Here is a 64,626-nt window from a genome sequence, read left to right on the forward strand (position 1 = left end):
CGATAGCAGCTGCATCCGTGCAATTTTTGAGAGGTGAGCGCGCGAGAGCCCCAGACCCGAGAGTTACATCCGAGAGATTTTTCTTTCGCTTCTACGCGCGGCTGTGACGTCACAGCCCTTGCGCGAATGAATACACTGGACGAAGTTTGTTGTTGCGTTTTCATCTTTTTATTTCTCGATTTCTTGTGAATCCAATAACACTGAACACTAAGTTAACATCGATGATCCATCAAGAACAGCATACACACTGTACAATAAACTATTTCGTATGAAATACACACACTTCACTGCAGAGCTTACCTGCTAGTTGAGGAAGTTTTTTTCTCAGCTTCTATCGGTCAGGTGCGTTGCTCCGGAACTTATCATTTTGCGTAAAAAGATGTCTCCAACTAGCAAGGATCGTAGGTTGAATAGTTGATAGTTCATTGAATACTATATATACTGCCCTGCAATAGATGAAATGTAAAAATTATATGTAATTATCGCCGAAAAACTTTAGCGAACTTACCGTGTTGGTTTGTTTACGTCGATCTGGCAAAATCGCTCTACGCATGTGATGAAAGCAGCGAAGGAGAAAAAAATATTCACGTCTCCATCGTTCTCATGGAGAAATGCAAGCTCATGCTTGAAGCGACGGAGCACGCAGCGACAGATGCACGCAGCGACGGATGCACGCAGCGACGGAGACAAACGCACAACGCGATGTGCCTCAATGGAAAAATGTGGAGCTCGGTGCGCTCCTCGTGTACGAGAGCGAGCGCAATGCAGGGTGCGCGCGTTCGATCACCCAAATAAGATCTCTCCATCGGAAAATTCGAGAGTGGGATCGAAAAATTTGGCTTAGTCCGTGAGCGACGGGTCTTCGCCACTATCGCGGCATCTGCGGACGGCAATAATCGAGAGTGGCATCGCAAAAATCGGCTAAGTCCGAGAGAGCTGGTTTTTTTTTGTATGGAGTTTTCTCTGGCATGCTCAATTTTCAAAAAGAACCCATCCCAGGCTGGTTGGGATCCGTGCAATTTTTGAGAGGTGAGCGCGCGAGAGCCCCAGACCCGAGAGTTACTTCCGAGAGATTTTTTCTCCGTCCGAGAGAGCTGGTGTTTTTTGTATGGAGTTTTCTCTGGCATGCTCAATTTTCAAATGGAACCCAATTCCAGGCTGGTTGGGTAGGGTCATCATCAATTCCTGCGAACGAAAGAACTCACCACAAATCTATACACCTTTCGGATATTTTGATTAAATACTATGATGAATGTTGTTTATTGGAGGTAGTACATAAATGTGAGTGTATTGCCCAACAAGTTTCTTGTCCTTACATTCACATTGCTTTTGTACAATTTTGCCTATGAGTAGATTTTGTTTAACACGGTTGTATTATTTGACATTTAAATAGCCTCACGGCCACGAGAGGTGAAAAACTTTTTCGACACTCACTTTTTCGCGACTGTGAGTGCCGAAAAAGTTTTTCAAAACCCCGCGGTACAAAATGAGTGCTTGCACACAATTTCCACCCGTTTCACTGACTGTTTTACCCACCCTACCCAACAAACTGCTGCTTGCACACAACTGCTAGCTACTCTTCACCCACCGTCTTCCTGCTTCACCCCCTATGGCAGGGATGTCAAACATGCCACCCGCGGGCCACATGCGGCCCGCAAGAACATTGGGTGCGGCCCGCGACCCCTTTGAAACATTACATCGAAAGTTTGGATCCTTGAGTATTGGCTTATAGCAAATAGCAAAATATTTAATGTAATTTTTTTCACGAACTGCGAATTGCAAGAGAACTGAACGAATGTCACAGAATTTTCTAGACAAGTGGATAAATAGTGTTTATAGAAAACAAACGTGATGAACTACAAGACCATTCCAAACAAAATAACAGATGCGGAGCAATAAGTTAGCTATTATAATTATATACCTTTACTTTTCTAAAATCTTTACCAAAATACACAATAGTGTTGAAGTGCAACATATATTTCAATAAACTTGATTTGAATTCGTTAAAATTTGGAAAACGATTGAGCAACAAACCCTCTCTTTTACTCAAAATTTGTAAATTTTTAAGAAGTAATATAATATGAAAAAATGTGAAAATGTAAAACATGATTGACTGTTAAGATAAAACCACATTGATAAGAACATATTTTCATCACTCCAATCAATTATATGGTTTGGCCCGCGAGCCTATTTTGGGAGCAAATGCGGCCCGCGAACCTATTTTGGGACTGCCACACTGCCCTATGGCATCCATGGTTCAAATATCTCTCACTCCCCTCGAATCCTAACTACATTTGCCACAGTAGGAAGGTTTGATTAACATCTGTTCAAAGTTTTATTCCGGATATTTTTTGACAATGTTTCTGCCGATTTTTAGTGCGATTGATTAATATATACAACCGGACGCACTTACAAATAAATAGTATCCAATCAAAAATATTTTTTAAGGTTTATTTCTTCGCAAACACGTTTTTTGCTCACCAATTAGATTTATTTTTGACCATCGTATTTTTCCATAGTAGCCGTCAGCATTCCTGCTGTCTAAAGCTGGCTGTAGACGTCACATATTAATCTGTGCAGATCTTTGACGTCTACAGATTTCCTTTGTTCTCTCGTACCCATCGTCTGTCAAACATCCCTCCAGATATCCCGAATATCTCGAGGGATGTTGGAAATAGCTAAGGAAAGGCTGTAGACGTCAAACATCTGTGCAGATTAATATGTAACGTCTACGGTTTGCTTAAAGCAACCCGTAGACGTTGCGAACTTGTACGTGCGAACAATTTGACAACCTGGCATTGCCTATGTTAAGGAAAGGAAAGGAAGATTTCCTCTTATATCTTCCTTTCCTTTCCTTTACATAGGCAATGCCTGGTTGTCAAATTGTTCGCGCGTACAAGTTCGCAACGTCTACGGGTTGCTTAAAGACAAATCAGTGTAGTGATGGGATAGCTCCAGAAGAGAATAACATCTTCGCATCCGATCCAGCACAGGAGCGAGTCCTTTCGTAGATAAAAAAATATGGTATTATAACACCATAATCTTTATTCATTTATTCATTATTTTATGTTGCTGATTAAATCACGGACAAAACTAACATTAGAATTACATTCGCTGCTCGATCAAATACTACTTCTTATAGTTGACTCGTGCGTCGGAAAGATAAATTGATCGCTCAGGCAAGTACGCAGTAAGGCTTGAAATTGGCAATTGATGGAAGAACCAATCGATTCAACCCTTTTACAACTACCGTAGATCTAAAAGAAACTTTACTAAAAGTGTTTGTTAAGTGCTCTAACTATTAGGAACTATTTACACTGGAATGGGTTGCATGCCAGAACCCCGGGAAAGAAATCATTAATATCGGAGAAAAATTGAAACCCACGATTCTGTTGCTAGAACTGATGTTGATAAATATAATGATTTTTGGAACAAATTATATCATTCTACGTCGAAAAGATAGTTAAAGTTAAGCAACCATGATATTTTGTGCAAGTCCTGTTTACAGTTGACACAAAAATTCGCAATTTTTTCTCAGATAGATGGCGATACATATGATGGTGCGTTCGAGGGAAAGGGTTTAACCAAAACTGTCCGAGTTGTTGAAGGTTCCTTAATAATATTTGAGTGCATGTAGGCTTAAGGAGTTGGAAAATTACATAATATTAGGGGTAATAGATGAGAATTAGTAGACGGGCAATAATAAATGGGTTACATCAAATAGTTTTTCGAATCATTCTATCTTCCCTCTCCTGAATTGTTTGCTGCAAAGAGCAGTTCTTTGGTGATTTTACGATACTTTTTGAAGTTTTATACTTTCTAATTATGTCTGAATCTGTTAGTTTGCTAATGTAAGTCTAATTTCATATGTTTTGAAATCTTTTTCCATCATTATGATGGGTAAATGATGACGTTTCGATCCAACAAAGTAGTGTGACGCATATTTCAATAAAAACTTCAATAATATAATAAATCGAATCATCCGAGTGCTTTTAACGATGCCCAAGAGTCGTCTGCATCGATAATAACAAATATCAAGTGTCGAAACTAACTTACACACCACTTTAGCTAACAAAAATACGATGAAATATAACTGTCCGACTTTGCGATTGGCCGTCAAAATTCTGACTTTTTCCACTCTATTGTTTATTGCGCCGCTTGGGTACGATTTTTTTCACCGTTCTTTTTGCACGTACTTCGTAGGAAGGTCCACCAAGAAGATGAAATGAACAAAAATCATTGTTCTCAATTCTAAGTACTCTAAAATCGATCACAAAGTCGGACGCATGCTCATTTTTTGAGCGTCCGGATTAACTTTGGGCCCAGTGTATATTAATCAAAGAATTATCAATTTCATCTACAATCTTCAGATAGAAGACAGTGTTGTGCGTGCCCTACCATAAAGAGCCCGGCCACGGTAAGCGTCTTGAAAACGGTGTAGAAGCGAAAAAAAACCGGTTTTTTTCGGGTGAAAATTATTTTTCAGCTGTCGTGGCCGTGAGGCTAATGAATTTACCAGGTTTTATGATTTTAAAACTAACAAATCGATCAAATTGAAAACATTTGAATTTGCGGGCGCATATATTTATCTTAACCGAATTTGTTAAGATAATTCACATCGTTCGGGCATGTTAATTCTGCGTCGATTCATCCTTTCCAAATTCGATTTAATTTCGTCATAAATTTCATGTTTTGCGTCCAAAATAGAATATTGCTTCCAATCTGTTAAAAATCTATCAATATCCGTACGTGTTAGTTTTGATTCTCTCAAGCGTTTAGAAAATAATGCAGCCCATTCTTTAACCGAAACAAAGTTAGTTCCAGGCAACTCCTTTCGTATGATATAGTCGGCAACAGGAACATTTTTCAACAACGCATAATGAAACACATTACGATTTTCGGAATCCAGTTGACCGAAGCAATCGAAACGGTCTTTCTCCATCAAATAAGAGAATATTTCCAGTTTGTTTGAAGCATTTCCACTGTAGCACACGCAGTAGAAGAAAGCGTTCCAGTTGTCGTCTTTTTCATTGATTTCCTTTGCATCAAAACCATAATGTTCAATAAGACATTGCGAGAAAGTTAACCAACCTAAACAGCAGGCGATATGCAGAAGATTCTGACCCTTTTCTTCGTCTCTGTAGTTCAGTTCTCCAGTTGTTTTCAAGCAATCGCAAATGATCTTTACCGAGTTTTCATCAACCAAATGATTTTGCTCAAATTTAAGAATCTTGCCGTAGCTATTGAGGTCAGAATCTTTCAACTTGTCCATCAACAAAGGGATTCGATCTTCGATAGGAAGATGTTCCTGCAATTTACACTCTCGCTTGAAAATATCCATAACAATTTCTTCATTATTACACGTCGCATACCAAAAGACACTCTTTCCCTTCGAATCCAGTTGACCGAAGCAATCGAAAGGATCTTTCTCCATCAAATAAGTGAATATTTCTAGTTTGTTTGAAGCATTTTCACTGTCATCAACGCAGTAGAAGAAAACGTTCCAGTTATTTTCTTTTTCATTGATTTCCTTCACATCAAAACCATAATGTTCAACGAGACATTTCGTTAAAGTTAACCAACCCTCCATGCAAGCAATATGCAGAATATTCCTACCCTTTTCTTCGGCTCTGTAGTTCAGTTCTCCAGTTGTTTTCAAGTAATCGCAAATGATCTTTACCGACTTTTCATCAACCAAACTATTTTGCTCAAATTTACGAATCTTGCCGTAGCTATTGAGACGAGAATTTTTTAACTTGTCCATCAACACAGGGATTCGCTCTTCGATAGGAAGATGTTGCTGCAAATCACACTCTCGTTTGAAAATGTCTTCGCCAATTTCTTTATTAATATTTGTCGTATACCAAAAGACACTCTTTCCCTTCGAATCCAGTTGACCGAAGCAGTCGAAAGGGTCTTTCTGCATCAAATAAGTGAATATTTTCAGTTTGTGTGAAGCATTATTACTATAGCACACGCAGTAGAAAAATGCATTCCAATTCTTTTCTTTCTCATTGATTTCCTTTGCATCAAAACCGTAATGTTCAATGAGACATTTCACCATAGTCAACCAACCCTTCATGCAAGCGATATGCAGAAGATTCTGACCCGTTTTGAAGTCCCTGTAGTTCAGTTCTCCGGTTGTATTCAAGTAATCGCAAATGATCTTTACCGACTTTTCATCAACCAAATGATTTAGCTCAAAGTGAAGAATCTTACCGTAGGTATTGAGGTAACCATTTTTTAACTTGTCCATCAACACAGGAATTCGCTCTTCGATAAGAAGATGTTCCAGCAATTTACACTCTCGTTTGAAAATATACAAACCAATTTCTTTATTATTATCCGTCGCATACCAAAAGACGCTCTTTTCCTTCGAATCCAGTTGACCGAAGCAGTCGAAAGGGTCTTTCTCCATCAAATAAGTGAATATTTCCAGTTTGTTTGCAGCATTTTCACTGTCATCAACGCAGTAAAAGAAAGCGTTCCAGTTATTTTCTTTTTCATTGATTTCCTTTGCATCAAAACCATAATGTTCAAAGAGGCATTTCGTCAAAGGTAAACAACCCTTCATGCAAGCGATATGTAGAAGATTCGAGCCCCTTTGTTCGTCTCTGTAGTCCAGTTCTCCAGTTGTTTTCAAGTAATCGCAAATGATCTTTACCGACTTTTCATCAACCAAATGATTTAGCTCAAAGTGAAGAATCTTGCCGTAGCTATTGAGACGAGAATCTTTTAACTTGTCCATCAACAAACGGATTCGTTTTTCATCAGGAAGATGTTCGTGCAATTTACACTCTCGTTTGAAAATATCCTTGACAATTTCATCATTATTATCCGTCGCATACCAAAAGACACTCTTTCCCTTCGAATCCAGTTGACCGAAGCAATCGAAAGAGTCTTTCTGCATCAAATAAGTGAATATTTCTAGTTTGTTTGAAGCATTTTCACTATCGTCAACGCAGTAAAAGAAAGCGTTCCAGTTACTTTCTTTTTCATTGATTTCCTTCACATCAAAACCATAATGTTCAATGAGACATTTCACCAAAGTCAACCAACCCTTAATGCAAGCGATATGCAGAAGATTGCAACCCGTTTGTTTTTCTCTGTAGTCCAGTTCTCCAGTTGTATTCAAGTAATCGCAAATGATCTTTACCGACTTTTCATCAATTAAATGATTTAGCTCAAAGTGAAGAATCTTGCCAATGCTATTTAGGTCAGAATTTCTTAACTTGTCCATCAACAAAGGGATTCGCTCTTCGATAGGAAGATGTTCCTGCAATTTACACTCTCGTTTGAAAATATCAATAACAATTCCTTCATTATTATCCGTCGCATACCAAAAGACGCTCTTTCCCTTCGAATCCAGTTGACCGAAGCAGTCGAAAGGGTCTTTCTCCATCAAATAAGTGAATATTTTTAGTTTGTTTGAAGCATTTTCACTGTCGTCAACGCAGTAAAAGAAAGCGTTCCAGTTATTTCCTTTTTCATTGATTTCCTTTGCATGAAAACCATAATGTTCAAAGAGGCATTTCGTCAAAGGTAACCAACCCTTCATGCAAGCGATATGCAGAAGATTCGAGCCCCTTTGTTCGTCTCTGTAGTCCAGTTCTCCAGTTGTTTTCAAGTAATCGCAAATGATCTTTACTGACGTTTCATCAACCAAATGATTTTGCTCAAATTGAAGAATCTTGCCGTAGCTATTGAGGCCAGAATTTCTTAACTTGTTCATCAACAAAGGGATTCGCTCTTCGATATGAAGATGTTCCTGCAATTTACACTCTCGTTTGAAAATATTCACTAAAATTTCTTCATTCTTAACCCTCGCATACCAAAAAACGCTCTTTCCCTTCGAATCCAGTTGACCGAAGCAGTCGAAAGGATCTTTCTCCACCAAATAAGTAAATATTTCCAGTTTGTTTGAAGCGTGTTTACTATTGCTCACGCAGTAGAAGAAAGCGTTCCAGTTATTTTTTTTTTCATTGATTTCCTTTGCATCAAAACCGTAATGTTCAATGAGACATTTCACCATAGTCAACCAACCCTTCATGCAAGCGATATGCAGAAGATTTCTGTTCGTTTTGACGGCTCTGTAGTACAGTTTTCCAGTAGTTTTCAAGTAATCGCAAATGATCTTTACCGACTTTTCATCAACGAAATGATTTTGCCTAAAATATAAAATCTTGCCGTAGCTATTGAGGCGAGAATTTCTTAGCTTGTCCATCAACAAAGGGATTCGCTCTTCGATAGGAAGATGTTCGTGCAATTTACACTCTCGTTTGAAAATATCCTTACCAATTTCTTCATTATTTTCCGTCGCATACCAAAAGACGCTCTTTCCCTTCGAATCCAGTTGACCGAAGCAGTCGAAAGGGTCTTTCTCCATCAAATAAGTGAATATTTCCAGTTTGTTTGTAGAATTTTTTCTGTTGCACACGCAGTAGAAGAAAGTGTTCCAGTTATTGTTCTTTTCATTGATTTCCTTCACATCAAAACCATAATGTTCAATGAGACATTTCATCAAAGTAAACCAACCTTCCATGCAAGCGATATGCAGAAGATTCGAGCACCTGTAGTCGTCTCTGTAGTCCAGTTCTTCAGTTGTTTGCAAGTAATCGCAAATGATCTTTACCGACTTTTCATCAACCAAATGATTTGGCTCAAATTTACAAATCTTGTAGCATCTATTTAGGTCAGAATTTCTTAACTTGTCCATCAACAAACGGATTCGCTCTTCGATAGGAAGATATTCGTGCAATTTCCATTCGCGTTTGGAAATATCCACACCAATTTCTTTATTATTATACGACGAATACCAAAAGACGCTCTTTCCCTTCGAATCCAGTTGACCAAAGCAGTCGAAAGGATCTTTCTCCATCAAATAAGTGAATATTTTTAGTTTGTTTGAAGCATTTTCACTGTCATCAACGCAGTAAAAGAAAGCGTTCCAGTTATTTTCTTTTTCATTGATTTCCTTTGCATGAAAACCATAATGTTCAATGAGGCATTTCGTCAAAGTTAACCAACCCTCCATGCAAGCGATATGCAGAAGATTTCTGTCCGTTTTGAAGTCTCTGGCGTCCAGTTCTCCAGTTGTTTTCAAGTAATCACAAATGATTTTTACCGACTTTTCATCAACCAAATGATTTTGCTCAAAGTGAAGAATCTTGCTGTAGCTATTGAGGTCAAAATTTCTCAACTTGTCCATCAACACAGGGATTCGCTCTTCGGTAGGAAGATGTTCCTGCAATTTCCACTCTCGTTTGAAAATATCCTCACCAATTTCATCATTATAAACCGTCGCATACCAAAAGACACTCTTTCCCTTCGAATCCAGTTGACCGAAGCAGTCGAAAGCGTATTTCTCCATCAAATATGAGAATATTTCCAGTTTGTTTGAAGCATGTTTACTATTGCTCACGCAGTAAAAGAAAGCGTTCCAGTTATCGTCTTTTTCATTGATTTCCTTCGCATCGAAATCATGATGTTCAATGAGACATTTCGCCAAAGTTAACCAACCCTCCATGCAAGCGATATGCAGAAGATTCCTGTTCCATTGATTGCTTTTCCAGTTTAGTTCTCCAGTTTTTTGCAAGTAATTGCAAATGATGTTTAACGACTTTTCATCAATCAAATTAATTTGTTCAAAGTGAAGAATTTTGCTGATGCTATTGAGGTCAGAATTTTTTAACTTGTCCATCAACAAACGGATTCGCTCTTCGATAGGAAGATGTTCGTGCAATTTCCACTCTTGTTTGAAAATATTCACACCAATTTCTATATTATTATACGACGAATACCAAAAGACGCTCTTTCCCTTCGAATCCAGTTGACCGAAGCAGTCGAAATAATCTTTCTCCATCAAATAAGTGAATATTTCCAGTTTGTTTGCAGCATTTTCACTGTCATCAACGCAGTAGAAGAAAGCGTTCCAGTTGTTTTCTTCTTCATTGATTTCCTTCACATCAAAACCGTAATGTTCAATGAGACATTTCGTCAAAGTGAATAAACCTTCCATGCAAGCGATATGCAGAAGATTGCAACCCGTTTTGAAGTATCTGTAGTCCAGTTCTCCGGTTCTTTTCAAGTAATCGCAAATAATCTTTACCGACTTTTCATCAACCAAACGATTTAGCTCAAAGTGAAGAATCTTGCCGTAGCTATTAAGGTCAGAATTTCTTAACTTGTCCATCAACAAAGGGATTCGCTCTTCGATAGGAAGATGTTCGTGCAATTTACACTCTCGTTTGAAAATATTCACTAAAATTTCTTCATTATTATACGCCGCATACCAAACGACGCTCTTTCCCTTCGAATCCAGTTGACCAAAGCAGTCGAAAGGATCTTTCTCCATCAAATAAGTGAATATTTCCAGTTTGTTTGCAGCATTTTCACTGTCATCAACGCAGTAGAAGAAAGCGTTCCAGTTGTTTTCTTCTTCATTGATTTCCTTCACATCAAAACCATAATGTTCAGTGAGACATTTCACCAAAGTCAACCAACCCTTCATGCAAGCGATATGCAGAAGATTCGAACCCCTTTGTTCGTCTCTGAAGTCCAGTTCTCCAGTTGTTTTCAAGTAATCGCAAATGATCTTTACCGACTTTTCATCAACCAAATGATTTAGCTCAAAGTGAAGAATCTTGCCGATGCTATAGAGGTCAAAATTTCTTAACTTGTCCACCAACAAAGGGATTCGCTCTTCGATAGGAAGATGTTCCTGCAATTTACACTCTCGCTTGAAAATATCCTTGACAATTTCATCATTATTATCCGTCGCATACCAAAAGACGCTCTTTCCCTTCGAATCCAGTTGACCGAAGCAGTCGAAAGGATCTTTCTCCATCAAATAAGAGAATATTTCCAGTTTGTTTGAAGCGTGTTTACTATTGCTTACGCAGTAGAAGAAAGCGTTCCAGTTGTTTTCTTCTTCATTGATTTCCTTCGCATTAAAACTATAATGTTCAATGAGACATTTCGTCAAAGTCAACCAACCCTCCATGCAAGCGATATGCAGAAGTTTTCTGTTCCATTGATTGCTTTTCCAGTTTAGTTCTCCAGTTGTATGTAAGTAATCGCAAATGATCTTTACCGACTTTTCATCAATTAAATGAATTTGTTCAAAATGAAGAATCTTGCCGTAGCTATTGAGGTCAGAATTTCTTAACTTGTCCATCAACAAAGGGATTCGCTTTTCGATAGGAAGATGTTCCTGCAATTTCCACTCTCGTTTGAAAATATCCTTACCAATTTCTTCATTATTTTCCGTCGCATACCAAAAGACGCTCTTTCCCTTCGAATCCAGTTGACCGAAGCAGTCGAAAGGATCTTTCTCCATCAAATAAGTAAATAGTTTCCGTTTGTTTGCTGCATTTTTTTTGTTGCACACGCAGTAGAAGAAAGCGTTCCAGTTATTGATTTTTTGATTGTTTTCCTTCGCATCGAAATCATGATGTTCAATGAGACATTTCGCCAAAGTTAACCAACCCTCCCTGCAAGCGAAATGCAGAAGATTCTGACCCGTTTCTTTTTCTCTGTAGTACAGTTTTCCAGTTGTTTTCAAGTAATCGCAAATGATCTTTACCGACTTTTCATTAACCAAATGATTTAGCTCAAAGTGAAGAATCTTTGTGTAACTATTGAGGCGAGAATTTTTTAACTTGTCCATCAACAAAGGGATTCGCTCTTCGACAGGAAGATATTCCTGCAATTTACACTCCCGTTTGAAAATATTCTTAACAATTTCTTTATCATAACCACTCGCATACCAAAAGAGGCTCTTACCCTTCGAATCCAGTTGACCGAAGCAATCGAAAAGGTCTCTCTCCATCAAATAAGTGAATATTTCTAATTTGTTTAAAGCATTTTCATTGTTGCACACGCAGTAGAAGAAAGCGTTCCAATTGTTTTCTTTTTCATTGATTTCCTTTGCATTAAAACCATAGTTCTCAATAAGACATTTTCCCAAAACAAACCAACCTTTCGTAATGGCGATATGTAAAAGATTCCTACCATTTTCATCGTGGTATTGAAGTTCATCGATTGATTTCAGAGTTTCACAAATGAATGTACATCCCGTCTCATCGTCTAAATGTGTGTCTGAAAGAAGTTCTAAAATGTCCTGTGAATTGAAGCCTGATGCTTTGAGTAATTTTATCAAATCCACAAACTGATCTGAGTTCAAATCCTTCAACTGCTTCTCAAATCTTCTTTGAATGATATGATTAGAAATCCTCCTGTTGTTCTTAGCAGCATAATAAAAAACACTCTTTCCTTTCGCGTCCAGTTGACTAAAACAATCCACAGGATCTTTCTCTAGCATATGAACGAAGATATTTTTGTTGTTATCATCATCATCATCATCATCATCATCATCATCATCATCATCATCATCCTGTACGTTGTGATCACCCCTTTCGCTACTTGTTGCGCTGTAGAAGAAAGCGTTCCAATTGTTTTCCCTTGTATTTATTTCCTTCGGTTGGAAACCGTAATCTTTCATGAGACATTTTACCAAATTTGAATCACCATAACCTGCCGCAAATTGTAACAAGTTTCTACCTTTTTCATCAGTGCTAGTACGGTCTATGCAGTTATCGAGAAGAAAATGATAGGAGCTTTGGCAACACCACTTAATTTTACAGTTTACACAAATTTGCCTAATAAAACGATTGTCTAGATTTGGTTTTGATTTGTGCAATAAATATTCAGCTGCGGATGCATTATCAAGGTGCAATGCTCGTGCAATCAAAAACTCTGTACCACTATCAATACCGGTATCGTTTCTTATTTCAAACTTTGTAGGAAAAATTTTCATGAGATTGTGATGTGATGAAAATCCTCTCTTCCATTCCTTAGATTGACGTAGAGCGTCGTCGCAGCAAGGGATGTTATGCCTAGTGCAATATTTGCGGTAAAGAGATTTGAACTTCTGCTCATCATTTTGCAAGTATGCAAGCAATTCCCACAACTCCCGTTTAAAATTGTTTATTATCAATTTTAAATACTGTCGATGATTTGTGATCAAATACTGAAGAACATTTATCGAACGATATTTTAATGCTAACTTGAAATGGTATTCATTAAGTCGTTTGAGTTTCAAATCACTTGAATTTTCAATGATAATTTTGAACATTACAGAATCAATCATGATGCACAACTCTAAAATTGGTACATCACTGGCGAAGTCTTCCTTCATTTTTGTTATAAGTTTTTTTAAATTTTTAAAGAACTTCGAACCTCTTCCCATGTAGTAAACGTTACTACTTATTGTATCCATCGACAACTTTAAATTAAGCACTTCGTCTGATCCTAAATTCTTTACTAATTTCGTGAAAAACGTTTCAAAGTTTGGTGTGTAGCTTCTTTCTGTGCAGAATTCTACGATCAACACTTCTTCAACCACTTTTAAATGGTCTTCTGTAGAATATCTAGATAATATTTCAGGAGTATCTATGGAAGCTCCTTGGTTTAATAATGTAAATATAAATTGCCAATCTGGAACTTTTAAGGCAGTGCAATATACATAATCCAATGGAAACCATTCGAAAAATGTGTCTTGTACATTCACGCTATTTTCATCAATCCAATGCAATAGATATTCAACAATTTTACTTTTATGATCTTGACTTGTAGAGCCTTCACCTTCAGGAAGTAAAAATGACAACTGCAACGGAGTTCTTCCCCAATCGTCCGTTGCAGTGATGGAGTTTGAGTTTTCAGTTACTATCCTCCCGATTTTACTTTTTGAACCATCAAGAACTGCCATGTGAAGTGAACTTTTCCTACAAATCATTCTGTCTAAAAATTGTCTTATTTCTATTCTGTTCCCGCTCTCATAAATTTTACGTTTCAGGAAGGCTTTAACACAGGGAACATTTTGATTCGAATATAACCATAGAGCAGAAAAAAATTCTGCAAACAACCTGTGGTTGAAGATTGGTGTATTTTTTACAACTCCTTCGATAAGACCCAATTTTTCTGAACCGTTCTTAACATTTTCCATGTTCTGGAGTGCAGTGTTTTGCGTTTCAACCGTCAAAAATTTATTTATATCAGGTTTGTACATAATTGCGTACAAAGCCAAGAGTGAGTGGGTTTCTTTGACCTTTTCCAGTTTTTGTTGTGCATTATTCATTGCCTCGACCGTTTTAGAACTAGCAATAGTTGAACCGGTTTTCTCAATGTTCACGATGTTCAGCTTCTTTTGAACAAAACTTTCCACCATGCTGAGAGGTTCAAAACAATTCTCACAGTCTTCTATGATTTGTTTGGAAATTGTTTCTTCTTCTACACTTATATACTTTTTTACCATAGGCATCATCAGGTCTATTCCCATCGATAAAAACAGAGGTATTTCCATAAGGTTTCCCAGCATGTTTTTTAAAATAAAAAGAACAACAGTACTTGTCATTGCTTGTTTTGCATCATCTGATGATTTGTATTCGTCAAAGTGCTTTAAAAGATATCGACAAACAAAGGAATATTGATCTCCTTTGTCGAATTCCACTAAACGGTAGCATGTGCAATTCTTCAATGCGATTTCTACTTCGTTTCTCAAACCATACGGACGACTAGAAAGGTACACCTTGCATATTCCATCAAAGGTTTTAAGCGTGGATAATAATTTAAGCCCCACCGTCATGTAATGTGGCGCAATTTCGTCAAACCCATCCATCAGAATAACGATTTGTTTGCTGTTGAATTTATGTACAAATATTCGAAGCTGTATTAATTCCTCAGAAGAAACGGTTTTCAGTTGGCTTTCATCCAGCTCCAAACAACCGTTCGAAAAATCAAGTGCTTCCGCAATTGTCTGAGCATTTTTGGATTTCTCATTTGAATCTATAAGAAACATGTTATCGACAAACCAAGCTAAGTAGACAAGCTGAAAAAGAAATCTAATCGTTATCAGTTCATCCATAGTTTCACATTCATTCCTTTTTTGCAATTGATCGAATACCATGCAATATTCGTTTAGATTGAACTTAATAATCCACCAAGAAGGATGCTCATCCTGCAAATACATTGCTAACCAAGTCAGGTAGAATGATTTCCCCGATCCGGCTTCGTTGAAAATTACATGCACTTTCTGATCGGTTTTATTGGACTGTACTTGGTCCTGAGTGTTTCCGACAACGCCGGGTGGAAGTGTGTTATTACTGTTTCTATGCCATAGAAAGCGTTTAATATTTTTGAAGTCCAAATGGTTATGATCCAAAAATGCTTCGTAACTGATGCTATTCTCAACTTCACTGACAGGAAATAGTTTGGTATAAGTCGTACCTACTTTTCTAGCAGACCAAAAGCTCCAACTGTCAGTTTCCCGTAATTTGTTTCTATCACATCGCTCCCATTTTCTGTGAATGAATATTTTTTTAATTTTCTCATAACTTTCCTTCAACTTATTACATTTTCTTCCTGTCCTACTGGGAAGTTGTAGGACATCTAAAACAAAATTAAGTTTATCTTCATTGTGGAAAAGCACACTGGTTGATGTTTCGGTTCCAAAGAAACGCTTGGTTTGATTGATTACTTGTTTTTTGCTTTCGTCCGTCAGATCTCGGACAAGAAGATCCCTTTCCATCTCTGTAGCATTATCAGTTTTGCCGATAAGTATAATCTTTTTGATTGTTTTTGATGACATGTCCTCAACCCGCCCTTCTATATACTCTTTAATAGAGGACAATCTTTTGCGTTCAATCACCAAAATAAGTGAACTTTTCAATGCACGAAAGCAATCTATTATCTGCCTTTTCCGTGATTCAAACTGTATGTCTTCTAAAAATAAAAAATCCAGTTTGGTATCGATAGACTTTATAATTTGAGGTACAACCCACGAGGGGTAATTGTACTCATCAATATCCACGTTGAATACCTCATTGGTATTAGTTTCTACTTTTGCAAGCATCGAATGCAGATTTTCGTACAATTTAAAATCTTTCCAGACTTCCTGTTTGCATTGAAGTCCCAAATTAAACAATTGGGTACAATAAGAGTTTGATAAGGTTTTTAACTGTGAAAAAATCAACAATGACTCAATTTTCTTAAACAGTTCCTCTATATCCGGTCTTTTAATAGGTGTCCTACTTTTGTCTTTCATCCTATCCAAAATCCACATTCCAACTTCGTTGAAAGTAGACGCGGTAGAGGATTGTTCTCTTATATTTTTGGGCAACAGTTCGCCTTCGAGAATGCTGGCAGCGACTTGATCTTTCTCGTGTTTTGTATTGCAAACTATCATAAATGATTCGAAAAATTTCTCGATTTGATGATCTTCTATTTGTTTTGGTAATTCTATTTGACCGTCTTCTACTCTTTTTGATGATTCTTTTTTGCCACTTTTGTTTCTGTTATTTTCTTTCTTGAGACGTATGCCTTTCTTTTGAACATCTTCCCAAATTTCTAGAGTATTAAGCAGTTTTTGATACTCCATGTCAAACAACATTTTGAAATCCTTAAAATCTATTTTATTAAAATTGTTTCCATCGACTACGTAACCTCCTTTGGGATTTTTATTGTCGGTGGCAATAAACTTTTCTATGAGATGGCGGTATTTTTGGAATACAGGAATCTGAAAATCAACACATTTCTCGTGGTAAATATGTTGGGCTAACTGTGTTGCAAGAACAGCTGAATCCGAATTGCATATTCTTTTTGGATTGTTCTTGTCCTCAAATGCTGTTGGTTTTGTCTTTTCAAGTTTAATGCCTTTCTTTTTTATATCATCCCGAATGAGTTGTAGCCTATATTCGAGTTCAAAACGTCTTTTAAATTCCATATTTCTATTGAAAAACTCTGCATTTACTTCGTAACATTCGGAGCCTTTACTTTTCTTTGTGGCAATCTTGTTTTCTATGATAGATCGGTATTTTGTCTGAACAGAATCGTTGCGAAAATCTACATTTTTTTTTGAGAAAATATGCTGTGCAATCAACTTTGCGAGGGTACCTAGTTCGGAATTTTGTTTTAAATAGTCCAATAATTTGTTTTTTGTTTCGTCTTTCAAGATGTTCAAATCAATGTTATAGACATCGTTAGTGATGGACTTAAGAATGGAATCAACGATACTTGTGCCAGAAGGGTATTTTTTAAAGAAAGTTTTGATATCTTCGTGTAGTCCAATGTTAGTACAAAGCGCAAGTACGGGCGGCTTTTGCCTCTTATACCAATCCTTCTGTAGAAAAGAGTTCAAGTACTTACTTAACGCAAACTGTTGACTTGCATCCGATGTAAGGTCGTCCCATGTGATGGTGTAGCTCTGATCTTGCTTGACCTTAGCTTGGATGAAAAGGTCTCCATGGTTGGATTGAAATACGATGTCGTCAAACAATCCACCTTCTTCATCGTCGTTGGTTATTTTGAAGTTTAACTGCTTATCTTCTCGAATCAGCGTAGCAACTCGACATACGATCGGTATAGACAGCTTTTGCTGATAGGTTGCACCAACAAGGGAGTCTATCATTCCTAGATTTCTTTGTTTTGCAGAAGCATCACCATTGGAGTCTTTTGATGCTTTATCCTTTCCTTCATTCTCCTTTCCACCATCGTTCGTTGGTGAAGCGGGGACTACGGGGTTTTGCTGGGATGGATCCATTACTTTATCCGATTTGATCCCTTCTTGCTGATTTGCTAGATTTAAACTGCCGAGATCCGATGCTGTTGTCGAATCAGCATCAAGTATCCTTGTGTAAGGATTATTTTTGTTGAATCTTTCTTCTCCTCGTTACGTAAAATAACTTCAGCTCCTTGTGTTTTTGTAGACTGTAAAGAGACGTTTAAGAAACTTAGTTTATTGTTTGCAGCACTCAATGTAATAACTCCTATTGTATGGTGTGTAGAATAAATGTAACTTTTATGTTGATTAATGTATTTTTTTCAATAACACAATCGGATAAGCAACTATCTCCGATTCGAATTGATATTCAAGCAAATAAAGATTCGAAAAAGTTAACAAAACGAATAAAAAAATTAATTAAAAATTAAGTAAAATGTGTTAATTTTACTTAAGCAACAAATGATACATTACACGGCTCAACTCTCCTCCCTAACTCCTACTCAATACGTCCACGACGTACAGAACGGTAACTTGTCACCTACATATCCAAGCCTGAGAGGGCGAAGGGACTACTACTTACTAGTAGTTCATCCCCGAGCGTCTGTTCTCCATGTTAGGAGCGGCTAGAACCAGCGTCTGTTCTCTATGTTAGGGGCGGCTGTACACCCTGTCCTGGCAACCTACGGGACCAGACCCACGCAACGGAAAAAGGACTACAATTGGAAACTCGGTACATGGAACTGCAGGCCTCTTACATCACCCGGGAGTACCAGAATACTCGCAGAGGAAGTAAGAGCCCGCGGCTTCGAGATAGTAGCACTTCAAGAGGTCCGCTGGAAGGGAGTCTCGCAGCGTTCCTACCGTAGCGATTGCATGATCTACCAGAGTGGTGGAGACAAGCACGAGCTCGGTACGGCGTTCGTTGTTATGGGTGCTATGAGGAAGCGTGTGATCGGATGGTGGCCGATCAACGACAGTGCAGGTTGAGGATACGTGGACGCTTTTTCAACCTGAGCATTACAGCCGCTACCGGCCAGCTCTGTCGTACGCTCCTCGAACTTTGTCTTGTAAGCCCGATCGTTGGCTTCTGTGCCAATACGTTCAGCTTTCGCTCCGATTCGCTCGTCTTGTTCGTTGCTGAACAAGGTGACTAAACCAAGCTAAACAACTCGCGAAGGTTTATAGAGCATCAAAGTCAAGGTGTATAGTTTTGGTGTCAAAAAAATAAAAAAATAATGGCCGTCGTAATGGCAGTAGAATTGATCGAAGTAATAATTTTCATATGCATCATTAATCACTTGAAAAAATCTTTAACAAATACACAATTTGGTCAATTCTACTGCCATTACGACGGTCTTTGATTTGTTATTTGTTTGATACCAAAACTATACACCTTGACTTCGATGCTCTATAAACCTTCGCCAGCTGTTTAGCTTGGTTTAGTCACCTTGTTCAGCAACGAACAAGACGAGCGAATCGGAGCGAAAGCTGAACGTATTGGCACAGAAGCCAACGATCGGGCTTACAAGACAAAGTTCGAGGAGCGTACGACAGAGCTGGCCGGTAGCGGCTGTATTAATGTGCACAGCCCGCACCTTGGGAGCAGCGATGACGACAAAGACGCCTTTTAAACGCAGCTCGAGAGGGAGTACGACCGCTGCCCACAACATGATGTGAAGATCGTCATCGGAGATCTAAATGCTCAGGACGAGCGAGGGGAGGCCTATAAACCTACGATTGGAAGCTTTAGTGTTCACCAGCTAACCAAAGACAACGACCTCCGGCTCATAAACTTTGCATCCTCGAGGCACATGGATATCAGTAGCACCTTCTTCCAGCACAAACCTCGTTTCAGCTACACCTGGAGATCACCACAGCAGACATATTCCCAAATAGACCACGTTCTCATTGACGGAAGGCACTTCTCGGACATAATCGACGTACGTACGTACAGGGGCGCAAACGTCGACTCGGACCACTTCCTGGTTATGGTGCAGCTACGGCAGAAGCTCTACGCTGTCAACACATTGCGTCACCGGCTTACCCCACGCCTAAACACGGATCGGCTGCGAACACCTGGTGTTGCCGAGGGATACGCGACAGCGCTTGGGGAAGCGCTACCGGACAACATCGCGACCGCCACAATGTCCCTCGATGACCACTGGCGTATGGTGGAGCGAGTCATCAGCAGCACAGCCGAGCAGACACTGGTCCATAAGCCACGTAACCAGAAGAAAGAGTGGTTCAATGACGAGTGCAGGCGGGCACTAGCCAAGAACGCAGCGCGCGCCCGAATGCTACAGCGCGAAACCCGCCAGAACGTGGAACACTTCAAACGACTGAGGACACAGCAAACCCGGCTCTTCGAGAGCAAGAAGCGCCGCTTCGAGGAGTCGGATGAACAACTGATGGAGCAGCTAACTCAGTCGAGGGAAACTCGCCAGTTCTACAGGATGTTGAAGAAGACACAAGGCGGCTTCACGCCAAACGTCGCAATGTGTCGAAATGAGGAGGGCAACATTCTTACGGACGAGCGAGAGGTGATCGAAAGGTGGAAGTGCTACTTCAACGGCGCAGCGGCGCAGGCAGAATTGAGCAGCACATTAGCCAAGAGGTAGATGAGGATGTGCTCCCACCATCCTTGGAGGAAGTCACTAGTGCCATCAATCAGCTGAAACAGAACAAAGCAGCTGGCAGCGTTTCCGCGCATCATCTCGACACGTAGGTGGCGTCGTTTTGGATCGTCGAGACGGCCAGCCATTTTTTCGCTTTTTTCAAAGTGTTGTTTACCTTTTGTATGGGCCAGTGTCGAGAAGTTTATCGTTTCCGCGCTCCCAATCGTGATACCCTCAAATATCCTAACGTGAGTGCCCCGCTCGGGTACTCCCTATCTAATTTAACGAAACTAACTTAGGAACTAATTCAACCCTGGTGGCAAAAGCAGCATGCTTTCTCATTCTCTCCAATTGACAATTGATGCCGACAGAACGAGAGAGCATAATGATTTTGCCACCGGGGAATGACTTACAGTGTGTCTTACAATTATTACTCCACGACAAGATACTCTTCTGCAGACTCGCACCCCTCGCTACAGATTTCGTCGGAACCTACCAAGCTGGGTTTGTTGGAGGCAAATCCACAACCGACCAGATCTTCACTCTACGGCAGATCCTCCAGAAATGCGAGAGAACGCACCACCTCTTCATCGACTTCAAGACGGCCTACGATACCATAGACAGGAAGGAGCTATGGAAGACCATGCTGCCGCAGCACAGCTTTCCCAAAAACCTGGTTCGGATTTCGAACATGTTGTCGGATCCGTTCGAATCTCACCGGGGTCTGAGGCAAGGTGATGGACTCTCCCGCCTTCTATTCAACATCGCTCTGTGTTGGGATTTTTAGTAAGAAAACACACATGCTATTCGTTTCGTAGTCCAGCAGCAAGAGAGCGAGGGACTTTTTATTTCCTGTCATATTGACAGCCAAAGAAAACAGTGCAGCCAATCTTACCCTACTACCAATTTTGAATGAACTCAGGCCTATCCCCGTGGATCGGAGCGAGACGCAGCGACTGACTTATGCTCCGTCGCATTCGCTCTGCAGCGCCGAAATTTTTCAACCCGCTCTTGAGTGAAACTTTGCATGAAACTCGGGGTCCACACTACAGCGCGACGTCGCCTGACAGGAGATGAACTCCATATAAAAAAAAACCTTGCGCGATGTCGCGCGAATCGCGCTAGATTTTTTTTTGCATGGAGTTCAGCGCCTGTCAGGCGACGTCGCGTTACGCGACGGTGCAGTCTGGAAAGCGTGAAAAATGAAATAAAGCGATGGACCCAAGGAGATTTTTTAAATATTTCCGGCGCCTGGTCCGACCCATTTTCGACGCGAAAACGGGTCGATCCAGGGCACGATGCACAGTAAATTTCGACCCGTTTTGACAGCGATGTTGACGGGCTGTCAGATTCAAATTTGATGGTGGGTTCAAATTAAAAATGGTGGGTTCGAAAAAAATTATCCATCTAGGTTCAAAAATAATATCCTCTCTAGGTCTGTTTTCCCTCCTCATTCCGCTATCTTTCCTCTTCCCTCTCCTAGCATCTACCTGTAATGCACACTTGATTCGATATTCTTTCTTTTTTTTATTGTCGCAGTCGTGGTTAACAGTGGTTGTGATTACATTTGGTGGTAGCTGTTGAAGAGAAATTTTTATTGTTTGGTTAGTGAGGATTGAACACTTATCGTTATACATACCATACGATGCGCAGACCGGTTGATCTATCGGCGATGTTGGAAAGTGTCTTGTTGATTGTCTGTTTTATTTTACGTAACGATGGATACATTTTCTCAAAATTGCACTCGCGCTAAATAAGGTGGGTAGTATAAAATCATGAAACTAGAGGCTGGAGTTGAAAAATTCGACGAAGTTTGTGCAGTTTAATAATGTGTTTGATTTTTTCATTGTGCTGTTTTTTTAGATTTTAACACTTAACTGACGGTGACTGCAGCATGTTTTGGTCAGAAAGCACCCGCCAATAAAGTGTTAAGTGTGGAAGTATTCATGCTACGACATTCACCGGGACAATCAATGAGAACCCCACCGAAACAACTGAAAACCGGCTCAGGACATTCCATCGTCACTGTGTACCTTTTCAAATTACACCAGCATCGACAAATAACGGTAATTATTGAAATCATGTTACTAAGATATAACTTTTCATTTGTGCCATTTATAAGACAAATACTGTGTATCATTTATTTTTATCAGGAGCTTTCAAACGCAACCTTCATAACCATTACATATCATACCAGCATCTCAGCCATCGATTTCTGGCAAGTGAATCAGAGAACAACTCATCTTTCATTAGTTGCATGAGTTTTGTCGTCTGCAAGGCTTGCTTTACATTGAGTTTGGTCCCATTTTATCTTTCCCAGTGTTTCGTTTCGCCAGCAGTCGCTTCATGATGCTAAGATCGATAAGATGCAAACGATCCGCTACCTCAATATCCTGGACTATGTAAAAAAATTTAAATCTTTAAAAGGTATCATCGTTCTTTGGTGTTCTGGATAGGCGCCTTGCCTGAATCCTCCATCAGTTCGTTGTGTTGCTTGTGTCCCAGAAAATACAATGGTGCGAGCAACGCTGACGTATTGACCTACGACAGTACATTTCTAGCAACTGCTATAACCAACATGTCCTACTACACCTGTGAAAATTAAATGATAGAAAAATTAAATACATGTGAAATTGTCTGCCGATAAGTTTTGTAGTCAACCTGTTATGAATGCTCTTGCTGAAGTGTCTGCAATAATGGCCCTTAGATGTATCGACACATGTTTCCAGTTGATGTTTACTCCATATTCCACGAGGTTGTTCATCTCCGTGACCATGAGACGTAAAGATTCCTCAACGTTTGTCGGCTTCCTCCTACCACAGAAAATAGTTCTCGTCATCACTGATACTTTCGGCATCTCATGGATATTACATAATATTGGGCAAAAGTCCATGATGCCACTTTTATGCAATGGTAATCCATCCACCCCGGTGGCAAAATGATCATGCTTTTTCGTTCTGTCGGTATGAATTGTCAATTGGACAGAACGAGAAAGCATGCTGATTTTGCCACTAGGGATTGATATATGTTGCCATGAATAAGTGTTGCATTACAAAAAAAAAAAACAAAAACAATAAAAATTAGTACACCCACAATTATAATGCTTCAAAAATGCACCCGCCCTGGTGGCAAAATCAGCATGCTTTCTCGTTCTGTCCAATTGACAATTGATACAAATAGAACGAGAAAGCATGATGGTTTTGCCACCGGGGCGATATGATACCAATACTTGAGGGTATTACAATTGGGAGCGCGGAAACGATACACTTCTCGACACTGCCCCATACAAAAGGTAAACAACACTTTGAAAAAAGCGAAAAAATGGCTGGCCGTCTCGACGATCCAAAACGACGCCACCTACGTGTCGAGACGATGCGCGGAAACGAAACGACGCGGCTATTTTTTCGCTTTTTTCAAAGGTGTTGTTTACCTTTTGTATGGGACCGCGACGAGAAATCTGACAGTTCGTATCGTTTCCGCGCTCCCAATTAAAATACCCTCAACTGTCCGCCGCTTATTTCCATTATCTCGATCAATGGCTTACGGTTGGTTCCTAATAATTGAAAAAAATTGGAAACGATACGAACTGTCAGATTTCTCGTCGTGGTCCCATACAAAAGGTAAACAACACCTTTGAAAAAAGCGAAAAAATGGCTAGCCGCGTCGTTTCGTTTCCGCGCATCGTCTCGACACGTAGGTGGCGTCGTTTTGGATCGTCGAGACGGCCAGCCATTTTTTCGCTTTTTTCAAAGTGTTGTTTACCTTTTGTATGGGGCAGTGTCGAGAAGTGTATCGTTTCCGCGCTCCCAATTGTAATACCCTCAAATGTTCTTACACTTTTAGGTAAGTTTACTACCTTAGCTTTTTTCATAAGGTCCAAGATCATATCCACGCTCCAGAGCGTTTCATTGTTATCGAAATTCGATTCGCCACTCTTTCGCAAACATTTTAATTCGGGTTTCCTCCACATTTTCAAGAGATTTCTTGTACAAAATAGACACCAAGCTTTTACAACACACTGCACGACCATTTGTTTCAAAATGTAAACAATTACTCAACGGGCTGTTGCTCACACGCACAAGTCTATGCTGTTGGGAAAATAACGCGAGAGAAAAGGACGGAACGATAGAGCAGACAGCATTTGGATTGTCATCAGGAAGTAAGGGGTATGACTAACGGTGGAAAAGTGATTGCGGGGTAACTCTCCCGTTGAAGAGGGGTTTTTTTGCATGGAACTTTCATGGGTTCGGGTCGAAACGTCATTTTTTCTCTCCTTGCGCGAAAGCATAAACCGTTACAGTTTGAACGGAAAGTTTATTTATTAACTTTGGATGGCTCAGCGCTGCCACCAACGGTAGAACATTTTCCAATGTAAACAACATTGACGCTTTCAAATCTATTATCGATGCACAATAAAGAGAAGAAATAAAACAAAATTGCTCCTTAATGGTTATTCCTAGCCAAGTGCATCATTCAAACAAAAGATAGTTCCACTAAATACCTATGCAATAATATTTATATCATCTCAATCGCCTCAGAAATGATTGTGTTTTAGATGATCCAAAATGTATGATTTCAAAAGCATTCGAAGCATTCTCGTACGGTCTCTTCAAAGCAACACTCGATAGAATAAAGAATGCTTCGACAGAATTTCTATATGTGGGTATGTTTTCATTTACGTTATTACAAAATCGTATAAGTGTTACATACTTATAATGACAACGAGAAAATAGACAAATATTGTTCAATTTATTGATGATATTTATCTGTTAGCTCGGAACGATCTGTTTGCGCATGCACATGCACATGCATATCAGAAATTACAGCGCTAGAAAAACAAATTACAAGTTTGCTAGTTGCTGGCTCAAGTTATGTTCTAAGATGGGTGGATGCGATATTTTTTTCTCCCGCATTCAATTTTTACTCTTCTCCCGAAGTTGCTACCATTGCTACCGCTGCACGTTTTACACCTGTGAATAAACGAATGCATATCAAACTAACATATGATCGGCTATTCACAAAGTGTGTCCATTATATTCAAAACATCAAAAATATATCCCAGCGATACATTGATCATTTGAATCAATGGTCTCGAACGCCAATTATTGCGAGGTGTTTGACGTTAGGGATTCATGTTCGCCATTTGATATTTGAAGTATAGAATTCTTTTTCGAGTTTTATCTTCGGGCGTGAAAGATGTCCAAAAGTGGGGCGTTTAATTTTTTAAATAATCGACATAGACTGTCCTTATATCGATCAAATCTTGATTAGTGACGAACGTTTGCATTTCAAGAATATTACAGTAACGTTGGCATTTAAAAACTGAGACAAATTTTAACGAATTTTCATGAAAAAACGGAACACGTTAGCAACTTTCTGTTAAAAGCAAATTAAAGAGTAGCATTTCGTTTAAATTTAGAACAAGTTTGAAAACAACCATCTGCGTTTGATTGTGTGTTAAACATCCAGCTTAATAGCGGACCACGTGACCAACGATTATTTAAAGTTGGCAATTGATACCAACAGAACGCGAAAGCGCTTTCCAACTTGCCAACTAGACAGAACGAGAGAGCATGACGATTTTTCCACCGGGGGTACCCCTAGGGGTACCTAGGGGTATGTCACGTGACATAAAAATGTTGTAAACCCCGCTGGTTTGGCGCTGGTTTGGCGCTGTTTGTGACACGCAACCAGCGGGTCTGAGATACCCTCGTGGGCGATTTTGCGCATGCGCATGGGTCACTATGGCGGCCCCCGAGTACCCTGTATAGTGATGGTCATCATGCAAACATAAGTCCACCAGTTCCGAAATATTTTTATCAATATTTATTTATTTAGGATTATCATAGGTAAACGACACTGCTTAAGACTATTTTAAATGATAAATTTCACTTAACATCACTACACTACACACCACACTTGCACACTAGGGAATATTGATATCAAGCATATCTTCTAATGCCCATCCGAGCAGCGGGATCGGGATCCAAAACAAACTTCCGATGGAAGATGCTCTGGAAATGAAAATAGAGAGGAATTCAGTTAATATTGGTGTTTATACGCAATAAGTGATGAAATACTCATCTTGTTTTGTTTTCCATCGATGAATTCTGCGAGATCGGATCGGACGCCAACAGCAGCAGTACCTCTCCATGGGGAAGAGTAGCGATGTAAACAACACTATAACTTTAATTTCCGAGCCGAATATGAACCGCAAAGCAAGCCCACGCACAATTTCTTCACTCTTATCGATAAAGATCACCAAATAACACAGAAAACACCACTAACTTACGCACTTTATTTTCACTGCACTCGACGCACTCCAAACCGGTCCCGGCGGCTGCTATCACTGAACGCTCCTCTGACAGCTTGACTGTGAGCGTGGGTTTGAGACTATGGAGGCCAAAAATAAGTGTGATCGTTGAACAAAAAACGCGTTTGACGAAAATTTATCTGCCCTAAATTTTTTTTAATTTGATAATGTTTTTTTTGTACGTGGTTGAGGTTTCGCCTATTCAACAATTGCATGAAAAATCGGTGACAAAAATAATTTGTCCACCCGCAATAATTTTGTCCATGGAACAGCCAAATCCCATAATAATGAAGACTGTTTGGCTTGGCATGGAGTGATTAAAAATCTGGTCGAAGTGTGAATTTCATTATAATGTTTATTTTCAAATACATGGATGGAAATCATATTGAAAATTATGGAATCGAATGCATAATCTATTTTCTATGTTTATTTCCGTTGTAAAATGTTCTGAAATCGTTTCAAGTGCATATGTACATGCTTTTTAACTACGTTGTTCTAATTTGTTGGTCATTGATCAAATCGACGTTATTTCTTTAAGTTTTGCAAAAATGAAAATTGTTAAAAAAATTTGCTCCCAAAGAGCTCCCAAAGAGAAAAAGTCCCAAAGAGCGAGTACGAAAATCCGGGGTCGAAGGAGAGAGTAGGATGGCCTGCTGAGTGTATCAACGGTGTTGCACATCGTTTGAAAAGTATGGGCCAACGAGGGGTGGAAACGGGCGGAGACGGGAGAAACCCTAGTGGCAAAATCAGCATGCTTTTTTGTTCTGTCCAATTGACAATTGATACCGACAGAACGAGAAAGCATGCTGATTTTGCCGCCGGGGAACGTAGACGTGACATGGAATTTTGAGTTCCCGCTGCCACCAGGGGTAGACGTGACATGGAATTTTGAGTTCCCGCTGCCACCAGGGACATTCCCACATGATTGATTTGGTTGGCTATAGCAAAAGTTTCGGCCAACTCCAACAGGCCGTCAGAAGTTATTTTGAAAGTACTAAAAATATGTAATCCTACAATAAAATTTACTTGATTCAATACACTTGGTTGACTTTTTTCTTATCGCCGACGAAAATTTGTCGATTTTTTAATGCAAACGTTAAGGCCGTGTTTCTCAGTTCAAAGGTTAATTACAAAGTAACGGTAATCTTTGTCCGGCAGTGATTAATTTTCTATCCGCTTGAGCAGTTGCTACACTTCTTCTTCTTCTTGGCGTAACGACCTCTTGGTCATGCCTGCCCGTTAAGGGCTTACGAGACTTGTTTCCCTATTGTACGTGGATAGTCAGTCCTCTCGTACAGGGGAGGGTCCGGTCTCGGTTGGGATTCGAACCCTTGCCGTCGAGGTGCTGGGCCTCGGCGCTCATGGGCCGATTTTCTAACCGGCGCTACCGCTCGGCTGTCGCGGACCCCCTACACGAGTTTATGTATTTACAGGGTTTTTCAGTTGATATCATAACAGTAGCAGTATTTATTCGAACTGCAGCACATGATATTCCAACAGTACCAGTTGATTTCATAACGCAATAATGTTTATTATAACTGTGTCAGTTGAAATCAGAATCGTAGCAGTTGATATTATAATCCTCCTGGTACAGCAGCTTGAGCGAAGTACGCAACTGGCGAGTGTAAACGTATATCGCACGAATGACAGCCCAGAGTTGATCTAGATAGCAGGTGAGTTCATAACGAATGAAGCTCTTCGATTTCATTGGAACGAAACTGCTCACAAAAATAAGTAAAAAATGACAGGCAGTCAACATGAAAATTAATCAGCACTGCTTGTTTAAACATTCCTTTCGTTTTCTAATGAAATTAAAGCGATTCATGCGAGATGAATTCACCTGCTATGTAAATCAACTTTGGCGTTTCATTCATGCGATATACGTTTATACTTGTTAGTTACGTACATCGCTCGACCTGCCATACCAACTTTATAATATCAACTGCTACGATTCTGATTTCAACTGACACAGTTATAATAAACATGATTGCGTTATGAAATCAACTGGTACTGTTGGAATATCATGTGCTGCAGTTAGAATAAATACTGCTACTGTTATGATATCAACTGAAAAACCCTGTATATACGGGTTACCAGCATTAAAAAAAATGAATGCATTTTGGCTATGGAGTGTCATTAACCTGCTTTCTTTTTAACTGTCAATACATGATTTCGTCTAATGCTGTGAAACGATTATGTTAAGAGCTAGATTTTTATCCGTTACTTCCGAATGCTGTCTCCAATCGATGTATAGATCTGTGTGTAGATCTTCACTAGTTTCCAAAAGACGTAATCTCATGAAACAATCAAATGTTAAGCAATGAATGCGATGCGACATCGAAATCTGAAAAAAAAATCATTGCAACTTGCAGTGACTTGGATGTAGAGGGTGTGGGTAAGCTGTGCAATAATGTTTAACCAGATTGTGGCATGGCCTATCTTCGTAATCATGATAGAACGCGGAACATTGCGGGTGCCCTGTAACACTCTGTTGAACGGGGACGAAGATTTTCGTCCGAATTAGATTACATGGTGTAGACGAGTGGACGGACATATTTGGGGCACACATGCTTGAAGGTGCACAAAGAAAAGTAAAGAAAAAGCAGTTAAAGAAAACGGTGGGTAAAGGCATAGCGTAAATCAATACATGCTGTTTATACGTCTGACAGCTGTCATCTACGTATGACAGCTGTCCGTGAATAAACGGCACTCAGTGCTTGATCGTAAATGAGAACACACGCGTCTTCCTTTGCATCAGTTATAACAGTTGGCGACGAGGAGGAAATTCGCAGAACCCTGACAGTGTATGGACGGGAAAAAAGCAGCACACCGAGTAAACAACGGACCACCCCGCTAGGCAGCTCGAAATATCGTCCTCAAAACGTCCTCCGCGCGAACAAACGTCCTCCATTTTTGTATGGGGATGAAACAAAAGGAGGACGTTTTTCGAGCAATCGTCCTCCTTGTCCTCCTCACCATACAAAACTGCTCGATGTTTGTGTCATGGAGGACGTTTTTGAGGACGATTTGCTCGAAATTGCCTAGCGGGACGATGGCAAATTTCGACATGGAGCCATTCAATAAAGAGGCCATGCAATGGGCCCGCTGGGTAAAACGTTTTGAAGGTGCAGTAGCCACATTTAACGTGAAACCAGAAAATAAAAAGGCCATGGTCCTGCATTACATGGGGGCTGAAACTTACAACCTGCTGTGTGACCACGTTTCTCCGGACAAGCCTGAGTCAAAATCCTACGAAGAAATGGTGAAGTGTTTGGAGGAGCTGTTCAACCCAAAACCTCTCGAAATGGTGGAACTCTGGAAATTTCGCCAGCGAAGTTAAAGTGAAGGCGAAACAATAGCGGATATCCAATCCAATACGCATTTCAAACATTATCACCAACACAACAAAGATATACTCAAGTTGACAAAGAAGCATACGCGATTAGTTTTGGTGTTAAAAAGTTTTACCAATATCTATATGGAACAAAATTCATCTTAATCACTGATAATAAGCCAGTTTCCCAAATTCTATCTCCCCAGAAAGGCTTGCCTACATTATCAGCAAAATGCATGCAACATTACGCGGTATTCCTAGAAGCTTTCCTATTTGAAATTAGATATCGACCATCAAAAGAACACAGAAATGCAGACGGAATGTCACGACTACCAATCCGCGATACTCAGGTGAAGGATACAGAAGAAACTGATGAAATTGAATTGAATCAAATAGAAATTCTTCCTGTATCGGTAGAAGAACTCAGTAGAGAGACTAGCAAAGATACAAATGTTCAGTTATTAATAGATGGTTTAAACTCAGGGAAAATAGTGCACACAAACGATCGTTTTGGAATCGACCAAACGCAATTTTCCCTTCAACAAGGATGTCTTATGACTGTTCATCTCCACATAGCGAACTCTCCTCCGTCGAACTGTTGAACTCATTTCCCGCAACAGCTGGGAAACTCGTAGGAAACTGGTAGGAAACTCTTGACAGCACTAGCAAAACCCCTCGTTCTGACGTTTAATAACTGACGGATTAAGAAGAAGCGAAGAAGACCGAAACAAATGCGTGTCCACTTAGCGAACTCGGGAAACTCGAAACTCCATACAAATTTGACAGGAGTTTCACCAGAGTTTCCTATGAGTTCGCTATGTGGTGATGAACAGTGAGAGGCATAAGGGTCTATGTCCCGCCTAAATTAAGAAATCGTGTCTTAAACGAACTTCATGAAGGCCATTTTGGCATATCACGCATGAAATCACTGGCAAGATCGTACTGTTGGTGGAAGAACATGGATAATGACATAGAAAGGTTATCAAAAAATTGCGTAGCTTGTGAAAAAGTAAGAAAGGATTCTTGTAAAGTACAAACTCATGTATGGGAGCGGCCTCAAACAGTTTTTGAAAGGATACATGTAGATTACGCAGGGCCATTAATGGGGGTACATTTTTTTATTCTAGTAGACGCCTATAGCAAATGGCCCGAAGTCAAAATAACATCTGATATAAACACTGACACAACCATAGAAAAACTGCGAGAGATTTTTGCCACTTTTGGCTTACCATCAACCTTAGTGACAGATAGAGGACCGCAATTTATGTCGGAGAAATTTCAGTCATTTTTAAAATCTAACGGAATTACTCACAAAACAGGAGCGCCTTATCATCCCGCAACGAATGTTCAGACCGAAAGGTATGTGCAGACAATCAAGGAAAAAATCAAAACAATGCAATGCCACAAATCAGAAATTCATAAAAAGCTACAAAACATATTATTAGCGTACAGGAAAACAATTCATGCAAGCACAGGCGAAAGCCCTTCACGATTAATATTCAATAGACAGATTAGGTCTCGGCTTGACTGTATGATACCCAAACCGGAAAACAACCTCTTCCTGCTGGTTCACATTAAGCGCCTGAAGCTATGCAAAGCGCGACGCATGCATTCTTTTCGAATATTGGATCGCTAACGGTTCGCTTAAACGAACATAACGGTTTAAATTAATCACGCAGTGGAGGTTGAATGCGGGTTAACATACTTTTACATGTTAAGTTACTAGTAAGTCAACTATACCACACATGATGGACAGCATGAAACAATGAGTTTAGCCGAAGAAATGATTTGGAAACGGCGGCGCGCCCGCAGCGAGCGCAGCGAGCGGACTGCGCTAGGTCTACCGAAAAAGAGATTTTGTTATAGTATTGAAAAATAAGGGGGGCCTGTGGGCCCCCCTCATACCGCACCCCCTAGGTTGATTGCGTAGCCGAAATTAACGGTACACACTACAGTTCAAATATTCGTAGGTTGAATTTAACGAATTAATGTATCACCAATTGCATACATTCAGTTTAAACGTCCACAAGAGGTGTAGCCACGATCGAAAACATGGCGGCCGGGGCCTCATTTACTCTTTTACCAAATCTCTAAAATTAAAAAAAAAAAAAAATTCTTCGTTCCCCAAGAGGCGAATGTAGCCGAAAGGCTTAAAGCCTCTATAAAAATAAACAAGCAACATTCTTCGTTCCCATCAGCGTACGAACTGCCAACTAATAATATAAAATAAAAAATAAAAAATAATATGAATAAAAATAAACCAATAACAACAACATTCTTCGTTCCTAGCTAACAGGACTAACACACGTTCGCGTACCCATCTCGTGTAACATCACACCGCGTTTAGAATCGGAGAACTATTGTAAAAATATACGACATACGCAATCGAATAAAACAATTTAGCTCTTTTTCCCCGAATCAGCTAAAGGCTTACCAGAGAATGACTTCCTGCATTTAGCTCGCCGAAACAGCCGATATTTTCTTTGCAAGCACTTCTTATCTCTTCCTTGCCGTATTCACCAAAAACCCCAGTCTGATTATTGCTAGGAAACTTTGAGTAGCTTTAACAATCAATTTGTTATCAATGTTTCCAAGAAAACCAGTTTCCAGTTGATTTTGATTTCTACATGCGTATGAGGATTTTCTCGGAATACTATAGGGAGCGACTTTTTAAGTCACGAACGCCACTGGGTGTGGTCAAACATAAGTTTCGTCATACTTTTCGTTTATTCTCCTTGCGTCACGATCGCTGTAAGAACACTTCGAAAACGGTAGAAAAGCACTCTAAAACACCTTTCGCTGCAAATAAGGTGACGACCAAATAAATCCACCAAACACAACACGAACGAAAATTGTGCAATAACGAACTAGCTTCTAGAGGACGTTTGGCTCCACTTACGCCTGTAAGTGTTTATGCTGATGTTAAAGATTTTACTTTAGTCTTTTCGATGCGAATTCGTATAATTCTGTAATTTTCCGATATTTCACTTTTAGGTTCACTGAACAACTACTCGCCGAGAAAAATCGAATGAAAAAGAATTCCAGTTGGCGCACTTCTTCTGGATGAGGATGGTTCGTACCAAGCCACACTTCAGGTCGTGTTGAAGTTTCCGTGTTGAAAACACTGGCCACCCAAAATGTTACCACTCGGTGTAAGCGTAAGAACAGTATGATCTGGTGACTCTATTGAAGCAGCTAAAAATGAGGCGTGATCGATTGCTTCGAGGTCTACACGTCGACTGCCCAATATGCTTTGCTACAGATCCGCTCAAGATACGCAACGTAGCTGTACGTCCGGCTCAGGCGTAATCCGGCCGCAGTGTTATCTTTTTATCACTATATACTGGCACAAAGAGTGTAGCTTCACGCACTCCACTGAATTCAGTCGAACACGAATTTAATCACGCTTTACGTTTTTGGTTCTGTGATCAAGACTTTGAAAATACTCTTTGGAAACTCTTTCAAAAACTTTTGGCAGGAAATGTAACGAAATACAACTAATTAAATTCACCAAGCACAAGCACGAGTGAAATCTGGACATTTCCTCATCCAACTTCCACAGGATATATGGCACCCCGTTTTTCTGCCACCAGCAACGTTTACGTTGCAACGCAGCTACTGATTTTTCTTGCGTTGCCTAATCTTCTTGCGTTGGCCAGTGCTTATCGCAGAGGCTGACCTGGTGACCGGCAGTACTTTTAAGTCCGTTGCCCGGCCAGCTGATTCCCTTTATCTTTCGGCAACGGGTTCCTAGTTCCAACATGGGTAGCAACTACTTTCCTTATACTAGACGCCTAGGTTACCCCGTTACCTAGCTCCTGGAAATATCAGGTTTTCGCGGAACAAACTCCGGGATCTGGCATGAAGCACCATGCGCCTCCATTCGTTCGGGGGGTACGGATTTTCATGCTGCGGTTTTCCTTTAAACATCGTCCCTCTCCAGGAATTAACACTTTGCCGCCCGGATACACGCATAGGTGTAATGGTATTCGTATTGGTTTTCATCCGCTCACATCATTTTGGTATGCTGTCAACGCTGGCACCTGGCACGTACCACAGACTACTGGATGTAAACAAACATCAAATGAAAAGTAAACAAATTTCACAGGATGCGTTGCTGTTCGTACGTAAATTCGAATAAAGATTGCAAAACAATCATTGAACAGGGCGACCAGGTACGGAGGAACTAGTCGTAAAGCGTTGCGACACCGTGAATTATGTGGACGTCAAAGTGTTAAGCGGCACTTGAGGCCGACTTGGTAACGTATGATGGCGATTTCCTTCATCTCACATCTCTGTCTGGTTTTCGTTTCGGATTAGCCGTTTTCTTTCCCCCTTCTCGTCGGGCCGTGACCCCCCGAATCAACGCCCGTCACGGACACCTTCCGGTTCGCTTCGCTCGCTTTGTCTCGCTCAGAATTGTACGGAATGGCGCGCAGGAGGCAAAGAACAATCTCGCACGCCGGACTCGCCCAACGAGGGGGCACGCATCGTAGCACTCCGCTCGCCCATCTCCCCGCAGATCCCAATCCACCACAGCACGCTCGTGCCGTCCCGCTCGTCGCAGGTCCATCGCAACGGGAGTTCGTCGTCGCCTGGTATGCTCAACTGACATTAAACCGGCGGGGGTGGTGGCGGTGGTTGTGCGGTTTTCGTAAATTGATCGCAGCTTTCCCGCTAAGGGGGTGGCGGACGTTGGGACTGGAGGAAGCTTATAGGCAGCGGGAGAACCAAGAAGATGAGTGAGTGTGCAATGCTTGCGATTGGAAAGCAATAGGATTTTGAGTTCATGCATTCTCACGTGCTTTCCGTTCCGCGTGGGAAATGTCCCGAAAAAAGTTGTGTTGATATTTGTTTTGAGTTTTGTTTGCGACCAAAGAATCTATTTAGAAGTTGTACGTTTCTTTGGTTCATTTAAGAATCAGTAAGTTTTCGCAATGTTGTCAGTTTTCAGAGCGAAACCTTGAACTGTATCAACGTACTGTTTGGAGTGAGATAGTGGAAGCGAGATAGACGCTTCATGGAAGGCACGTGTTGAGTCATCACAGACTAAGTGACCAGTCATCATCGTGTGGTTGTTTGCGATAAGGATTTTTTTTTTATGTTGTACGACAAGGCCTATTGGGGGACAAGACCTCTCTCAGAAGAGAGTTTCTGTGACCGAAAGACGGTATATCATAGATATCGGTTGTCATCCGTTCGTAATACCGGAGGATGCCACAGACTCGAGATTCGATCCCACACCGGTGGCGTGGTGTTTCCTCGCGCTACCGCTGCGCCATGGGCACCCCCGCGATATGGCAATACTGTCTAGTTAATCAGTGGAAGCGAAATCGACGCTTTATGTAGGCACGTGTTGAATCAATAGACTAAGTGGCCAGTAGATTCGACAAGAGATTGTGTGTGTTTTTTTTTTTTTTTAATTTGTTACTCGAAGAGGAAATCTTCAGGAAGACGCCCCACACACTAGGGTAGTGTGGGGCTTTTACCCACTAAAACCTCTCCTCGACCACATCCCCTGGGAACTGCCGCAAGGCTTTACTTCCAGTGGGGGTTGTGCTCCCGCACACGGCTAGCGATTGGTTTGTGGCTCCAATCCGTCGTAAATGCCCAACACGGGCCAGCCTCTGCTCCTCTCTCCACCTTATCTGCAGCTTCGTCGCAATCGGCCGCATTCCAGCACCAACTGCTACCCAGTTTTCCTCCGAAGCACACATCACTTGCGTGAGGTTTCTCGCCGTCAGCACCACTCCGCAGCTCTGCACCATCTCGACGCGTTCCTCGCGGAAACGTGGACAAACAAACAGGACATGTTCTGCGTCCTCCACCATCTTGCTGCACCAGGAATACCACGGGGCGCTGGCATGCTCGAAGCGGTGCAGGTAGGACTTGAAACACCCATGGCCGGAGAGAAACTGCGTGATGTAAAAGTCAATCTCTCCGTGTTTCCTCCCTACCCACGACGCGAGGTCTGGGATAAGGGTGTGTGTCCATCGTCCCCTGCCAGAACTGTCCCATCTGCTTTGCCACTTCCGCATCGTCTCCTGCTGAACCGCTGGTCTCACCGCACTGGAGCTGCCACCTCCTGCCGCCTTCCAACGATAGCATTCAGCGTCTTCCTCCACCAACAAGCACGTGGGCACCATCCCTGCAATCACCGCGACTGCATCCAAGGATATCGTCCGATATGCACAGGTTACCCGTATAGCAAGTAGCCTATGCACCCTTCCAATCCTCTCCTGGTACGTTGTGGCGCTCAGGGCATCTTCCCACACTGGTGCCGCGTACCGTAACGCTGACGTAGCCACCGTCGCTAGAAGGCGGCGTTTACTGCTTCTGGGTCCTGCGGTGTTCAGCATGATGCGCGAGATAGCTGCTACAGTCCGCGATGCCCTCTCACAAGCATATTCGATATGCGCTTTGAAGGAAAGCCGGTCGTCGAGCATCACTCCCAGGTACTTCAGCTGCCGCTGGGCGCTAATCTAGGAATCACCCATCCAGATGGACGAAGCCTGCCTCTGCTTGTGGCTGCTCACCAGTAGGTACTCGGTTTTGTGGTGAGCAATCCCGAGCCTGTGCTGCCTCATCCACGACTCTAGCCTACTACAGGCCTCGGCCGCAAGGATCTCCACTTCGGCTGCGTCCTCCCCAAGCACCCGCAGACAGCTCCTCAGCTGGTGACGACGATAGGACACGGGTCGTGAGATCGTGCTGCGGAAACAGCTCCTCTATGATGGCACGAAGTCTGATTGGGCAACTTTCCGGCGGGTGCTGGCCCTTCAGTTTATCCATAACGATCCTGTACGCGTTGCCCCACACATTTCTCTCGGCTTCGCGACAGAGGTCGAGGAAGCACCGCCTTTTGCTGGCTTTGATCTCCCTTTTCAGGGCCGATCTGGCAGCTTGGTACACCAGCTTCAGCTCCTCCCGACGCACTTCGGAGCGGGCTCTCAGCTGCTTCCTACGGGCCGTGGTGCACGCCGTCCTTAGCTCCTTGATAACTTGGTTCCACCAGTACTTCGGCCGACGTTTCGAGCTGGGTGGCCTCCTCCTCGGCATTGTTGCATCACACGCGTCCGATAGGACGTCCACCAGTTTAGCGGCACTGGTTAGTGCGATGCCAAAGCCCCCGAGGCTTAGATCCGCCAGAAACGTGTCCGAGTGGAAGCACTGCGTCCTCCATCCTCTCGTGACCCCATATCCGCTTTCTGATGGACCACGAGTATGTCCCACCGAAAAGTGAATGGCTTGGTGGTCACTGAGGGTATCGTCCTCTAGCACTCTCCAATCTGCTCCTGGCGCCAGCCGTTGACTGCAGAAGGTCTCGTCCACTATAGATGACCTGTCATTTCTCCGGAAAGTACTTGCTCCACCATCGTTGAGCAACTGGAGGTCCAGCGTCGCGAAGCACTCTGCAACACTTGATCCTCGCTGGTTGGTGGTCTTACTGCCCCACTCCACCGACCAAGCATTGAAGTCGCCTCCAACCACTACTGATCCCCTCCCGACTAACTCTATCGATAGCTTGTCCAGGAACTCCTCGAATTTCACGACAGGCCAGCTAGGGGGAGCATAAACACTGCAGCAAACGACCGAGTTAACCGTGGCTACGACAAACCCCTCGTGCTCACTGCAGTCGACACTCTGGATAGGGTACCTACCCCCGGCTAGGATTGCTGCCTTTCCCGTCTTGTCCACGACCCAGCTAAGATCATCAACGGGCACCTGGTACGGCTCCGATAGCAGCGCCACATCCACATTCTCTTTCACCAGCGTTTGCCACAACACCTGCTGAGCCACCTCGCAATGGTTGAGGTTGAGCTGCATCACCTCCATGTGCTTCTCTGTTACGAGCGCGCCTTGCAGTCCGGTCCTCCCTTACGATGGTTGCACCTATCTGCCGGACATAGAACACACTTCGGCTCCTTGCTGCAACCCCCTCGATGTCCAACTTCTCCACACCGCATGCAGGTGTTCGAGCGATCCGGCCCCTTGCAGTTCCACTGTTGGTGGCCTAGTCCCCAGCACTTGAAGCACTCCTTGGGTTTTGGGACCAAGCGCAGAGGGCATACGGTCCATCCAACTCTAATTTTTCGTACGGCGCCAGGATCTTGGGAGCAATGCTAGAGGCCACTTTGATGGTGGCCTTTTGCATACCTCCGTACGCCATGCGCAGCTTCACTTGCACCTGTGTGTCCTCAATGCCTACCTGGGATTTCAGGGCCTCCACAATATCCTCGGCCGAGGTCACCTCGTCGATGTTGCGGCACTCGATGGTTTGGGATTGGCTTAGCATTTTTACCTGCCCAGCGTCCCCCACCGACCTTTGCAGCGCTTCCTGGCACTTGAGGTCCGGTGCAAGCACCCCTCTCTTCAGCTCGATGAGGAGCTCATTTTTCTGGGTGCGCCTCACTCGGTACACGTTCTCCCCTAAGCTTTTCAGTTCAGGGTCGCACTTCACACGACGCAAAATGTCCGCGTACGACACCGCCTCTTTTGCGTCCACAAGGATGGCGTCACTTTTGTGACTCACTACACTCGGATTTTTTCGCACTTCTTTTCCCAACACTGAGATCGCTTTTCCCTTCTTTTTGCGGATATTTTGGGTTTGCCACCGCTCTGCCGCCTCCACCTGATCCCCACCTTTTTTCCTCTTGCTGTCTTGCTTGCTCCTCCTCGGGAGATCTTAGTGCCCGCCCTCTCTTGACCGTGCCGATCGAGGTCGGATCTGGAGTCGGAGCAACAGATCCATCTCCGCTGGTAGCACCCATCCCCACTGCCGTGCTTCCATTGGCGCCCCCCTCTATCTTCTCGGTGACTACGCTTTCGCGTTGAAGTTAGCGCCGCCACTAATTTCACCGCCATTTTTTTTATGTCTTTGTGGACGTTGTTTCTGTCCTTTGCGAACTCGTGGAGAGCTTTTGGCGTCTACAGTGCTTCCACAAGCCTCACATAGCCCCTTCTATCATTTTTCACTTGCTCCATTGGGGGTCTAGCCACGGGCGTTACCGCCTGGGTGCATGACGCAGCCTCCTCTGCCATTTCACTTCCCGTTTTACTTTCCACGTCCGCAGGTGGCGTTCGCTGGATTTTGGAGCTTCTACCAAAGAAAGCACCAATGTCCTTCATCGCCGCGCCCAGAGGATTACAGCGTTTTACAGTTCACCTAGCAACCGGTGCAGTGTATGTAGAACATCAAGAATGATAGCCTACTGCAGAGTATCTGATGTAGAATAGCAAAACACACAAGTGGCAACACAAACCGGTAAGTAGAATATCCATCACATTCTAGGATCTACCAAAATAAAAGTTGTCTCATGGATATATATATATATATATGACATGCAAAATTTGCAAGTAAACTGAAAAACAAAGCAATCGAAGTACAAGAAGGTAGCCCGGTAAAAGAGTATATGAGGCCCCGGCCTTAGCTATTCCCCCACATAAGTTCACGCTGTCCATCTTGTGCATCAAGGTTAACTAATATGTAAAAGTATATTGACCGCATTCAATCTCCACTGCTCCACTGTTTAAACCGTTATGTTCTTTCAAACGAACCGTTAGCATTTAAATATTCGAAAGAATGCATGAGTCGCGCTTTGCATAGCTTCAGGCGCTTAATGTGAACCAGTAGGAAGACAATAATCTAGATTGACGCCACATTTACCCTTTTCCGGTAACCCAATTCTTCCGATCTTTTCATCATTAATAGTTTTAATGCAATGCATTCGATTTTCCTAAACATTTTATCAAACGACAAAAACCAAAGCGTTTGTTTTTTTTCCCGAATCGTCGGATTCAAAGTTGTACCGGATTCGAGTCCGAATCCGAAACGAAACGATTCCATATTCACTTACCAGCTTACCCATCACTAGTATTCGCGGTCTTGACCAATTCCGCATCAATTCCGTTGTTTACATTTTCGTGGCACAAACGCAATTCGTGAACGCACAAATCGGTTCCTCGCGATAGCAGCATCTAATAACGGTGCTTTTCTTCCGATGTCATCCGGTTTGTTGAAAGTAGGACAGTAGGAGAAGGCAGCGGGCTACTAGATGCCTGATGTGCGTGAGGTGGTGGCATTGTCACAAGCAGCAAGCTACGATCGAAAACGAACCTGGAGTGAACGAGACCCGTTAGGATGGATTACGTCTACATGAGCGGCTCCGATCCGGGCAATCCCCGCGCCGAAGACATCATCACACTAACGAGTAAGTGGCCCTTAGCCCTCATTTACCCTTTTCAATACATGTTCCGTTTCCTGTGTACGTGCAGTGTACGACAACGATCCTGCCAGTGGGGCGGTGGTCTCGGAGTATTCGGACGCACCGGAGGCGTACAGTGCGTTCAACATCGGCTCGTCGGAGGCGGAGTTTATGGAGCACGGGATGATACTGGCCGACGGGGGAGACCGGTTCGGCGTTTCGACCGTGTGCTTCGACACGCAGGAAGAGCTGATTTGGATGGGAAACCAGGGTGGCCACGTTACGTCGTACTACGGGGGCACGATGCAGAAGTATACCTCGTTTCAGGTGCATGCGAATGAAGTCGTACGTCAGATAGCAACGATCGACGCGGGTATCCTGGCCCTCACACCGACCACCCTGCGGCACCAGATCCGGCGTGGATTGCCCAAGTTTACCTTCCGCTCGGAGCGCATGGTGGACATGGTGTGCATGATTGAGCACGCACCGGACCGGCTGCTGCTCGGTGGCCATCAGAGCGATCTGATCGAGTTTGACATCCCGACGTACAGCGAGTGTGGCAGTGTGCACGCCGGCCCGGATGGGTGTGCGATCCTGCGGCGTCATTCGCGGTATCTGTGCGCCGGCGATGCGTATGGCAAGATCACCCTGCGAGACCCGAACACACTCTCGATCGAGCACGAGCTACCGACGCACTCGGGCAGCCTTTCGGACTTTGACGTCCAGGGCAACTATCTCATCTCGTGCGGATTCAGTGGACGCCAGGGTAATCTCACGATCGATCGCTTCCTCATGGTGTACGATATGCGCATGTTGCGCCTAGTGTCCCCCATTCAGGTGCTGGTGGAACCGCAACTGCTTCGCTTTCTGCCCTCACACTGTTCCCGGCTGGCCGTAGTGTCGCCCCTCGGGCAGCTGCAGCTCGTCGACACGGTGGAGCTGAGTGTGCCACGCGTCTGCATGTTCCAGCTCAACACGACCGGCTCGCAGTGCCTCTCGTTCGACATCAGTTCCTCGAGCCAGGCGATGGCGTTCGGGGATCAATCGGGTCACATCAATCTCATCTCCGCGGTTAAAATCAACACCCCCACGCTACAGTTCAATCCATACTCGCGGGACACCGAATTCGCCGACACGATCGAGCCACCCCCGTTCGTCCCCATCACCGACACCAATTTCCCGCTCTCGTCGATCCTGCTCCCGCATCTAACGACCGGTGAACGCTTGCTAAGCGATTGGCCCGCGTGGATGAATGCGTACGAGTACCGCCGGCCGAAACCGATCGACCCGGAGATCCTCGCTACGATGAAAATGCAAGGTCCGATCGGGTACGCACCAAACCCGCGGAAATACCTCCGCAATCAGGTTCCCTATCTCGGGCCGGACGGTACGCCCGGTGGGATGGCCGGTGGGTCAACCGGTTCCACTGCCGCACACGGTTCCGGTTCGACGGTAAAGGGAGGCCCGCCCGGTGAGCAACCGGGCATGCGATTGGTTCCGCGCCGCTACCGTAAGGTCGAGGTCAAGTACAGCAAGCTGGGAGCACAAGACTTTGACTTCGAACAGTACAACCAGACCGGATTCGTCGGGCTGGAAGCGAACCTCCCGAACGCGTACTGCAACGCGATGCTGCAGGTGCTCTACTTCATCTTTCCCCTGCGCCAAGCGATCCTGGCGCACTGCTGCACCAAGGAGTTTTGTCTGTCCTGCGAGCTTGGCTTCCTGTTCCACATGCTCGACGTGGGCAGCTCGAGTTCGCCGTGTCAGGCCAGCAACTTTCTGCGCTCGTTCCGCACCGTACCGGAAGCGGCCGCACTCGGGCTGATCCTCTCCTCGACCAGCGCGAACGTGAACCTGATCAGCTTGATACAGAACTGGAACCGCTTCGTGCTGCACCAGATCCACCAGGAGCTGCTGGAGGCGATGAAGCAAAGCGAAACGATGCACTTCTACGAGCACCAGCTGCACCAGCTGACCGACCCGGGACAGGATGGGGTGCAAAAGTTCCAGATCGTAAACCACGGCACCGCGGGAGGAGGAGGAGGTTCGCCGACACGGGACGAGTCGGAAATTGGACGACTATTTGGCACGCAGCAGCAGACGACGCACCGTTGCAACAAGTGCAACACGACACGCGTCAAGGACAACGTGCTGCTGGTCTGTACGCTGCTCTATCCGACCACCACCACCAACAACGTCGAGGGCACGTTCGGGACGATCCTGCGCCACTCGCTCGGGGTGGAAAAGACGACCCCGGCGTGGTGCGAAACGTGCAACAAGTTCACACCGACCAACCAGAAGTCGCGTGTCACCGATCTGCCCGCCATCCTCTCGATCAACTGTGGGCTGGACAACGAAAAGGAGCTAGAGTACCTCAAGCGCCAGATGTCCCGAGCCGTCCCACAGCAGCAACAAGCGCACCAACAGCAACAACAACAGCAACAGCAGCAGCAAGCGCAGCAGACACAACCACCACAAACACCCCAACAACAGCAACAGCAAAATGCCACCGGAACCGGGTCATCGGATCCGTCGACCAACTCCGGTGCGAAAATGTGTCGCTACGGGACGAACTGCTCGCGGGTCGATTGCCACTTTGCGCATCCACGGTAGGTTGGGGGACAGCTCCTTAGCGTTGGTCGATTTGTTTCAATTAATTTTTGGACATCTTTTTTTAATCAGAAAATCATCCCCATGCGTCATTACTTCGGCCTCGTCGAGTACGTCCGCTGCGGCGCACGGTATGCAAAAGTCCTGGTTCCCGCTCAGCTTCCAGATGTCGCTCGATGAACAGAAGAACTTGGAAATCAGTTCCCTACGGACCGCTTCCAATGGGGAACCCGTTGTTCCGGTGGTTCCAACGCCGGGTAATGCCGCTGCGAAGGAGCAAACGCCCACGGATGATGGAACGGAGGAAGAACCAGCGATTGGTAAGAATAAAGAGCGGGTCAATTTGAAACGAATCTGACAACACCCGCTTACAGACAGGGTGTTCGCTCGAGCTAATCCCTGGTTATTTTATTCTGATACCCAACACACTGACCTTTTTAGTGCTGTGAAATTTATCTGAATATTGGGACGCAATAATGGGACATAATTTGTTTAAATTAACTGCACATAATTTAAAATTAGTTACGCACTCTGCATTAATCCACTCATTCCAATATTGTTGGTATTTGTTTCCCAAAGCGTACAATTGCTCATAGCCTACTTAAATTTTATTGATTGGAGCTTACGTATACAGATCAATTTAGAACCATAAAAATTCATTCCTTTTAATGATGGTACACATGGAAACGTGCGGTTAAAATTTAATTTGCTAATTTGTTTTTCCTTTGTGAAGCATTATCAAACTAAAAATACTAATCATTCGTCTTTCCCCTACCATTCCAGAAGAAACCGCCCCTTCATTGAAGATAACAAAAATGTACAACTTGTCGGCGGTCGTCTGCTACATCAACGATGGTTCCCAGCGGAACCTCGTCTCACTGGTGCACGTCCCCGGAAGCTACCACGACCTCAAGCAACCTCCTGCCGCCGGTGGCGAGTCTACCTCGACGGCATCGGCTGGCAGCTGGTACATCTTCAACGACTTCAGCATCTCGCCCGTGCCCGTGCAAGAAGCTGTCTGGTTCACGCTCGACTGGAAGGTCCCGTGCGTGCTGTACTACACGTCCAGTGCGCTGGCGGCGGAACAGTGCCAACAGCGTACCGGAGACACACCGGTCCCACCGTATATGAACCCGTTCGCGGCCGATCTTTTCGCGGAGGGTGAGTTGGGTGAGGAACGGCAACCGCTTGAGGGGGACAATCGAGACGGCGGTGATGGGAAGAATATTAGCGATGCTGGTGGCAAGGACGAGGGTAATGGTCAGGAGGATGGTAACAAGCACGGAGACGAAGGGGGAGACTGTGGTGCGGTGGTGTTTAAACCGCTCGGAAGGGGTGAGGTGTTCCGGGCCGGTGATCTGGTAGCGATGGACGCTGAGTTCGTGACGCTCAACCCGGAGGAGAGCGAAATCCGATCCGATGGGAAAATGTCGACGGTGAAACCGAGCCACATGAGCGTCGCCCGGATCACGTGCATCCGCGGGCAAGGCACGGACGAGGGTGTCCCGTTCATGGACGACTACATTTCCACGCAGGAACAGGTGGTCGACTATCTGACCAAGTTCTCCGGCATCAAGCCGGGCGATCTGGACGCAAACTTCAGCAGCAAACGGCTGACGACGCTGAAGAACTCGTACCAGAAGCTCCGATATCTCGTCGACAGTGGCGTCACGTTCGTCGGGCACGGGCTGAAGAACGATTTCCGCGTGATCAACATCATCGTGCCGCCGGAGCAGGTCGTCGATACGGTGCACCTGTTCCATCTGCCGCACCATCGTATGGTTTCGCTGCGCTTCCTCGCCTGGCAGTTTCTTGGCATCAAGATCCAGTCGGAAACGCACGACTCGATCGAGGACGCACGGACGGCGCTGCAGCTGTACAAACACTACCTGCGGCTGCAGGAGAAGGACGAGTTCAGCCGAGCCCTGTCGACGCTCTATGAAACTGGCAAGAAGCTCCAATGGAAGGTACCGGACTAGGAGTAGGCCCAGGTTGCGACTCGAGGAAAGATGATCTCGCTGTGTTGCAGTTTTGTGATGATATGCTCTACCCTTTTTCTGTTCGTTTTATTAATCCATTTTATTCATTCGAGAAACTTTCTTTCACTGTTTCAAAACGTCCTTCTCTTTTCCTGTCCCGTTCACGAATGTTGCTCGTATACAAATGGGTCGCTACAGGATTGTTCGCGATGGACACCCAGCAGAGGGGTCACTTTTTGGTGCATTTTTCTAGAGATTACGAAACGCCCGGAATAATGTCATAATCGATAGTTGTATGTTACTTTCATTTTTGTTTGTTTCGTTCCCTTTACGTATGTAAATGTCCACAACCAATAAAACTATTTTCTCTTAGCTTTCATAATTTTTAATTTTTCATTTCATACTTCAAGCACGCAAACATTTTTTGCTATTTCCCAAGTAATTTCTAATTGTGGATCCAATTAGCCTTTTTTTTTGTGCCCACAGTTTCTTTTTAAAATTTATTTCCTCCAACTGAAATCCAGTTCATTCTGCATCGTTGTGTAAAGATCCATTGGGCCATGTACTCGGTGCGGTTCTTAAAGTGTACAAAATTATGTCGTTTTGTTTCACGAAATGCTCGACATCCTTTTTTATTTTTTGTTTTCATCATTCAAAAGTTCGATAATGATGTAAGATACCATGTTTTGATAATAAAATACACTGAATACACCTAACAGTAGGACGGCTACACATAGTTTTTGGTTCTACGTTGTTCACAGCAATTAAGTTTTACAACTACGAGAAGCCGAGGGGTAACTTCTTAATGTAATAGGAAATGTATTTAAGATTTTTTTTATTTGATTGAATTCCTTAGTAAGAGGAATTAGTAAGCCCTGTCTTTTTGTATACTTTCTAAGAAAATACTAATAAAGATGTAGATTTGAAAACAATACAAAAAACTTATATCTTCTTCTGCTTCCATTGTGCAGCGTCATTGTTTAATTTTTAAGTAAATGAACTCTCCTTCTTCCTGGGAGTTTGGGAAATGAGAAACATATGTTTATCGATTGAATTTCTATCGACCCTCCCAAGGGAAGGGAGGCAAAATATAAGGAAAAAAAAACACTATCGAAAAGAAACAGTCCTACGACGTAGCAGGCTAAATAATTCATCGCCTACTGAATTCACTTATCCGAGCTTCTTGTCATATAATTTTCTTAAGCACAAGTTACTTCATAGTTCATTTGTAATAAATCAAGTGAAGAGCGTGTGCAAAAAATTTCTTCCAACATCGTCTTGAACCCTGTGTAAAAGTGTGTTAAAAAATCTGCATTATTTCACGTCTTTTCTTTTGTTTAGTATTTTCGAAAAGTCCCTAAAAATGCATATATTAACTACAGAGTTTGAAACAGTTTGACTGCGTTGTAAATATTTAAATAGACACATCTTTCTATACAGATATGATTGTACTGGCAATTTTAGTGGTGGAGGAATTTTAAAATGTCCAAATCGGTTTAAATACGGTGAAAAACGTGCTTCTTCTAAGAGCAAGAGTTTGCTTGCTAAATGTATAAGTGTTTATCTACCGTATTTGTTTCTTATCAGTTGCAAGAAGAGATCACATCGAATTTCGTATTCTTACATGAACCTTACCATGACTAGATGGGACTTTTCGTCCCATGATATGGCAATGCTCGGCAATTGCAATCCGTTTCCTAGTGGCGGTGCAACATCCGAACGCGTCGTCTAACCTCCGGTGACGATCCATTCCCAAGCCCACCAGAGGGCATCGAAGCCTTCGTCATATGGGCGTCCGTGTCCCAGAAGGAATCCACTGACGTGCGCCGTCCAAATGGTGAGGGGCCGCCATTTCTTCCTCCCATCACGATACCCGCTGGAGCGGGGCCAGCTTGTCCCAGACCCGGTTGTGTTCGCATCAGCGCTGGAACGGATTGCCTACGTAGCAGTGGGGCCGGCAGTCCCATCGAGGGCGGTTCCTCCGCGGCTCGTGGGAATTGTGGTGGGAACGCCTGTTCATCCATCGACCGCTGGATGCTCATCGAGGGCTGTGAGTAGTGTTGCTTCATCATGCGGAATTGTTTTTGCTTTTCGCGTATCAACGCCTGGTAGTTTTGCAGCGAAAGGCGTCGCTGGGTGTGTTCCTGGGGTGTTCGGACTGCGGTGAGGTGTTTGACGATATCAACCCCGGCCGCAAGCAGCAGAATCACCAGCACCGAGAGAAACACGTACACTGAGGAGTTCGTTTCTTCCGGATGTACGAGTTGATCCTTTCTACGGGCAGCTTGCAGCGTTTTGTAGTGCAAACCTTCTGGATCCGGACCACTTCGTGGCCTCCCACCTGGTGTACTGGGTGGTATGAAAAACACCTCCACATCCAAACACCGGCCCGGGTATTGCTTCAAACGGTCCCAAACACCGATGGTGCCCTCATCTCCGCTAGGATATTTCGATGGACCGTCGAACGTGGGAAAGCCGAAGAAAAAATCCTCCCCTGGTTCACCGAGAGGCAGCGGCCTGTTGAGGGCTCCGGTACGCTTGAACTTCGACGACGACGCCCGAAACGACGCTTCCCGTTCGCGACTGACACCGATACGATTTTTGTAGAAATTAACCACAAATATAAAAATTAAAAACGTTACACACGAGTAGAGATGTTTGTACGCGGTTGACATTCCGGTTGATTACTTCCGTCCCCGGGTGCTACTGGGTGGCGTAAGGCAGTAGGGACCAAATACAACTGCCCTGCCCTGCGGTGCCTCTCAGAACCGCACTATCGATAGTCGTTAGCACTGAAAATCGATATCGGTTGGGACACTGATAAGAAAACGGCCTCCGCGTTCGGTTGAGTGATGTTTTCACTCTGCGCGACCGTGACTCAATTGTAAAGGGAGATTGTGACGAGGTTCTAAGGGCACATACAGGTGGTTGGACACACACGCACAGTACCTGATTCGGCCGGGAGGTTTTGTTTGTGCTACCCCATCGGGGAGAGCACATGGTACGTGAAGCATGCGCAAAGCCGCTGTCTGCTCCAGGATTAAGCATTTTCAAGGATCACAAGTATCATTGGTTTGTTTTTGTTACGGGATGTAACACAATCAATTCTTCATCCTATGAATGAAAGTGTAAGCAAAATATTAAAATTAAGCAAAATATGCAATTTACGAAGTGAATGGAAGCATGTTTTGCTGAAAGTAAAAGTAAAAAATCACATTTCACCAAATGCAGCTACACAAACTCGCGCCAAAAGTTGTTTACATGAACTATAGTCGTCTCTTTCCATCGCTGTAAACGTCATCGGTGTACGTCATCGATGCTACTGAACACCACACTGTAAACGCACATTACAAACTCAACCGTCAACATTCGGTTGTGGGTTTGATAGGAAGGCCTGGGGAGAAAGGAAACGCGCTTTATTTACCTCCAATTTCATGTTTTTTGTGTTCGTTCGCAGAGTGACGCCGTGTTGCTGAACCGCAGCCTTTAGCTCATACTGCTGTAAAACTCGTTGCCTATTTTCCCCCACGAGCAGGGCGTGGAAGTAAAGGGACCGGAGGTTTACAGCTACCGGAGCTGCATCATTCGAGAAGGTCACGTACGACGTAACGCTGCAGTGTATGTTTTTTCGGTGTGGTTCGCGTTTTCGATGTACCAGCGAGACGCGATTCGATTATAGTCGATAAAAGGCAATCGTCGCCGCACGACGTCTCTTGAAACGGTCCGGAAAAGAGCCGTGTCGTGTATAGATTTGTGCGGTCGCTGTTGTTGGTGCACCCGGAGCAGATGCACCACGACATAAACAGAAGGTGTCGACGGTTCCCCCTTCCTTCCTAAGCAGTAGCGGCCACCCACGCAAGCGCAACACCATCGACTGTACTGCAACACCGTCCAACTTCCTTCGGGGCAGTTCGAATCGTGACCCACATATCGTGCAAGAAAAGCGTGTGCTTGTGCTTTCAGGAAAATTCCCGAATAAAAAGCCATTTTTTAATCGGGGTCCCATAAATCATTACCAATACGGCCTAACAATGGCCGCTTCGATGCACGATAAAAACGGAAAACCGTTCCACAACGGTAATGGAACATCTGCACCTGCGGTCGGCGCTTGGTACGGGAACGGTTTACTCGAGGACGATACGGGAGTGCAGCGCCCCAGGAGGCTTTCCTTCAACGGTTCCGACATGGAGCTGTCCGACCTGAAAGCGGCCGCCGTCGGCAACAACATCCACAGCGAGTCGACGACGGAGAAGAAAATCGAGCCGATGCAAATGGTTGGTCTGTTGGCAATTGCAACGACGCTTGCGGTTTCCATCAAGTATCTGCTTTCGTCATTCGATTTCGGTAAGGGCATCCACTGTTTAAACCAATTCCCTCCCACCCTTCCCATCGCTGCCGAATGTTTGTTTGTTTCGTCAACGTTGGATCAGCGTGTTCGTGTGCTGCGTGTTCCGTTTTCGAGAGGGATGGACTTGATGAAATCATCATCAACCCCCGCTGCACCAAACCACACACTCTTTCTCTTGCGCCTAGTCTTAAAAATAACCAGATGGGAAGGAAATGCGAAGGTTTAATCTCCTCATCGTTAACCGTTTCGTTTGCGTTTCAGTGCGCACGCGAAAATAATGTTTTCAATTGGATAAATCGGATTGAATCGTCGCATTTAAACGTCATCCTCCCCCTTTTTCCCGTGCGTGGTGAAAACTCCACCTCGAGCAAATTGTATAATCGAACATTCTTATTCTATTTCCCTTCCCTTTGACAGCATTCTTCCGTTCCGTTGCTACTCACAGCACCAGAATGGCCACCCAAGTGTGGCAGGAGTTTGTGGGACGTTTGGCACACCTCAGCCCATCGTCCACGGTCTGGAGTTTCGAGAGAATGGTCCCGCAAGCGGAAAATGCTGCCCATGCAATGTTCGCGGCCGCTTTCGGGCTGCTTGTTGCCTCCTTCACCTGGTACGTGATCTACCTGGACAGCAGCATTCCCGGTGTAAACCCACCGACTCCGTTTTCCGCCTCCAAGAAACGGTAAGTCGGTCCACTATCTCTTTTACGTCGGATGAAGAGATTAAGCTAAATTCCTTTTCTTATCGTTTCAGATACCGAGGTGGTATCTCGCAGGCGAAAGAACGAAGGTTCCACCTGGGATACGTAACGGCCATGGTGAGCGGTGTGGTGGCATTCCTGATCTTTCTCTTCGAATAGATTTCGATCGGGATAGTTTAGGTCGATCGGTCGGATCGGTACTCGGATATTTTCCCTTCCATAAAGTGCCTCATACAAAGCCGACTTGCAGCTGGACCTGGAAGTGTCCAATCATGGTTTACATTTCATGGATAGAAAACGAACGTATTCTAACCGGCGCGCTCTTACACATCATCATATTTATTTTATTTAGGTTTACAAACTAACGCTTTTTGTGTGTTATTACGTTGCAGTAATGGAATGGGGGTAAATATTGTACACAATTTACTACTCCTGTGTGTAGAAACTAAAGTTTATTCAATATCCTTTTTTCTTTTATCATCATTTAGATTCATTTTGTAAATAATATTTTGTTAGTAACTATCACGGGTCTATTTCATTGGCCATTATTAATCCTCTACCTTTTTTATTATGAGGCAAACCATTTTCTAGTTTATATTTTACCATGGCCTTAGTACAAATATACTTATTTGTGAGTTAGTTTTATGCAGTTTAAATAATGAAAAATAAATAGCAAGTTCGGATGTGAAAGTGAAACACATCAAGCCTTCTCACTGACCATCTAGCGACGTACTTTCGTGGTAAAAGCACTGACCGTTTGCAATCGGGCGATGGCACGGTCGTGCTGTTCCGTCGTGCGAGTGATTTTCAGTATCTGCAACCGGTTTCCCACTGGTTGAATCCGTCCGACACAACGCACCAAATCACCCGCTCCGAGCGGTGGTAAATCAGCGTCGATTTCGTAATAGACTGCCTGCAGCACTGGACCGGCATTGTGACCGCGCAGCAGAATCACCCTTTCCTTTGCACGTGTGCCGGATTTTACCACAAGCACGTTGGCTACGGTTTCCAGGAGCAACGGATACTTGGGTTGCTCCCTTATGATTTTCAGGATCTGATCGATCGTGCCGGAAACGATACGCAGTGTGGCTTTGGCATCGAGAACAATTTTAACTTCGTCCGGGGTGGATGATGCCGTAGCCGGAAGTGCCCGTATGTTCCCTTGGGATATCTTCACGTACTTGGAAGGACCAGCCGTAGCACTCGCCATGGGTGCAACTGGCTCTGGATACTTTCGTTTACCAGCGAGCGATGAGCTGATATTGAACAGCGGCATCGTTGCGTTGAGATTTGTTCCTTGTGTACGATGGAAGTTGCCGAGCTTTGGAAACGTCGACGGTGTCGGTGCTGTGTATTTTCTTTCCGGTACCATTAGACTTCTATTCTGCATCGAGTTGGAATGTAAAGGCACCAGCGGAACATTCGTTTTCATAGATGAAGATTTACTGTAGGTTGATGTGAAACTGCGATTGAGAAACGAGTTGTTCAACCCTTCCGCCCGAGGTGGTTTCGTTGTCCCAGGGTTTCCGCTAAACATCGAACTTTCGGCCCAAGAGCTTGAAGAAAACGGTGTAATGAATTGCATGGCCGGAGGTTCGGGAGGAGCTGGAGTGGTTTTTTTCGGGCACGGCACCGTCGGCGTCCGGAACGAGCTCATGATGGAGGGTGTTTCCAAGATAGCCGCCGACATCGGGAAGCGATGGTTGGCCCTCGGAGGAGCTGGTGTCTGTGGGCAGGACGAATTATACATCCCGTCTGGAAAGGATGAGTTCAGTATCTTGTGTGGTAACGTTATTAAACGGAACAGCGATCTACTCACAATTTCGGTAGGCCATATTTGTTGATGGATCTTTTTTGACAACGGCTGCTGCGATGCAGAACAAGCACATTGCGACAACGGTCAACAGCCTTACCAGCTGATTTTCCTTTTCAAATATCCTCCGGTTGTACACAATAAGCCGTTTATATTATGCACTAGAAAGTTCCATTGTAAAGTGTAAGCAAAACCAGGTGCATTCTTGGTACACTTTTCACTACGAAATGACATACGAAAGTGAGTGGCGCTTCGAACCCGACTCTATAAACGTACGCACATTGTCAACGTTACACGATCGCACACATGCAGGGACATTTTGCCGGAGGATTGCAAGTTTCTGTGCTCGCAGGCACCGTTTTATAATTTATCCCACAAATTCCAATATTTAGCTACTCTAGCGAAGCAAGATGAGTACGATATTGGAAAAAATCGCCCAAATCGAGGCCGAGGTAAGGCAGAAGGCTTGCTGCATTCTTTGCGCTACGTGTCCCCGTACCGTTCTCCACACGACGACGAGGTTATGAAGGTTTGTTGTGTTCTTTCCGTAGATGGCCCGGACGCAGCGGAACAAGGCCACAGCTGGGCACTTGGGTTTGCTGAAGGCCCGACTGGCCAAGCTGCGCCGTGAACTCATCACACCGAAGGGTGGCGGCGGTGCCTCGGAGCAGGGCTTCGAAGTGTCGAAAACCGGTGACGCGCGGGTCGGTTTCGTCGGGTTTCCCTCGGTCGGCAAGTCGACGCTGCTGTCCAATCTGGCCGGTGTGTACTCGGAGGTGGCGGCGTACGAGTTCACCACGCTCACGACGGTGCCGGGCTGTATCAAGTACAAGGGCGCCAAGATACAGCTGCTCGATCTGCCCGGTATTATCGAGGGTGCGAAAGACGGTAAGGGTCGCGGTCGGCAGGTGATAGCCGTGGCCCGGACGTGCAACCTGATCTTCATGGTGCTGGACGTGCTGAAGCCGCTGACGCACAAGAAGCTACTGGAGCACGAGTTGGAGGGCTTTGGGCTGCGGTTGAACAAGCAACCGCCCAACATTTCCTACCGCAGGAAGGACAAGGGTGGCGTCAACCTGAACGCCACCGTCGCCCAGTCCGAGCTAGACCTCGATACGGTCAAGACGATTCTGGGCGAGTACAAGATCCACAATGCGGACATCACGCTCAAGTATGACGCGACCGCGGACGATCTGATCGACGTGATCGAGGGCAACCGCATTTACATCCCGTGCATCTATCTGTTGAACAAAATCGATCAAATCTCGATCGAGGAACTGGATGTGATCTACAAAATTCCACACTGCGTGCCGATCTCCGCCCACCACCACTGGAACTTTGACGATCTACTGGAAATGATGTGGCAATATCTACAGCTCGTGCGAATGTAGGTGTCATTTACAAAATCCAGTAAAATTGGGTTTTTATTGGGGAAATTTTCATATCACCTAAGAGATGGCCTGATCCTCAATTTGTAACATACGGGCATTTACAATCATTTTAATCTTTTTCTGTGTTGATTGCAGTTATACCAAACCCAAAGGACAGCTTCCGGACTATAGTTCACCGATTGTGCTGCACCATGAACACACCTCGGTGGAAAGCTTCTGTAACAAACTGCATCGAACGATCGCTAAGGAGTTTAAATAGTAGGTTTTGTTATATGTTTTCACTTTTCTTTTACTTAAACCGATGCCTTTTTACACTCGAATTTTATTTTAGTGCACTCGTGTGGGGCTCCTCGGTGAAACATCAACCGCAAAAGGTCGGTATCGAGCACGTGCTGAACGACGAGGACGTGGTTCAGATTGTGAAGAAAGTCTAGGCATACAGCCGTTTGGCCTGGCCCGTCCCGTCCCATCCCATCCGACTGCCGTGTCCACCCCCATGGGACAAAGGTATGGAACCGTGTTTGCATCAAAAGTATCGTTCTTTTCTTTCATTTTTTAATCACTGATCGGCCCACTTGCGTGAAAGGAAAAGGAGAACAGTGTGCAAAAACTAGGAATCAAAGTGAAATGCTTCCGTTTTCAACCACTCAAGCATCGTTGTATAACGTCACAACCGTCTGTTATGCTTTTCTATTTCAACGTCTGTTCATTTTTGCAAGGGAAATAGAGATATTAAGAAGAAGTAGCTTGTTCGTTGAGAAACTTTATTGAGAAATTTTCCCGCTATTGAGTGTATATTTTCATTAGATGGCCTAGCTGTTCGGATCAGGTGTGGTACTACGGAAGCGTGCCAGATAACGGTTACGTAATTCGGGATTAAACAAACCGCGCCGGTTGAGTAATGCGCGCGAATTGACCGTGGACCGTCGCGGAGGCTCGGCCGTGGTTGGACGGGAAGATCGTTTCTGGTTTCCGAAGCGCACCATGCGACCGCGCGTACGCGGAGCTGTCGTCGTGGACGAAGCAGTACTCGAGGTCACTTCGGTTGTAACAGGAAGTTCCTCCTCTCGTGGTTCTTGCACTGTCGTTTTTTCCTGGTCTTCATCGAAGACGGTGGTTAAAAGCTGCTCAGCGTTGTCACGTGTTTCGTCTTCCTCCTGCTCGGTGAACTCTTCCTGATCACTCGATGTCACCTCGGTCGAATCACTGCCAGACGATGGCTGCTCATCTGCTCGATCCGTTGTCGCCGTGGTTACCAACGTATCATCCAGCTCTGCCGTCGCAGTAGTTTCGTCAACTAAAAACAAGGCACCATCCTCGCCTACTCGAACCTCTTTGGCAGCTATCCCGAATGCGAGCAGCAGAATCAACACCATACGATACCATCGTGCCATTTTCGGTTCCGCGCTGCTGGTGGACACTGAATGGCACGAGTGTGCCATTTTACGCACCATTAAATATGGCGCCAGCGGTCAACCGGTCTCGGGGCGCCGAACCATCATCGCCGGGAGCCGCGGAAAACTGGTTCTCTTTCGGTCTCTGCCGTCCGTCTGCCGTGTGCCATCGATAGGTGCCGATCAACAGCAACCGGGAACCATTTGTGCGCCCCGGTCTAGGATTCCTGTTTTCTTCCACGCTCGAGGCCAGCAGGAATACACGGGCAGGAGTTCAAGGTCAGCGCGCGAAAGAAGACGATGGGTGTCGTCGTGATCATGCCCGGGGACTGGTGGTATTGTTTTGTGTCTATTTTTCCAGACGGGATGTTGCCCCTGCCATGTGCACAACATAAAGCAACATAAATTTTTATCACTCGTACTACACACTTCGTCCAGCGGAGGATGGACCGAGTAATTGCGCGATCGCAGATATGACGGACCGAAGATTAATATGGACTTGCCATTCGGGGATCACTCGAGGGAGATGATGTTTCCGCGCACCGGTTTCCGGGGATCGATCGAGCGCATTAACAACTTGCGGGTACTATTGTTGCCGTGATTTTATTTGCTTGAAGAAGTTAATTATTTACATATCGCCTTCATCGCGGCACTTCCACTTCGAGTTCGAATCAATTAAATGGAATGTACGGAGGGTTTCAATTTGCGTGGACAGTGATGTGCATTAAAGAAAACACTTTCAATATGTTAACAAATTGCACAATCTATCGTTGGAAAACAACGTTCTCTATTCGAGTTCAGTTGCTCGTTTACTAAAAAGCCAATAAGCAATAGATATAACTTTTTTTTATAAATTAAATTGATTGTCTCTCTATCATTTGTTAAACAAACATTTGATTCCCTAAAGTTAAGTTTGGAACTTGTATAAAAAATTGTACTTGTTGATTTTCAAAAGGATTTTAATCATGCGAGTCACTGTATGCTAAGGCCGATTTTGTTTTATTTCATAAAAAGGGAGAAAATGAAAGACTTTTTTTCTTGTTTCTTGTACTGTACGGCACTTTTCTTGTTTCTTGTACGAAGCGAAGCAAACAGTACGGGAGCAAATCAAGTGAAATGAAACGACTTAACGCTGAATTTTAATGAAGTTATTGATTATCTCGACGAATGCCCGATAATTGCCTTCGTGTGTACGGTAAACGGTCGATGCATTCCAATCAAATCATCCCACGGAAACGTCGAGAAAAATCGATCCACTGGGTTTTCTCACGAAGTGTGTGAATTTCGGTGTTTTTGGAGCAAAAAGATGACGGAAAGGGTGGATGAACTGGGGAAACATTATAATCGTGTTTTAATCTCACAGCTTTTAATGTTGACCTCAGCGACCGGAAATTCCAGTTTCAGAAGTATGTTATGTTTGAAAACAGTGCACGCAGATAGGACATTAACGTTGCACATAAAACAAACAATTGTTTTGCATTGTGAGAATTTTTTTATTTCTTTTTTCCAAGGATAAAGTCGTGAAAATTCTACGCCTATTTCCCTTATTTCATAACTTCTCAAATCAGTAACAAATGCCCTATGTAAGAGTACCTTTTAAGTGCACTTATTACGGATTTGAAAATTAGCATGAAAATGATCACTTGTGAGGGGAATCGGTGAAACTGTTAGATGATTTTAAAGCAGTAAAAAAAGTAAGAAAACCTTAAGACGATGGTCACTAAAGAGAACAACTCTCAACTTAAGAATAGCGTTACACTCTACGACTTAGTTTTAAAGTGGTACAGATTTTACACATTCATTGTTTGTTTGGGTGTGTTAAATTACGTTAATCAGCTTATAAAACCTACGTACAACAACATAACGATAACTGCTAAACAACTATTTTGTACAGAACGCTTCCTCGGTGAGTAAACCACGAGGCGTCATGTTCACTCCAAGATGGGAAAGAGATCTAGATTCCAGAACTCGTCGAAATCGTTCAGGGCGTAATCCAGCGACATGGCCGTGCTGTCGCTAAAGTCCGCCACCTCATCTGCAGGACATTCCGTCGTCGTCGACGGTGCTTTGCCACCATCCAGCACCGGGGCGAACAATGACGCCGACCCGAAGGTGCTGGAAACGGGTGAAGCGAGCGATTCGTAACCGCAATCGGACGACACGCTCGAGAAGCCACCGGGGCTCTTGAGCGGGCTGTGGTGATGCATCGGTGCGATCGGCGACAGAAGGTCCTGCAGGGGCGACGGTGGTCGGATGAAGATGGGTTCTAGCGGGGACAATGGGGCTTCGCTGAGCGGTTCACTGCCCATCTCTTCCTCCATCTCGATCTCGATGCTGATTTCTTCTTCCTTCAACTCGGGTGACGCAGGTTCACACTTGACCTGCTCCGCTTCTCGTACTTCGACGTCCTCGTTTGCCAGAACGATCGTGATGCAGTTCGTTTCGTTGTCGTACGTGCCGTAGAGTGTATCGCTGCCGTTGCTCTCGAGCACCATTTTGCTTTCATCTTCTGGGACGAGCGCTAGTTGCGCCTTCGGTTTCTCTTCCTCCTCCTGCTGCTCCTCCTCCTCCGACAGCTCGTAGAATGGCGACTTGGAATAGTTGTGCGTGGTGAGAATCAGGCGGCTTCCCGAATCAGCGGGCTGTAGTGCGGTCGCCGGTCGACCGGGTTCCACGATTGCTGCTGCGGGCCCCACCACTGATCCAGGCAGGCGCTCGCCGGTGCGGCCGCCTTCGGCATGAGCCGGGATGCCTGGGCGATCAATGCCTTCCAGGTCTGCGCCGACACCTGCGAGTAGGCTTTCGGCAAGCTCTTCGAGCTTGGACACGTCGAAATCTTCGAGCATGTCCTGTAGAGTAGGCAGATGGCAATGATCTTCCAGAGGGCCGTCAGCCGCTCGTCGCCCGTTGACGACGGGGGGAGTGTCGTTTGCGCTTCCGCCGGACCGTCTTTGTTCAGTCCCTGCTGCAGAGGGCATCGTGGGGATGCTGCTGATCCCGTTAGACGCCCGGCAGTAACGCAACCCACACTACCACCGTTATCGGCGGCTCCGTGCGCTGACTCGCCTTTGTTTGCCCGCTCCTCGGTGGCCTCCAGCCGTCGCTGCAGTTCCTCGAAGCGTCGCTCGAGGTCGAGGTACTTGCCGTAAATGTCGCCCTTCTCCTTGTCCAGTGCGCTGCAACGGTCCTGCAGTACGGTGATCTGTTCCGCCTGCTCCTGGATCGTCTTTTCCATCTCCTCCATCTTGGCCTTCTTTCGGTCGCGCGATGTTTGTGCGGCGACACGGTTTTTCAACTTTCTGTCAAACAAAGTAAACAGCGGGAGACAAATGTTTGATAAGAATCACTTGTATAAAAAGCGTGTGCTGCCATGGGGTGATGATGTGGAACTTACTTGCGCTGTAGCTTCTCCTCCCACGTGAGATGGTCGAGGCGGCGCTTCTTGCCGCGGCTCACCAACTCGTCCATCGATGAACAGTCATCGTCGTCCGAATGAGGTTCGGCCGGTGCCAGAGGTTTATTTTCCGACAGAGGCACTGACCTTTTTTCCAACGAAGCAGCCACTATCCGCTTCTTCTCTGGTAGAATTGCAACCTTCTTTGCCGTTGATGCGGTCGATATTACCGACTTGGCCTTACCGACCTCGGCTTCCTTCTGCTTCAGCCCGACTATGGCCGGTTGTCCCGCCATCGAGAAGTACTCCGCCGGAAGGGCGATGTAGATGGGTGTATCCATGTTGTTCTAGAACTTTCCGGTTCCGTCAAATGAACAAAGTGTGCCACGCTGGCACAATCGACAGCCTCCTACAGGAAAACTGCACGATGTGATGATGTATAAAACTAACGATGGTGCGATGAATGAAGTATATTCCCGTTCACGAAAACATCGTGTGACGAAACGGGATTCTTTACGCCCTTTGTGCGTAAAAATAAACTCTTTTATTTCCTTTCCGCGTCACACACTCGACGTAAATTCGTATCCGCGGAAATTATGAATCACTTCCGTTGTTTGCCCTTGGCTAGATTCCGATAACTTTCTTCTTCCTTGCTTTCGCTAGCGATGATTGAATGAAAATGCAAGAAACCGTAAACCATGCCGTTGGTTTTCTTTTAAATGGCGCACCAGCCAAAACCCACGGTGGGGTGAACGGAGTACGGATTTTCTGATGAAACACCCATGAAAGTATTGCACGGAATGCGGGGCACTATCATTTTTTCATCACTTCTAGTTGCGCATTTCGCTGGACGGTGGATGTGGTGGCTTCTGATTGGTGGATCGGCTTCGTTGCCAGTCTGTTCGGAGATGATTAACAACAGTGTTGTTTTCCTCTATTTTTTACTATAGAAAAGGTTAAAATTAATTAAAAAATTATAAAAAACACGCAAAATCTTAGTCTTATATAAACCTATTAAAATTTCTCGTGCAGACACTTTATTATTATGAGTAAATAAATAAAATACAACTGATTGATTTTATTAACGCCCAACTGCCAACACTGCAGCTATTAAAACCTGTATCAAGTGCATCATAGAGGTGTGAGGTCGGAGCTGGATTGTATGGACTAATCCGATCCTTGCAGAAATTGTTTTTTCTTTGATCCCAATTTGAGATCGACAACTGAAATGCTTTTGAAACAAAAAACACCAAAAGCCAATCTGTAGAAATGGCACGCTTGTAGCTTCTAGATAATGAGCGATTGATTTTAAGTTTCTAAAGCATTCGGCCATGGTCCCAAAGCATTGTATTATAGTGTTTATGAACAGGACACTGTTCGTTACGATAAAAAGGATGATGCATTTTTCAATTATCCAGCTCTTCACTGGCACTTTTGACAAAATTTTATTAATAAATTTAGTGTTTTGACGATTTTTAAAACGGTCATGTAGTAAAGTTCTGACAAACTGGCAGCACTTCCTTTTGCTTTTGTCAGCTGCTCGTGACATAACGAAATTGTGAAAACAATAACAACGCTGTTGTAACAGCTCGCGTGTGCAGTTCGTTGCCGGTGTTTTTCTTTAAATTTTCCGAGATGTACGATCTCGGGTTAACTGTAATGATGCTTCGACGGTTGCGTATTGGTCCAAAGAACTTTTTGGGGCTGCAACACTGCCAACGATGCTTCAGTGCCCGCTTGTCGGAGAGTGTGACCACCGAGGATGGCACGGCGCAGTCAAATTCCGCGGCGAATGCAAAGTCTGAAAGGCTCATCAAGGTGGCCATCGTCGGTATGCCGAACGCTGGAAAAAGTACTCTCATAAATAGGTTAATCGATCAAAGGGTAAGCGCAATACATAATGAAAACAATCCTGTATCGATTTTTCACCAACGTTTCTTCCCCGATGCTTCCACCGAAGGTTTGTCCAGTTTCGGCGAAAGTACACACGACACGCAAAGCCTCGAAGGCAATACACAGCAAACAGAACTCGCAAGCGATTCTCTTCGACACACCCGGGCTGGTGGGAAGCCGGGAAATAAAGAAACATCAGCTGGATGCGCAGTTCGTGTCCGCTTGCCGGCATGCAATCCAACACTCGAGCATGATCGGCGTGGTGCACGATGTGTCGAACTCGTGGACACGCCATGCCCTCAATCCGGTGCTGCTGCGTGTGCTGGAAGAGTACATCCACATCCCGAGTTTCCTGATACTGAACAAAATCGACACCCTCAAATCGAAGCGTATCCTGCTGGACATTGTGAAAAATGTGACATGCAACCAGCTAGAGAGCATCAGTAACTATGGTCCCGTCGGTCGAAGGAGGGCTTACAAAACGAAACAGTCCGTTCAGGAAAATCCCTTACCCTCTGAGCGGGAAGGCAAAGAACTCACCGAATCAGATAAGAAGCCGGTGGAAGGATGGCCCCACTTTACTGAGATATTTATGGTATCCGCCATGACCGGCGATGGCCTACGCGAGGTGATGTCGTTCGTGCATGCCAACTCACAGCAGCACCCGTGGGAGCATCTGGCCACCGAGCACACCGACCAGTCCCCGGAGCAGCTGATCGTACAGAGTGTCCGCGCCCGGCTACTCGATTTCATGCCCCAGGAAATACCGTACCAGCTGCAGACGGAGCTCGAGTACTACGAGGTGATCGGTGGACGGGTACTGACCAGTGCCGTCGTAACCTGCCCGAACGACCGGATAGCGCGGCTGGTTTGCGGCGAGTCGAACGGGAAACTGCGCCAAATCAACGAGCAGGTGACGTCGGATCTAATCGAATGCTTCGGCATGCCGGTGCTGCTGACGATAACGACGCGTGTCCGCAGCCGGGAGGCAAAGTCGTAGATGGCGGAACCGGGAAACTCTTTCTCTCCCTGCGGTTAGTTAGTGGCGGATTGAATTGCGGTGGAAATAAATTTCAGCGGCACCGTCCCGAAACCGCAACGAACTCCAAAGTTGGTCGAAAGTTTCGGTTTATTTAAATGAGAAATTATGCAGCGTAGAGTGGTACTTTTCTTTTACTTGCTTTTTTGTGTAGCCTCCAGTGTAGTCCAATTATTTGGAAACGACTTTACTCTTTTTTGGGATGTCTTTTGTTTAGCTCTTTGCGTACTCATTATCTTTTAATTAAAACATATTTTTAGCAGAAATGATTGCCCATTCCTTTTATAAGATTTGTGAAAACTTGGCTGTAAATATTGTTAGTTCATTGTTTTCATAGGCCTTTTTTACGTTTGGATTACGACCAGTGTTTCTCAAAGGAGGGCAAAATTTGTGGAAGGAAATTAAAATCGACCTTGGGTTGAAACGAAACCGTACGTAATAAAATCAAGTGAAATCCACTGAGTCCAGCCAAAATCGTTTCGAAAGTGCAATATCTCACGACAATTTGCATTATTTATTTGTTAAATTGATTTTAAAGCTATAAAAAATACTTCAAGCAATGTGATTATCAAATCGTTTTTTTTATTCAATATTCAATTTATTAACACGACGAAATAATTTGCGAGTGGTTTTACTAGAGATTGAATTGAAAAAGCATCATATTATAAGCTTGTTACAAAAGTGCATCCTGACAGCACTTTTAAATTGTTCTTTGGCTTGAATATTAAACTGAACTCAAAAATATCAAAATTTAAGGAAATGAGTTTGCAACCACTGGTTTTGATAAACTTTTGATCGTGTTCGGAACACGTGAGAAATGGTTTCTATGAAATTCAGCTTTAAGCCAACAAAGGGATATGCAAAAGAAAACTCAGTTATTGGTTAAGTTATGCCTAGCGGAAAGGAAACAAGAAAAACCTGACCAAGCAACAGTTGCATAAAACAGCAACGAAGAAACGAAAATCCTCAACAAGTGTCACATGCATTGCCGAGTGGCTCTCATCGAACGAACTGAAAAGTCCCGTTCGGTTCACACTTGTGCACGCACAGCTTCCGTACTTCTGGCACATAAGCATAAACTGTTTACCCGAAACCCCACCCCCCCCCCCCGTTACCTCGCCCGCCGTCTGCATTCCGGCCGGAAAAGGGCAAACAGTTTTGCGTTAAAATCCGCAAACTTTCCCTCTCTCCGGGTTTCAAGTGCGCTGACGGTAACAGCGGAAGGCTTCAGTGTTGTTGAGTAGGCCAATCGACGGCATCAAAGCTCATCGGCAACCCGGCCCGTGGTTCCGACGGCTCATCCACTAGCGTCCGGTGGTCCGTCGACGAAACGGTTCCACTTCACAGTTGGACGGGCGTAAAATCCGTTCTGGCGCCACAGCTTGCGCGCGGTCCTGTCCATAGTCCCGTGTGTTCTTGCCCCTCGATACGATGATGTTTTACAGATTTCAAACACGGAATTTAAAAAAATCGCTTGGTCAATCTTTGGAGGTGTGTCCGCGGAACATTTGCTGTTAAAAATGTTACCTCTTCAGATCGGTTCCGTCATTCAGGTTTTTCCACGAATCATCCAAGCAACCTTTTTCACGTTAGCGACGACGTCCAGCGTGAACTAGATTTGTGATACTTCGTAGGACTTCTCATTCGTCCGCTTGGGTCACGAATGGCGGCGGGTCGTAAAGCCCATTGAAGTTGAAACAATCCCAACCGTCATCGTCCGACGGCATCCTGGCGACCATTTTTTATCCCTACCATCCGTCGGGGTTTCCTTCCTTCCGGTGCTTCTTTCCTTGGCTTGTTTTTATTCCTCCTCATCCTAGCTACCGATTTGCAAGTCAATCGCTCAACACTATTGCCAGCTGACAGTTTCCACTTTTCACCTGGACTTCAAAAAGAAGCAGGTTTTCCACACACACACACAGGGGGTTGCGTACCAGCCCGCCAGAGGCGCAACAGGCGTGTCCGCGTACGCACCGTCAACTTCGGGCGAACACGAGCGAGCACGCGCTTCGAAACGAGTGCGGCGCGCTGGGATGACGATGACGACGGAGGGCCCCCCTCGTCATCGATGACGTGATGATTGAAGATGATGATGGGTGGCTGTTGCTTTTAAGTGCCCGCTCGGCTCCAGAAATCCCTAGTCGTCGTTGGGCAGCGGATCGGGCCACATCAGCAGTTGGACAGCCGGGCGGACTCGCCAAATCAGATAACGTGCCGGGTATATTGGCAGTGCGACGGTGATTCCTGCTAGAATCGCTGCGAACAGGGGCCCGGTCTTGTTCTAGCGTTCAGTTCCGTTCCGTCGGTCGACCGGGAAGGACGCGATCGGGTTTGTTCCGGTGAAAACGTTTATGTGGAAAGACAGTTAAACCGTTGGTGCTTAATTAATTGAACTCCTCTTGGTTTAGTGATTTATTTTATGAACATATTTGTGATTAGAACATATTTATAGAAGATTCTTAGTCGTGTTCTAAATTTTCCTGGGCCCGTTTGTGTTAAAACACGTTGTGTTAAACATATCGAATTGACAAAAAATAAATGTAGTTAACTCAACAATCAGCAAATTACCTAGGAAGAGGGAAGTTTTGCCCATTAAGTTAACTAAATCGTTTCTCAAATAAATTCTTTGCTAATGTTCAAAATCATGCAAAAAGTTCAAGTGAAATAAATTTAAAAGAAAATCGTTACCAATTTGGTTAACATTGAATTAAGACCAAGACAAATATGTGTTAAAAAAATTGGATAATAATTCTAGACACAATAATTGTCATAATTAGAGTACATCTGAAGCATAAAATTATTGGATTAAGAAATATTAAAGTTTTTGGGTTTTAGATAGTTTTGAAACTGCCGACGGAAATTAATTAATGGTAATGTGTTATAGAAACCGTTGTAAATATTCATACTCATTAGGTTTTGCCTTTGAAAGCTTAGTTTTTATTTTTAGTTTTTTATAGAAGGTAATTTTCTTCATTTATATTTGGTGAGATTTTGTTTTTCATTTAAATTCATTTAAATTGTACGGTATTTTGTGTTAAAGTGTGGTTTTAGCTTACATTTAGCTCTTAAAATAAAAATAATGGTAGTTTATCGTTTTTATTCCAATCATTAACTGTTTTTTATGTTGGATTTAACTATTTTGAGAACCTTTTGTTTTGGTTAAACAAAAAAAAACTAGAAAAGGATGTAAGAATAGATGCAGGACATGTAGGCCGGAGTAGGATATTTTTGCGTTCGACCAAAAATAGATCCAACGTCAGTAATCTCGACTATTACAATATCCGCGAAGTACTTCCACAAACGATTGGTAAACAAGAAAATCCTCCCTCCCGAAAAGGCCGCTGCTTGAAGCGGGTGGAAAATTGTCCACCGGATGGATGAGAGAAAAGGATCGCTTGACGCATTTGTTGTTTCGGAAAGTATTCATGTTAATGTTCTTTTTGTTGCTTTGAAACCTAGGCAAGACACTGACCGGGGCGAACATTATGAACCAAGTGGCGGGCCCACAAATGAGCGGGTTTCGTTCCGTTTTCCCCGGCCCTCGCTGGCCGTGAGCGGAAGGTGCGCTGTTATGTTAGGGTGGTGCGGCCAGGACGTGGCGTGCGAGCGGGGTTTTCGGTGGTCGGTTTCGGGTGTTCTGCGACACCGTCCGCCCGTCGGCGTCCCGGAGTTGGCGTGAAAATTGGTGCAAATAGAGTGATTAAGTGGTGATTAATTTGTTGACGCAACAACTTGCAGCAAAGCAAAACAAACGATCGCTGCGCGAGGAACTGGTGAGGAAGAGATTGTGCTCCCGAACGAACTCGGTGGGCGATCGGTTGATTTTTAGGAGGTTGTGTAGCCGTTCCGGCGATCGTCTTTGCGTGTTTGGCAGCGGTTTGGACAACTTCGAAGACACCTAATGTGCGCGGTATGTTACAGCTCCTCCGACGCAAACACTATAATTGTCTTGTATTTAAACATTAATTAACGGTCTTTAGCTTCTGTTTGTAAGGTCCACCACACTAACAAGTTTCGAAACTAATGAACGGTTTGTCGCTC

At 44.2% G+C, this 64,626-nt stretch overlaps 8 protein-coding genes across 8 annotated transcripts; 4 read left to right on the plus strand and 4 right to left on the minus strand.

Annotated features, from left to right (window-relative positions):
• Positions 1-36,422: 36,422 nt before the first annotated feature.
• Positions 36,423-37,655, minus strand: LOC131269158 (uncharacterized). The gene has a single exon (XM_058271489.1). The coding sequence runs from the start codon at positions 37,653-37,655 to the stop codon at positions 36,423-36,425; it is 1,233 nt and encodes a 410-aa protein (XP_058127472.1).
• Positions 37,656-39,813: 2,158 nt separating this feature from the next.
• Positions 39,814-44,985, plus strand: LOC131259360 (PAN2-PAN3 deadenylation complex catalytic subunit PAN2). Its single transcript, XM_058260835.1, has 4 exons — positions 39,814-40,030; positions 40,095-42,633; positions 42,707-42,954; positions 43,418-44,985. Exons 1-4 carry the CDS (start codon positions 39,961-39,963, stop codon positions 44,611-44,613), a joined length of 4,053 nt encoding a protein of 1,350 aa, XP_058116818.1. The 5' UTR covers positions 39,814-39,960; the 3' UTR covers positions 44,614-44,985.
• A 624-nt stretch (positions 44,986-45,609) lies between these two features.
• Positions 45,610-47,307, minus strand: LOC131259376 (uncharacterized). The gene has a single exon (XM_058260855.1). It carries the CDS (start codon positions 47,286-47,288, stop codon positions 46,311-46,313), a length of 978 nt encoding a protein of 325 aa, XP_058116838.1. The 5' UTR covers positions 47,289-47,307; the 3' UTR covers positions 45,610-46,310.
• Positions 47,308-48,077: 770 nt separating this feature from the next.
• On the plus strand, positions 48,078-50,379 carry LOC131259378 (uncharacterized). Its single transcript, XM_058260857.1, has 3 exons — positions 48,078-48,957; positions 49,379-49,643; positions 49,715-50,379. Exons 1-3 carry the CDS (start codon positions 48,645-48,647, stop codon positions 49,818-49,820), a joined length of 684 nt encoding a protein of 227 aa, XP_058116840.1. The 5' UTR covers positions 48,078-48,644; the 3' UTR covers positions 49,821-50,379.
• Positions 50,362-51,509, minus strand: LOC131259375 (uncharacterized). The gene is made up of 2 exons (XM_058260854.1): positions 51,481-51,509; positions 50,362-51,416 (listed from the first exon to the last, which is right to left on the minus strand). The coding sequence occupies exons 1-2, from the start codon at positions 51,494-51,496 to the stop codon at positions 50,383-50,385; spliced, it is 1,050 nt and encodes a 349-aa protein (XP_058116837.1). The 5' UTR covers positions 51,497-51,509; the 3' UTR covers positions 50,362-50,382.
• A 276-nt stretch (positions 51,510-51,785) lies between these two features.
• On the plus strand, positions 51,786-53,607 carry LOC131259373 (GTP-binding protein 128up). Its single transcript, XM_058260849.1, has 4 exons — positions 51,786-51,926; positions 52,026-52,861; positions 53,001-53,123; positions 53,197-53,607. The coding sequence occupies exons 1-4, from the start codon at positions 51,885-51,887 to the stop codon at positions 53,297-53,299; spliced, it is 1,104 nt and encodes a 367-aa protein (XP_058116832.1). The 5' UTR covers positions 51,786-51,884; the 3' UTR covers positions 53,300-53,607.
• Positions 53,608-55,732: 2,125 nt separating this feature from the next.
• LOC131259381 (uncharacterized) lies at positions 55,733-58,441 on the minus strand. The gene is given in 3 exon segments (XM_058260861.1): positions 55,733-57,221; positions 57,224-57,558; positions 57,654-58,441. Coding segments are annotated over 3 exon segments (1,707 nt in total). The 5' UTR covers positions 57,995-58,441; the 3' UTR covers positions 55,733-56,190.
• Positions 58,442-59,219: 778 nt separating this feature from the next.
• LOC131259371 (GTPase Era, mitochondrial) lies at positions 59,220-60,649 on the plus strand. The gene is made up of 2 exons (XM_058260848.1): positions 59,220-59,537; positions 59,614-60,649. Exons 1-2 carry the CDS (start codon positions 59,289-59,291, stop codon positions 60,544-60,546), a joined length of 1,182 nt encoding a protein of 393 aa, XP_058116831.1. The 5' UTR covers positions 59,220-59,288; the 3' UTR covers positions 60,547-60,649.
• The last annotated feature ends 3,977 nt before the right edge of the window (positions 60,650-64,626 follow it).

The sequence above is a fragment of the Anopheles coustani genome, chromosome 3, assembly GCF_943734705.1.
Source record: "Anopheles coustani chromosome 3, idAnoCousDA_361_x.2, whole genome shotgun sequence".
NCBI lineage: Eukaryota > Metazoa > Arthropoda > Insecta > Diptera > Culicidae > Anopheles > Anopheles coustani.

What these genes read in the sequence shown, in the direction of transcription:
- LOC131269158 (XM_058271489.1), bottom strand. Translation starts at nt 37,655, where the DNA reads ATGGAGGTGATGCAGCTCAACCTCAACCATTGCGAGGTGGCTCAGCAG.
- LOC131259360 (XM_058260835.1), top strand. Translation starts at nt 39,961, where the DNA reads ATGGATTACGTCTACATGAGCGGCTCCGATCCGGGCAATCCCCGCGCC. An exon ending in AGACATCATCACACTAACGA is followed by an intron (nt 40,031 to 40,094) that starts GTAAGTGGCCCT and finishes GTGTACGTGCAG; the next exon opens with TGTACGACAACGATCCTGCC. An exon ending in TGCCACTTTGCGCATCCACG is followed by an intron (nt 42,634 to 42,706) that starts GTAGGTTGGGGG and finishes TTTTTTAATCAG; the next exon opens with AAAATCATCCCCATGCGTCA.
- LOC131259376 (XM_058260855.1), bottom strand. Translation starts at nt 47,288, where the DNA reads ATGTCAACCGCGTACAAACATCTCTACTCGTGTGTAACGTTTTTAATT.
- LOC131259378 (XM_058260857.1), top strand. Translation starts at nt 48,645, where the DNA reads ATGGCCGCTTCGATGCACGATAAAAACGGAAAACCGTTCCACAACGGT. An exon ending in GCTTTCGTCATTCGATTTCG is followed by an intron (nt 48,958 to 49,378) that starts GTAAGGGCATCC and finishes TCCCTTTGACAG; the next exon opens with CATTCTTCCGTTCCGTTGCT. An exon ending in TTTTCCGCCTCCAAGAAACG is followed by an intron (nt 49,644 to 49,714) that starts GTAAGTCGGTCC and finishes TTATCGTTTCAG; the next exon opens with ATACCGAGGTGGTATCTCGC.
- LOC131259373 (XM_058260849.1), top strand. Translation starts at nt 51,885, where the DNA reads ATGAGTACGATATTGGAAAAAATCGCCCAAATCGAGGCCGAG. An exon ending in TCGCCCAAATCGAGGCCGAG is followed by an intron (nt 51,927 to 52,025) that starts GTAAGGCAGAAG and finishes TTCTTTCCGTAG; the next exon opens with ATGGCCCGGACGCAGCGGAA. An exon ending in TATCTACAGCTCGTGCGAAT is followed by an intron (nt 52,862 to 53,000) that starts GTAGGTGTCATT and finishes TGTTGATTGCAG; the next exon opens with TTATACCAAACCCAAAGGAC.
- LOC131259371 (XM_058260848.1), top strand. Translation starts at nt 59,289, where the DNA reads ATGTACGATCTCGGGTTAACTGTAATGATGCTTCGACGGTTGCGTATT. An exon ending in ATAGGTTAATCGATCAAAGG is followed by an intron (nt 59,538 to 59,613) that starts GTAAGCGCAATA and finishes CTTCCACCGAAG; the next exon opens with GTTTGTCCAGTTTCGGCGAA.